Below are 72,089 nucleotides of genomic sequence, written 5' to 3' on the forward strand. Positions count from 1 at the left end.
TACCAATCTATCCCCCTAGGAGCATGCGCGTAATACTTTTCTTTGATAACTTGTAGATTTTTGCAATGAGTATATGAGTTCTTTATGACTAATGTTGAGTTCATGGATTATACGCACTTTCCTTCCTTCCACCATTGCTAGCCTCTCTAATACTGCGCACCTTTCGCCGGTATCATACACCCACCATATACCTTCCTCAAAACAGCCACCATACATACCTATTATGGCATTTCCATAGCCATTCCGAGATATATTGCCATGCAACTTTCCACTGTTCCGTTTATTATGACACACTCCATCATTGTCATATTGCTTAGCATGATCATGTAGTTGACATCGTATTTGTGGCAAAGCCACCATTCATAATTCTTTCATAAATGTCACTCTTGATTCATTGCATATCCCGGTACACCGCCGGAGGCATTCATATAGAGACATATTTTGTTCTAAGTATCGAGTTGTAATTGTTGAGTTGTAAGAAAATAAAAGTGTGATGATCATCATTATTAGAGCATTGTCCCAGTGAGGAAAGGATGATGGAGACTATGATTCCCCCACAAGTCGGGATGAGACTCTGGACGAAAAATAAAAAAAGGAAGAAAAGAGGCCTAAAAGGGAGAAAAGGCCCAAATAAAAAAATGAGAGAAAAAGAGAGAAGGGACAATGTAACTATCCTTTTACCACACTTGTGCTTCAAAGTAGCACCATGATCTTCATATTAGAGAGTCTCTCATTTCGTCACTTCCATATACTAGTGGGAATTTTTCATTATAGAACTTGGCTTGTAATTCCAATGATGGGCTTCCTCAAAATGCCCTAGGTCTTCATGAGCAAGCAAGTTGGATGCACACCCACTTAGTTTCTTTTGTTGAGCTTTCATATACTTATAGCTCTTGTGCATTCGTTGCATGGCAATCCCTACTCACTCACATTGATATCTATTGATGGGCATCTCCATAGCCCATTGATACGCCTAGTTGATGTGAGACTATCTTCTCCCTTTTTGTATTCTCCACAACCACCATTCTATTCCACTTATAGTGCTATATCCATGGCTCACGCTCATGTATTGCGTGAAGATTGAAAAAGTTTGAGAATGTCAAAAGTATGAAACAATTGCTTGGCTTGTCATCAGGGTTGTGCATGATTTAAATACTTTGTATGATGAAGATAGAGCATAGCCAGACTATATGATTTTGTAGGGATAACTTTCTTTGGCCATGTTATTTTGAGAAGACATAATTGCTTTGTTAGTATGGTTAAAGTATTATTATTTTTATGTCAATATGAACTTTTATCTTGAATCTTTCGGATCTGAATATTCATACCACAATTAAGAAGAATTACATTAAAATTATGCCAATTAGCACTCTGCATCAAAAATTATGTTTTTATCATTTACCTACTCGAGGACGAGCAGGAATTAAGCTTGGGGATGCTTGATACGTCTCCAACGTATCTATAATTTTTGATTGCTCCATGCTATATTATCTACTGTTTTGGACATTACTGGGCTTTATTATCCATTTTTATATTATTTTTGGGACTAACCTATTAACCGGAGGCCCAGCCCAGAAATGCTGTTTTTTTGCCTATTTTAGGGTTTCGAAGAAAAGGAATATCAAACGGAGTCCAAACGGAATGAAACCTTCGGGAACGTGATTTTCTCACCGAACATGATCCAGGAGACTTGGACCCTACGTCAAGAAACAAAGGAGGAGGCCACGAGGTAGGGGGCACACCTACCCCCCAGGCGCGCCCTCCACCCTTGTGGGCCCCCTGTTGCTCCACCGACGTACTCCTTCCTCCTATATATACCTACGTACCCCCAAACGATCAGATACGGAGCCAAAACCCTAATTCCACCACTGTAACTTTCTGTATCCATGAGATCCCATCTTGGGGCCTGTTCCGGAGCTCCGCCGGAGGGGGCATCCATCACGGAGGGCTTCTACATCAACACCATAGCCTCTCCGATGAAGTGTGAGTAGTTTACCTCAGACCTTCGGGTCCATAGTTATTAGCTAGATGGCTTCTTCTCTCTTTTTGGATCTCAATACAATGTTCTCCTCCTCTCTTATGGAGATCTATTCGATGTAATCTTCTTTTTGCGGTGTGTTTGTTGAGACCGATGAATTGTGGGTTTACGATCAAGATTATCTATGAACAATATTTGAATCTTCTCTGAATTCTTTTATGTATGATGGGTTATCTTTGCAAGTCTCTTCGAATTATCAGTTTGGTTTGGCCTACTAGATTGATCTTTCTTGCAATGGGAGAAGTGCTTAGCTTTGGGTTCAATCTTGCGGTGTCCTTTCCCAGTGACAGTAGGGGCAGCAAGGCACATATTGTATTGTTGCCGTCGAGGATAACAAGATGGGGTTTTATCATATTGCATGAATTTATCCCTCTACATCATGTCATCTTGCTTAAGGCGTTACTCTGTTTTCATGAACTTAATACTCTAGATGCATGTTGGATAGCGGTCGATGAGTGGAGTAATAGTAGTAGATGCAGGTAGGAGTCGGTCTACTTGTCTCGGACGTGATGCCTATATACATGATCATACCTAGATATTCTCATAACTATGCTCAATTCTGTCAATTGCTCAACAGTAATTCATTCACCCACCGTAAAATACTTACGCTCTTGAGAGAAGCCACTAGTGAAACCTATGGCCCCCGGGTCTATCTTCATCATATTAATCTTCCAATACTTAGTTATTTCCTTTGCTTTTTACTTTGCTTTTATTTTACTTTGCATCTTTATCATAAAAATACCAAAAATATTATCTTATCATATCTATCATATCTCACTCTCATAAGTGACTGTGAAGGGATTGACAACCCCTTATTGCGTTGGTTGCGAGGAGTTATTTGTTTTGTGCAGGTATGAGGGACTCACGCGTAGCCTCCTACTGCATTGATACCTTGGTTCTCAAAAACTGAGGGAAATACTTACACTACTTTGCTGCATCATTCTTTCCTCTTCAAGGAAATCCAACGCAGTGCTCAAGAGGTAGCATTTATCAATGGAATCCGGAAGAGATCGCCAACCAATGGCACCAGGAGGATCCTTCTCAGTACGACCCCAACTATAACTTTGGATATCCGCCAGGCCAGCCGCGGCCATAGACCAACTTAGGCCAAAAGCCCAAGCTTGGGGGAGTACGTATCTCTCACCGACATTACATTCCTGTTCACACACTCATGCTAGTTGTCGGTGCTCGTACTTTTTCATTATAATATCCATCCTAGTTTATTTTCCTTTTTATGCTTTCTTCTTGTGTGTTTGTTAAACCTTAGAAAAAAACAAAAAAATAGTTGTAGCTTTTAGCTAGTTTACTTTCCATGCCTGTAGTGCTAGTAATTAAAAAGAAAATCCAAAAAGATTTCTCGTTCTTCTTTTGCTTGTTGGGAGCTTTCCCATGTAAATAGTTTTGTTTCTTTTTTTTCCTTTGGGGGTCGAGAGGAGAAGACCATGATGAAAATGTTGAGTGGCCCTTATATGCATTATTGTTAATCTAACAAAGAGCCCATATTACCTTGTCTTCTCTCTTGAATTGAATGCTTGCAGATTTTAGCTTAGTCCAATGCACATGCACTATTATTATTATCCACACTATCGGTCGTGTAAGTGAAAGGCAATAATGATGATAATATGATGAACTTATTGAGATGAGAAAAGCTAGTATGAACTCAACCTCTCTTGTTTTTGTAAATATGATTAGTTCATCGTTCCTGATTCAGCCTATTATGAAAGAAACATATTTGCAATGACAATTAGAGATTGTAGTTACTTATGTTATGCTTAATTAGCTAGGAGTTTATAATGGTTTACCTTGCGTGCCAACATGTTATTAAAATGGTTGTGATGTGGTATGATAGGGTTTTATCCTCCTTTGAACGATTCGAGTGGCTTGACTTGGCACATGTTCACGCATGTAGTTGAAACAAAATCAACATAGCCTCTACGATATTTATGTTCATGGTGAATTATATCCTACTCATGCTTGCATTCGGTGTTGATTAATTTTAATGCATGTTCATGACTGTTGTCGCTCTCTAGTTGGTCGCTTCCCGGTCTTTTTCTAGCCTTCACTTGTACTAAGCGGGAATACTGCTTGTGCATCCAACTCCATAAACCCCAAAGTTGTTCCATATGAGTCCACCATACCTACCTATATACGGTATCTACCTGTCGTTCCAAGTAAATTTGTATGTGCCAAACTCTAAACCTTCAAATAAACATTCGGTTTTGTATGCTCGAATAGCTCATGTATCAACTAGGGCTGTCTGTATCTTCCATGCTAGGAGGGTTATTCTCAAGAGGAGTGGACTCCGTTCCTCACTCACAAGAAAATGGCTGGTCACCGGGATGCCCAGTCCCATGCTTTATGCAAATCAAATCAAAATAACTGCAAACAAAACTCCCCCGGGACTCTTATTAGTTGTAGGCGCTCGTTGTTTCGAGCAAGCCATGGATTGATGCTTGTTGATGGAGGGGGAGTATAAACTTTACCATTCTGCTTGGGAACCACCTATAATGTGTGTAGCATGGAAGATATCGAGATCTCTCGGTTGTTATGTTGACAATAAAAGTATACCCTCAAAATATTATTCATATCTATTTCAAAACCGAGCTTTGGTACCTCTATAAATCCCTGCTTCCCTCTATGAAGGGCCTATCTATTTACTTTTATGTTGAGTCATCATCCTCTTATTAAAAAACACCAGTTGGGGAGCACCGCTGTCATTTGCATCCATTACTGTTAGTTTACATTGAGTATGACTTGACTGGATCTCTTTTACCATGGATTACAATGTCTAGGCAGTCCTTGATCTTTAAAGGTGCTCTGCATTTATGTTTTGCGGTCTCAGAAAGGGCTAGCGAGATACCATCTTGTTATATCATATTATGATTGTTTTGAGAAAGTGTTGTCATCTGAGATTTATTATTATTGCTCGCTAGTTGATTGTGCCATTGATATGAGTAAACATGAGACCTAAATGTTATTGTGAATATGGTTAGTTCATAATCTTTGCTGAAAACTTGAATGTTGGCTTTCATATTTACAACAACAAGAGCAAACAGAGTTTGTAAAAGTTTTTCTTTATCACTTTCAGTTTATCAACTGAATTACTTGAGTACAAGCAAAGGTTTAAGCTTGGGGGAGTTGATACGTCTCCGTCGTATCTACTTTTCCAAACACTTTTGCCCTTGTTTTGGACTCTAACTTGCATGATTTGAATGGAACTAACCCGGACTAACGCTGTTTTCAGCAGAATTGCCATGGTGTTATTTTTGTGCAGAAATAAAAGTTCTCGGAATGACCTGAAAATCAACGGAGATTATTTTTGGAATATATAAAAATACTGGCGAAAAGATCCACGTCAGGGGGCCCACACCCTGTCCACGAGGGTGGGGGTGCGCCCCCTGCCTCGTGGGCCCCCTGACGCTCCACCGACCTCAACTCCAACTCCATATATTCACTTTCGGGGAGAAAAAAATCAGAGAGAAGGATTCATCACATTTTACGATACGGAGCCGCCGCCAAGCCCTAAACTCTCTCGGGAGGGCTGATCTGGAGTCCGTTCAGGGCTCCGGAGAGGGGAATCCATCGCCATCGTCATCATCAACCTTCCTCCATCACCAATTTCATGATGCTCACCATCGTGCGTGAGTAATTCCATCGTAGGCTTGCTAGACGGTGCTGGGTTGGATGAGATTTATCATGTAATTGAGTTAGTTTTGTTAGGGTTTGATCCCTAGTATCCACTATGTTCTGAGATTGATTTTTCTATGACTTTGCTATGCTTAATGCTTGTCACTAGGGCCCGAGTGCCATGATTTCAGATCTGAACCTATTATGTTTTCATCAATATATGAGAGTTCTTGATCCTATCTTGCAAGTCTATAGTCACCTATTATGTGTTATGATCCGTTAACCCCGAAGTGACAATAATCGGGATACTTACTAGTGATGACCGTAGTTTGAGGAGTTCATGTATTCACTATGTGTTAATGCTTTGGTCCGGCACTCTATTAAAAGGAGGCCTTAATATCCCTTAGTTTCCAATAGGACCCCGCTGCCACGGGAGGGTAGGACAAAAGATGTCATGCAACTTCTTTTCCATAAGCACATATGACTATATTCGGAATACATGCCTACATTACATTGATGAACTGGATCTAGTTCTGTGTCACCCTATGTTATGACTGTTACATGATCGATCGCATCCGGCAGAATTCTCCATCACCGATCCAATGCCTATGAGCTTTTCATATATTGTTCTTCGCTTATATACTTTTCCGCTGCTACTGTTACAATCACTACAAAACCCAAAAATATTACTTTTGCTATCGTTACCAGTACTATCATATTACTTTGCTACTACTTTGCTGCGGATATTAAGTTATCTAGGTGTGGTTGAATTGACAACTCAACTGCTAATACTTGGGAATATTCTTTGGCTCCCCTTGTGCCGAATCAATAAATTTGGGTTGAATACTCTACCCTCGAAAACTGTTGCGATCCCCTATACTTGTGGGTTATCAGGTCCCTGGCCAACCGGGCGGCACCTGAGCTTGTCAAACCTTGCGAGTAAGGCAGCCAAACTCCCGAGCGCCCCATGGTTCTAGTGTTCGCTTCAAAAGATCAAGAGAGTCAATGATCCCTTGTAGACTAGGGCCTCTATTAGCTTGCTGCCACGTTCTTGTAACAAGTTGTTCATAATCTACATGTGATGCCCACACATTCTCGTATCTAAACTGTTTCTTGGCTCTCGAAGCGTTGGGCATGTTCTCTTTTATTTCCGCTACAACATAGCAATGATCAGACTCTATCGAAGTTAGATGTCTAATTCTGATATGCTGAAAATGTTGCCGGGATTCCTAATTGGCAAAGGCTCTGTCGAGCCTTGCCTTAACGTTCCCTGCACCCGACTAAAGGTTGTCCCATGTATAAGTTGTACCAGCCACCCCAAATATTGGAAGGCCACCTCGTCGGTAACTTCTTTGAAGGCTCTCATCTAGTTCACAGGCCTTGCTGATTAGCTGAAGTGTTCACATGCATAGAGAGTTTCATTAAAGTCACCCACACAGATCCAAGCCGAATGAGGCAAGGCATGCAAAGTATGCAAAAAACGCTAGCTATGATGTCGATCCTCAACTCTCGGCGCTCCGTAAAAACTAGTGAACCTCCACTCAAAAGAGTTTTGGTCCCTATATTTCACCATAACATCTATGTGTGCAGAACTAAAATTCTTTAGTTCAACAATTACATCTCTAGACCAAAAATGAACGAAATATGCCCTAGAGGCAATAATAAAGTTATTATTTATTTCCTTATATCATGATAAATGTTTATTATTCATGCTAGAATTGTATTAACCAGAAACATAATACATGTGTGAATACATAGACAAACAGAGTGTCACTAGTATGCCTCTACTAGACTAGCTCGTTAATCAAAGATGGTTATGTTTCCTAACCATGGACAAAGAGTTGTTATTTGATTAACGGGATCACATCATTAGGTGAATGATCTGATTGACATGACCCATTCCATTAGCTTAGCACCCGATCGTTTAGTATGTTGCTATTGCTTTCTTCATGACTTATACATGTTCCTATGACTATGAGATTATGCAACTCCCGTTTACCGGAGGAACACTTTGTGTGCTACCAAACGTCACAACGTAAATGGGTGATTATAAAGGTGCTCTACAGGTGTCTCCAAAGGTACATGTTGGGTTGGCGTATTTCGAGATTAGGATTTGTCACTCCGATTGTCGGAGAGGTATCTCTGGGCCCTCTCGGTAATACACATCACATAAGCCTTGCAAGCATTACAACTAATGAGTTAGTTGCAAGATGATGTATTATGAAACGAGTAAAGAGACTTGCCGGTAACGAGATTGAACTAGGTATTGAGATACCGACGATCGAATCTCGGGCAAGTAACATACCGATGACAAAGGGAACAACGTATGTTGTTATGCGGTCTGACCGATAAAGATCTTCGTAGAATATGTGGGAGCCAATATGAGCATCCAGGTTCCGCTATTGGTTATTGACCGGAGACGTGTCTCGGTCATGTCTACATTGTTCTCGAACCCGTAGGGTCCGCACGCTTAAGGTTTTGATGACAGTTATATTATGAGTTTATGCATTTTGATGTACCGAAGTTTGTTCGGAGTCTCGGATGTGATCACGGACATGACGAGGAGTCTCAAAATGGTCGAGACATAAAGATTGATATATTGGAAGCCTATATTTGGATATCGGAAGTGTTCCGGGTGAAATCGGGATTTTACCGGAGTACCGGGAGGTTACCGGAACCCCCCGGGAGGTATATGGGCCTTAGTGGGCCTTAGTGGAAGAGAGGAGAGGTGGCCAGGGCTGGGCCGCGCGCCCCTCCCCCCCTAGTCCGAATAGGACAAGGAGAGGGGGGCGGCGCCCCCCTTCCTTCTCTCTCTCCTCTTTCCCACTTCACGAATCCTATTCCAACTAGGAAAAGGGGGGAATCCTACTCCCGGTGGGAGTAGGACTCCTCCTGGCGCGCCCTTCTCCTGGCCGGCCGCACCCCCCCCTTGATCCTTTATATATGGAGGCAGGGGGCACCCCATAGACACAAGTTGATCCACGTGATCATATTCTTAGCCGTGTGCGGTGCCCCCTTCCACCATAACCCTCGATAATATTGTAGCGGTGCTTAGGCGAAGCCCTGCGACGGTAGAACATCAAGATCGTCACCACACCGTCGTGCTGACGGAACTCTTCCCCGACACTTTGCTGGATCGGAGTCCGGGGATCGTCATCGAGCTGAACGTGTGCTAAAACTCGGAGGTGCCGTAGTTTCGGTGCTTGATCGGTCGGGCCGTGAAGACGTACGACTACATCAACCGCGTTGTGCTAACGCTTCCGCTGTCGGTCTACAAGGGTATGTAGATCACACTCTCCCCTCTCGTTGCTATGCATCACCATGATCTTGCGTGTGCGTAGGAAATTTTTTGAAATTACTACGTTCCCCAACAGTGGCATCCGAGCCTAGGTTTTATATGTTGATGTTATATGCACGAGTAGAACACAAGTGAGTTGTGGGCGATATAAGTCATACTGCTGACCAGCATGTCATACTTTGGTTCGGCGGTATTGTTGGACGAAGCGGCCCGGACCGACATTACGCGTACGCTTACGCGAGACCGGTTCTCCCGACGTGCTTTGCACATAGGTGGCTTGCGGGTGACAGTTTCTCCAACTTTAGTTGAACTGAGTGTGGCTACGTCCGGTCCTTGCGAAGGTTAAAACAGCACCAACTTGACAAACCATCGTTGTGGTTTTGATGCGTAGGTAAGATTGGTTCTTGCTTAAGCCCGTAGCAGCCACGTAAAACTTGCAACAACAAAGTAGAGGACGTCTAACTTGTTTTTGCAGGGCATGTTGTGATGTGATATGGTCAAGACATGATGCTAAATTTTATTGTATGAGATGATCATGTTTTGTAACCGAGTTATCGGCAACTGGCAGGAGCCATATGGTTGTCGCTTTATTGTATGCAATGCAATCGCGCTGTAATGCTTTACTTTATCACTAAGCGGTAGCGATAGTCGTGGAAGCATAAGATTGGCGAGACGACAACGATGCTACGATGGAGATCAAGGTGTCGCGCCGGTGACGATGGTGATCACGACGGTGCTTCGAAGATGGAGATCACAAGCACAAGATGATGACGGCCATATCATATCACTTATATTGATTGCATGTGATGTTTATCTTTTATGCATCTTATCTTGCTTTGATTGACGGTAGCAGTATAAGATGATCTCTCACTAATTATCAAGAAGTGTTCTCCCTGAGTATGCACCGTTGTGAAAGTTCTTCGTGCTGAGACACCACGTGATGATCGGGTGTGATAGGCTCTACGTTCAAATACAACGGGTGCAAAACAGTTGCACACGCGGAATACTCAGGTTATACTTGACGAGCCAAGCATATACAGATATGGCCTCGGAACACGGAGACCGAAAGGTCGAGCTTGAATCATATAGTAGATATGATCAACATAGTGATGTTCACCAATGAAACTACTCCATCTCACGTGATGATCAGACATGGTTTAGTTGATTTGGATCACGTAATCACTTAGAGGATTAGAGGGATGTCTATCTAAGTGGGAGTTCTTTAAGTAAATTAATTGAACTTAAATTTATCATGAAACTTAGTACCTGATAGTATCTTGCTTGTTTATGCTTGATTGTAGATAGATGGCCCGTGCTGTTGTTCTGTTGAATTTTAATGCGTTCCTTGAGAAAGCAAAGTTGAAAGATGATGGTAGCAATTACACGGACTGGGTCCGTAACTTGAGGATTATCCTCATTGCTGCACAGAAGAATTACGTCCTGGAAGCACCGCTGGGTGCCAGGCCTGCTGCTGGAGCAACGCCAGATATTATGAACGTATGGCAGAGCAAAGCTGATGACTACTCGATAGTTCAGTGTGCCATGCTTTACGGCTTAGAATCGGGACTTCAACGACGTTTTGAACGTCATGGAGCATATGAGATGTTCCAGGAGTTGAAGTTAATATTTCAAGCAAATGCCTGGATTGAGAGATATGAAGTCTCCAATAAGTTCTATAGCTGCAAGATGGAGGAGAACAGTTCTGTCAGTGAGCATATACTCAAAATGTCTGGGTATAATAATCACTTGATTCAATTGGGAGTTAATCTTCCAGATGATTGCGTCATTGACAGAATTCTCCAATCACTGCCACCAAGCTACAAGAGCTTCGTGATGAACTATAATATGCAAGGGATGAATAAGACTATTCCCGAGCTCTTCGCAATGCTGAAAGCTGCGGAGGTAGAAATCAAGAAAGAGCATCAAGTGTTGATGGTCAACAAGACCACTAGTTTCAAGAAAAAGGGCAAAGGAAAGAAGAAGGTGAACTTCAAAAAGAACAGTAAGCAAGTTGCTACTCAAGAGAAGAAACCCAAACCTGGACCTAAGCCTGAAACTGAGTGCTTCTACTGCAAGCAGACTGGTCACTGGAAGTGGAACTGCCCCACGTATTTGGCAGATAAGAAGGATGGCAAGGTGAACAAAGGTATATGTGATATACATGTTATTGATGTGTACCTTACTAATGCTCGCAGTAGCACCTGGGTATTTGATACTGGTTCTGTTGCTAATATTTGCAACTCGAAACAGGGACTACGGATTAAGCGAAGATTGGCTAAGGACGAGGTGACGATGCGCGTGGGAAATGGTTCCAAAGTCGATGTGATCGCAGTCGGCACGCTACCTCTACATCTACCTTCGGGATTAATATTAGACCTAAATAATTATTATTTGGTGCCAGCGTTAAGCATGAACATTATATCTGGATCTTGTTTGATGCGAGACGGTTATTCATTTAAATCTGAGAATAATGGTTGTTCTATTTATATGAGTAATATCTTTTATGGTCATGCACCCTTAAAGAGTGGTCTATTCTTATTGAATCTCGATAGTAGTGACACACATATTCATAGCGTTGAAGCCAAAAGATGCAGAGTTGATAATGATAGTGCAACTTATTTGTGGCACTGCCGTTTAGGTCATATCGGTATAAAGCGCATGAAGAAACTCCATACTGATGGGCTTTTGGAACCACTTGATTATGAATCACTTGGTACTTGCGAACCGTGCCTTATGGGTAAGATGACAAAAAAAACACCGTTCTCCAGTACTATGGAGAGAGCAACAGATTTATTGGAAATCATACATACAGATGTATGTGGTCCGATGAATGTTGAGGCTCGTGGCGGATATCGTTATTTTCTCACCTTCACAGATGACTTAAGCAGATATGGGTATATCTACTTAATGAAACATAAGTCTGAAACGTTTGAAAAGTTCAAAGAATTTCAGAGTGAAGTTGAAAATCATCGTAACAAGAAAATAAAATTCCTACGATCTGATCGTGGAGGAGAATATTTGAGTTCCGAGTTTGGTGTACATTTGAAAAATTGTGGAATAGTTTCGCAACTCACGCCACCCGGAACACCACAGCGTAATGGTGTGTCCGAACGTCGTAATCGTACTTTACTAGATATGGTGCGATCTATGATGTCTCTTACTGATTTACCGCTATCGTTTTGGGGATACGCTCTAGAGACGGCCGCATTCACGTTAAATAGGGCACCATCAAAATCCGTTGAGACGACGCCTTATGAACTGTGGTTTGGCAAGAAACCAAAGTTGTCGTTTCTGAAAGTTTGGGGTTGCGATGCTTATGTGAAAAAGCTTCAACCTGATAAGCTCGAACCCAAATCGGAGAAATGTGTCTTCATAGGATATCCAAAGGAAACTATTGGATACACCTTCTATCACAGATCCGAAGGTAAGACTTTTGTTGCTAAATTCGGAAACTTTCTGGAGAAGGAGTTTCTCTCGAAAGAAGTGAGTGGGAGGAAAGTAGCACTTGACGAGGTAACTATACCTACTCCCTTATTGGAAAGTAGTACATCACAGAAACCTGTTTCTGTGACACCTACACCAGTTAGTGAGGAAGCTAATGATGATGATCATGAAACTTCAGAACAAGATACTACTGAACCTCGTAGATCAACCAGAGTGAGATCCGCGCCAGAGTGGTACGGTAATCCTGTTCTGGAAGTCATGCTACCAGATCATGATGAACCTACGAACTATGAAGAAGCGATGGTGAGCCCAGATTCCGCAAAATGGCTTGAAGCCATGAAATCTGAGATGGGATCCATGTATGAGAACAAAGTATGGACTTTGGTTGACTTGCCCGATGATCGGCAAGCAATTGAGAATAAATGGATCTTCAAGAAGAAGACTGACGCTGACGGTAATATTACTGTCTACAAAGCTCGACTTGTCGCAAAAGGTTTTCGGCAAGTTCAAGGGATTGACTACGATGAGACCTTCTCACCCGTAGCGATGCTTAAGTCTGTCCGAATCATGTTAGCAATTGCCGCATTTTATGATTATGAAATTTGGCAGATGGATGTCAAAACTGCATTCCTGAATGGATTTCTGGAAGAAGAGTTGTATATGATGCAACCAGAAGGTTTTGTCGATCCAAAAGGAGCTAACAAAGTGTGCAAGCTCCAGCGATCCATTTATGGACTGGTGCAAGCCTCTCGGAGTTGGAATAAACGCTTTGATAGTGAGATCAAAGCATCTGGTTTTATACAGACTTTTGGAGAAGTCTGTATTTACAAGAAAGTGAGTGGGAGCTCTGTAGCATTTTTGATACTATATGTGGATGACATATTACTAATTGGAAATGATATAGAATTTCTGGATAGCATAAAGGGATACTTGAATAAGAGTTTTTCAATGAAAGACCTCAGTGAAGTTGCTTACATATTAGGCATTAAGATCTATAGAGATAGATCAAGACGCTTAATTGGACTTTCACAAAGCACATACCTTGACAAAGTTTTGAAGAAGTTCAAGATGGATCAAGCAAAGAAAGGGTTCTTGCCTGTGTTACAAGGTGTGAAGTTGAGTAAGACTCAATGCCCGACCACTGCATAAGATAGAGAGAAAATGAAAGATGTTCCCTATGCTTCAGCCATAGGCTCTATCATGTATGCAATGTTGTGTACCAGACCTGATGTGTGCCTTGCTATAAGTCTAGCAGGGAGGTACCAAAGTGATCCAGGAGTGGATCACTGGACAGCGGTCAAGAACATCCTGAAATACCTGAAAAGGACTAAGGACATGTTTCTCATATATGGAGGTGACAAAGAGCTCATCGTAAACGGTTACGTTGATGCAAGCTTTGACACTGATCCGGAAGATTCTAAATCGCAAACCGGATACGTGTTTACATTAAACGGTGGAGCTGTCAGTTGGTGCAGTTCTAAACAAAGCGTTGTGGCGGGATCTACATGTGAAGCGGAGTACATAGCTGCTTCGGAAGCAGCAAATGAAGGAGTCTGGATGAAGGAGTTCATATCCGATCGAGGTGTCATACCTAGTGCATCGGGTCCAATCAAAATCTTTTGTGACAACACTGGTGCAATTGCCTTGGCAAAGGAATCCAGATTTCACAAGAGAACCAAGCACATCAAGAGACGCTTCAATTCCATCCGGGATCTAGTCCAGGTGGGAGACATAGAGATTTGCAAGATACATACGGATCTGAATGTTGCAGACCCGTTGACTAAGCCTCTTCCACGAGCAAAACATGATCAGCACCAAGGCTCCATGGGTGTTAGAATCATTACTATGTAATCTAGATTATTGACTCTAGTGCAAGTGGGAGACTGAAGGAAATATGCCCTAGAGGCAATAATAAAGTTATTATTTATTTCCTTATATCATGATAAATGTTTATTATTCATGCTAGAATTGTATTAACCAGAAACATAATACATGTGTGAATACATAGACAAACAGAGTGTCACTAGTATGCCTCTACTAGACTAGCTCGTTAATCAAAGATGGTTATGTTTCCTAACCATGGACAAAGAGTTGTTATTTGATTAACGGGATCACATCATTAGGTGAATGATCTGATTGACATGACCCATTCCATTAGCTTAGCACCCGATCGTTTAGTATGTTGCTATTGCTTTCTTCATGACTTATACATGTTCCTATGACTATGAGATTATGCAACTCCCGTTTACCGGAGGAACACTTTGTGTGCTACCAAACGTCACAACGTAAATGGGTGATTATAAAGGTGCTCTACAGGTGTCTCCAAAGGTACATGTTGGGTTGGCGTATTTCGAGATTAGGATTTGTCACTCTGATTGTCGGAGAGGTATCTCTGGGCCCTCTCGGTAATACACATCACATAAGCCTTGCAAGCATTATAACTAATGAGTTAGTTGCAAGATGATGTATTACGAAACGAGTAAAGAGACTTGCCGGTAACGAGATTGAACTAGGTATTGAGATACCGACGATCGAATCTCGGGCAAGTAACATACCGATGACAAAGGGAACAGCGTATGTTGTTATGCGGTCTGACCGATAAAGATCTTCGTAGAATATGTGGGAGCCAATATGAGCATCCAGGTTCCGCTATTGGTTATTGACCGGAGACGTGTCTCGGTCATGTCTACATTGTTCTCGAACCCGTAGGGTCCGCACGCTTAAGGTTTTGATGATAATTATATTATGAGTTTATGCATTTTGATGTACCGAAGTTTGTTCGGAGTCCCAGATGTGATCACATACATGACGAGGAGTCTCGAAATGGTCGAGACATAAAGATTGATATATTGGAAGCCTATATTTGGATATCGGAAGTGTTCCGGGTGAAATCGGGATTTTACCGGAGTACCGGGAGGTTACCGGAACCCCCCGGGAGGTATATGGGCCTTAGTGGGCCTTAGTGGAAGAGAGGAGAGGTGGCCAGGGCTGGGCCGCGCGCCCCTCCCCCCCTAGTCCGAATAGGACAAGGAGAGGGGGGCGGCGCCCCCCTTCCTTCTCTCTCTCCTCTTTCCCACTTCACGAATCCTATTCCAACTAGGAAAAGGGGGAATCCTACTCCCGGTGGGAGTAGGACTCCTCCTGGCGCGCCCTTCTCCTGGCCGGCCGCACCCCCCCCCTTGATCCTTTATATACGGAGGCAGGGGGCACCCCATAGACACAAGTTGATCCACGTGATCATATTCTTAGCCGTGTGCGGTGCCCCCTTCCACCATAACCCTCGATAATATTGTAGCGGTGCTTAGGCGAAGCCCTGCGACGGTAGAACATCAAGATCGTCACCACGCCGTCATGCTGACGGAACTCTTCCCCGACACTTTGTTGGATCGGAGTCCGGGGATCGTCATCGAGCTGAACGTGTGCTAAAACTCGGAGGTGCCGTAGTTTCGGTGCTTGATCGGTCGGGCCGTGAAGACGTACGACTACATCAACCGCGTTGTGCTAACGCTTCCGCTGTCGGTCTACAAGGGTACGTAGATCACACTCTCCCCTCTCGTTGCTATGCATCACCATGATCTTGCGTGTGCGTAGGAATTTTTTTTTGAAATTACTACGTTCCCCAACAAAAAAAGGCCCAAGCCACCACTTAGGCCAATGCTATCGACAGCAAAACATCCACCAAAACCTAGCTGATTCTGCAAAGCTTCAACTCTCTTCCCTTTTATTTTTGTTTCCATGACAAACAGGAGAGTGGGGCCTTCCAGCTTCACGATGCTGTGAAGCTCTCAAACTGCCTCGGGGTTCCCAAGCCCCCAGCAGTTCCAACTAATACAACTCACTGGGTCGGGCAGGACCGATCGCCGATCTCTGCCGAGTTTTTTGGTGTAGGCTTCTTCTTCTTGGGCTCTTTAACGAACTCGTCGCCATCTTCCTGGCCAGATGTGTTTGTAGCCGAGTCCTCTTGAGCATCAGTGCTCATAGTAGCCGTAAGCAGTAATTGCTTGGGCTTGTATACCGCTGTAGGGGCATCCTTTCTCTTATTGTGTGTCCTCTCCTTGTTTTTCACATGCGAGACTACCTCGTCCTCACCATCAGGTTTGGTCTTGGTGCTCGAATTCCTTGTTCCCTGTTTGCTAGGGTCCGGGTTTTATTCCTTGGACGAGTTCTCACTAGCTGCTGGTATTTTGTGTTCCTCAGGGGCTCTCAACATCGGGCCAAAAGGCATTTCACCCTTCTCATCCGTCGTACCTGGGTTCTGGCAGCACAAATCAGAGTGGCCAAGGCGTCCACATGAGAAGCAGAAGTAAGAATCTGCTCATACTGGATATCATAGGAATCCACCGTCTTCCTTGCTGAATCAATAAGGATCCATCTTCGAAGAGGCTTGTCAACCTTGATGGTAACTCTGGTACGAAGATAACCTCCATTATGATCAAACTTTGCACTTTCAGCTCCCTTATCAATCATCCGCGCGATCGGTAAAGATCATGCATCATCCCTCAAATTGTAGGGCAGATTTAAAACCCTAGCCCACACATGGAGCTTGTCAAACTTGACTTCATCTGGGCGCATGCAGTCGTCAAACTTGGCCAAGATCACCGCGTGTTTATTCAGGTACCACGACGATCCGACCCAAATCCTATCTCGGTCTCTCTGGGTCTCAAACTCTGCAACGAACATGTTTGTCCCCATCGAGCGAAATTTCAATCCCCTCAGATTATCCCAAGCCGGTCGAAGAGCATTGCCAATGGTCTGGATATGGTATTGGTTGCGGTGTAGGATCTTGCCAACCAGGAGCCACTTCACTGGACATCCGTCAACGTGATCATCAATCACAAGCGGAGTTGCTTCTTCCTCGGAGATGTACAACTTCCCCAAGGCTTCCTCGAGTTCTGACCTAGCTGATCTAGGGTTGTTGGTGCCCGGGTTCCCTTGCGCACCGGCAGACGGGGAGGATGTTGCCATCGTCCGTGTCATCGGGCTTGTGGCAGCCCGCCGATGGGATCAGCGGCCGTCGATCAGTTTCCACGCAGAGGAGCCCTTAGGTTTCGGGGGAAAAAGTTTTGTGCGGGACAGTCTCTCCCGCGTGTTTGCCAACCGCCCCTGCGTATAAGGCTGGGTGTACGTACTAGATGCTTTACATGCGGTAATGATGTTGTCTCTACGGAACAGTGTACAAAAGAAATTATTTTGTCTATCTGCTTTGAAAAGGTTTCGTAATTTTTAAATATACATATAATTGCCTTGTATCACTTATTCTATTTGCACATCTTCACATAGAAAATTACATCAATTAATTATGTTTATATTTTTTGAACACAGTACTGACGCAAGCGCTCACACATACGCACATATACTCAACCCTATGAACGCACACACGCACACCTTACCCTATGAGCATCGTCTCCTCCCACTAAAAGCGCATCGCGAAAGTCCTGAAATAAATCCAGGAATAATGCGAGCACCGGGATTTAAACCCTAATGGGCTGGGGATACCACTGTCACTCTAATCATCCAACCATATATGCTTGAGTAGGAGTGTGGATTAAACGTGTGGATGTTGATATATCCTAAATGTATCTATATTTTTGGACACAACTACAATTTTGATGCCTGATTTTTGACAATGGCAAATCAAATTTTTTATGGCAATTTATGTTTGTCGATGATGACAGGTCTAGTAGACAAGCGTAACAAAATCCGCCTCAGTTCGTGCTTGCAAACTAAATTTGTCATCCTCGCATCGACATAAATTGTCATAAAAACGTTTGATTTTCGCGCTTGAAAATTTGAAGTCGGCTTTTTAACATTACCGATATCTTTTGCTATATTCATGTCATATGAATTAAGGGTTTATAGTAAGTGAAATAACATTTGTTGTCCTAAGTGGGTTTTGGTGTAACGACATATGGATTAAGCACTAACCATGTGTTATAAAGTGCCTGTAAGGTTTGTTAGTCCAAAAGTTGGCAGTCAAAGGTGGATGGTCACCCCCACATCGCTAAAAGAGAGAATAAGGACGTCACACTTAAACTATGCATCTTTTTTCCTATGATCACGAGTCATAGGATAGCCTCGATTTGGCTTTGGATCCTTGCAAAACGGAAAACCTTGCCCGGAAGGAGCGCCGCCGGAGGCAGCACGAGCATGAGGCAACAGAGAAGATAGCGTCATATGCTTGTCGTGCTACATTGGATTTTGTTTCGTGGTTTTGTAACGTCCTCCGTTAACGCCGGGTAACGGATCGCATTATCTAGTGTTTGTTTAAATCGCTCCATAATCCCATATCACGTAAACAGATCTAATCGTAGTCTTTGATTGATTATGCCCGAACCTCTCCGTTAATGCATCGCGTTACCAGCCGAGCAAGCCCCTGATCGAAGCCCTCCCCCCGCCTTTGTTCTCCTCCATCACCACCAGCGACCCCGCGTGATCTCCTCCTCCGGCGAACCCCAATCTTCTCACCAGAAACCCCCCTGCCCCGAGGTTCATCTCCACTTCCGCCTCCCACCATTCCCCGTCTTCCCAAAGTCGCCTCCACCTCCGCCCCTTATTTTCTCCCCGGCCCAAGATCTACCGATGAGGAGTATGGATAGCCCATCATCCGACCTCGTTCCTTGCAAAAACCAGAGCGAGGAGCGGCAGCCGCCGCCGGTCACCACCGGCCATTCTTTTGTTCACGTCGTCGTACTCATCCGTCATCACCCCTCCCAAGATCTGTACGTGGAATTATACAACACACTTCTGATATATTCACGTTATAGTGCCAAAACAAACACTGTGAAGTAAATTGATAACGTTACTACTCTGGCACAAACAACCCCTCACATGGATCGTTACAACTTCGATCCCACTACGACCTGATACCCTTACCGTTTGCGTTACTGTCCAGTGAAACAAACACCTCCATTATCTTTGTATCGTTGAATATATGATGAATTTGCATTGTATGATCGTTGTGTATGGATTTTTATGAATTTGGGTATCAAGATTTGAGTAGTGCGGTTGTGGAAAGGGCCAAATTAAGACCTGCCCGACGCTGTCCGCTGGCGTACAGGGCTCTGGATTAGGCAATTCCGGTTGTAGATGTTCTAAAAAAGTTGAAGTTGGAACTTTAAAATTCAAATGTTATAAAAAATCTCGAACACACCAATCCACAGTGACGATAGAAATTTGTGGCATCGCCTCAGGCAGGCACGAACAAAACAATGCCCATACACCTTTTTTTTTTTGTATGGAATGCCCAGGCAACTCCAGGAAGTGAACGAAACACGCTCGCTGTGCTAGAAAGTGGCGGCCCCACCAACAAGCCGCACTTTCCAAGCTTCCTCCCAGTCGTAGCCCGGCAGTCTTCCAGAAGGCCCCGATTGACTGATCCCCGCGTCGCCGGCCGCCGTCCCCAGCGTTTCTCGCCGGCGGGCATGTCGCTGGAGCTGAGCATGGCCCTGGCGGCGCCGCCGGGGGGCGGGCTGCTGGCCCCGCCCCCTCCCGCCCCGCCCGGCAAGGAGCAGCAGGTGGCGGGGGTGGGGATCCTGCTGCAGATCTCCATGCTCGTGCTCTCCTTCGTGCTCGGCCACGTCCTCCGCCGCCACCGCTTCTACTACCTCCCCGAGGCCAGCGCTTCGCTCCTCATCGGTATGTTTACGTCACATCACGCACGCACGCATCCGCGGCCGAGGCGACTGCCTGACCCTTGCGTCTGAACCCTAACCCTGGTCGCCGGCTGCTCGCACCTCTGATCATTTCGTAGATTCTGGAAACTTCTGTCTTAGTTCTGATCATGTTAGTTGCTCAACCCCGTTTCGTCCTTGTTTGGCCTTAAGCTGGCACAAACCGCACAGAAGAACGGGATAATTAGTATTTCTGCTAACTTTAAACTAGGCTAGTGGCAGGGTCTGTTGTCTTGTTATCAGATTGACTATACTTGGGTTTTAAATCCATTCATAGGATGTCATGCCACTGGGAATGCGAAAAACGTTTGTCGGTGAAAATTCATTCGAGGGCTCTCACCCGACTTGAATATAACTGTAAATTCCAGTTTCGAGTTCTTTGATATACTCCCTCCATTTCGAAATATAGGTCTTTCTAGAGATTTCAACAAGTGACTACATACGGAGCAAAATGAATGAATCTGCATTCTAAAATATGTCTATATACATTCGTATGTGGTAGTCTTTTTGAAATCTCTAAAAAGACTTAGATTTAGGAACGGAGGAAGTATATCATTAAAAAATAGCAACTAGTTTGATGTTCTCTGTTTCAGAGTGACCCAGTTTAAGATAAGATAATTGTTCAAAATGTGCCATCATTTTGATGCAGTCCAACAGTAGCTCCTCATTTGATCAAGGAGAAGCATTGAATAAATATGTGCTTCCAGGAAGTCTTCCATCAAATGAGCAAACTGATATTTGAACAAGAAAATAAATTGAGATCTCCGATTGCTCTATTGTATATTATACACCAGTTTCGCAGTTCCTGTTTTCATTTCATTTCATTTGTTATATTGGGGGCATTTTTTGACTTACGGAACTTTCATGACTGTATTACAGGACTAGTTGTTGGTGGGCTTGCTAATATTTCAAACACAGAGACCAACACTAGGTTTGTGTTGATTGTGTAATCTTGTTCTTACTTGGACTTCTGCATCATTTGTGTTGTGTTTACTGTAGTCTAGATCTTACACACAATGTTCGCATGTTCCACCTGATCATGCCTTGTTCCCTCTGATTTGCAGGACATGGTTCAACTTCCATGAAGAATTCTTCTTCTTGTTCTTATTACCTCCTATAATATTATATCCTTTTTCTTCAGTTTTCTCTCTTTTAATATTGTTAGTACCTTGGTGTGCAAAATAGGCTTCCTAACTTGCAACTTCCCCAAATACTTCTCTAACCCTCCTAACTGGAATATTTCTCTTTTCCAAATTGAAACTTGTATTCCTTGACTTAAGTGAACCCAATCAGGATTCAGCTTATCCCCAGTAAGTACTGTACATTAATAATACTTTCTTTATCTAAGCTACTTGTCCTAAGACGTCTCTTTACAGAAACCATTCTTTGCCAACTTTGGGGCTATTGTAACTTTTGCCATTCTTGGGACATTCATCGCTTCCATCGTAACAGGGATGCTTGTGTAAGCATAACAAACTTCATTTGTCTACTTCTATTAAAATCTCTTTCATCTTCTAAGCCTATATCTGTTTTCACTGCAGCTATCTTGGTGGACTCACATTTCTAATGTATAAACTTCCACTGGTTGAATGTCTTATGTTTGGCGCTCTTATATCCGCGACTGATCCTGTCACGGTATTATCAATATTCCAGGTGCCTGCCATTTCTTTTCTCCATCTCATTCTTAGACCTGTATAGTTAGCTATATTTGTTCTGTGTCAGTTTTACTCTGTAGCGATTTAATGTTGTTGTCGGCCTTTGCGCCTTTGTTCCCAAGGACTTCGGAATGTTGTAGTGATTTAACTGATGTTGAATGCAAATCTTAGTCAGGAACATATCACTATATCAGAAATAAGTCACTTGTCCCTGTTGTTTGAAGAAATGCCAAGGATCTTATTTCCTAGTTTTCCGCTAGAAAAGGGATTCCCTCATGCCTGAAAAGTGAAGCATCATGCTTCTAATGTAGGTAATACTTAGTAAGTATGTTCCATTGGGCTAGTCTGAAAGTCCATATTTCCTCTCGCGGTCTCGCCTGCAAGATGAAGCGTCGTAGCATAAATATTAATGTCAGCGTTGCTTTTTAATTACTGTGGGCTTAGCTATTGAACTACCTATAAGCCACATCATATGCACTCGGTAATATGTAGAATGTCTTGCTGCTTAGCTGAATGGTTGTTTATAAGCTTGCAAATTTGCAACTCAGGCCAACCCGAGTTGCAGTGCTCAATGATTGCGAACAGCCAGAAGACTGCAAATCTCAGCTGGAAAATATAAACTGTTCTGTAAGGACATATTATTTGTCTTAGGTGCTGCCACGTTAAGCAGATTATTTATTTCGGTTACATGTGCTGTTTAGGCCCATGGCCTTTCATTAAAAAAAGGTCCAGTTGTTACATTGTAGGTCAGTATTTAATGCCACATTTATTGAAGAGGTAATGCAAATGTGTGACCCTGAGTATGCTGAGCCCCTGAACTAATGACATGAAACTTGTGATATCATTTCTGTGCAGGAACTGGGAAGCGATGTGAACTTGTATGCTCTGGTGTTCGGCGAATCTGTTTTAAACGATGCGGTCTGTTTTTACTTGTTTCCAGTGCATGCAAGTATAGTCAGTACTTCCTCGTGCCAATGACTAACTTGTATGTCTTCCTATTTGGAGAGTGCAGATGGCAATTTCTCTTTACAGGTTTACTTCTATCAATGAGCCTGTTACATAATTCGTCCAAAATGTGCACTTCTTGCTTATGTCTGTTATTTTCTTCAGAACAATGTCATCAGTCAGGAGTAATGCAGCAGGAGGCGAGAACATTTTTATGATGATTCTACAGTTCCTTGAGATCTTTGTTGGTTCAATGTCATCAGGTTAGCACCAGTGCCGAAGATAACACTTTTCAATTGGATGTAGGACTGCCATGACCATACACACTTAGTTACACATGTTGGGCACTTAATAGCTAGAACATCCTATATATACCAAAGAGAGCGGTCCCCACTACTTCTAATTATCTCAACATGCGTGCTTCCACATCATCAAAATCGTTGTAGCCGTTAGATTTACTAGCTTAATCCACTAGCAACTGTCCGATGCACGTATGAGAATCCTCTACCATGCAACATGCATTAGTGCATCTAAGTGGGTTTTAAAAACATTGCTTCCACATCATCAAATAGTTATAACCGTTAGATTTACTAGCTTAAACCATTAGCATCCGTCTCATCTACACATGAGAATTCTCTTCCATCCAACATACATTACTGCATTCTAAGTGGGTTTTAAATCAAATTGCATTTTATTGTGACATGCACAACTTTTCATTTTAAGATATTTTGATTATGAAGAAATTTCTCACATAGCATTTCTATGATTTGCAGGTGTCGGAGTTGGATTTATCTCTGCTCTTATATCCTTCCCCCTTGTGTTGCATACAAAACTCTAGTTGCAAGTTTGCTTCATATGATGTCTATAATTCATATTCCGTATGTTCTATTCTATTGAACTTCACAGTACCGTTGCTTCTAGTCCTAGACAACTGTTACTAGACAAGTGTTGTTCTTAGATAGCTGCAACCAAGAAAAGTTGGTACAATCTACATAATATTATCTCGTTTCCTGTTGTTCGCATCACATACCCTTTTTCCCCTAGTGTAACATGCATCGTCATTCTTGTTTGGTGCTTTTGAGTGTGTGTGTGCTGGGGAGTGGTGGGTGGAGTACGCTATGTAAATTTGGGTTACTTAGGCATTATTCCATCCCCACCACTTATTATACTGTGTTGATATTGTGATGCCTTGACCACTTGGTACCTATTTAAATATGCGGGATTGGATATTGACAAGTAAGTCATATCATGTTACCTATTTTCAGTCTTCACTTTAAACAAATTGACATATTTTGCCAGTTCTAAAGTTGCGTTATGTTTACTATTTCAGTCTTCAGAACTTGGAGTGCTGCCTTTTTGTTCTCTTCCCATACTTCTCGTAAGGACATTTGAAATTTCACTTTTCCATTTTGGGTACTTTTTCATTGAACTGTTTCACTTTAATTTTTAGGTATATGTTAGCAGAAGGACTTGGCTTGTCAGGAATTGTTTCTATACTATTCACAGGGATGGTAGGAACATTATGAAATTTATTATGTGATATCTAGTTATGTTTCTACTGTGGCTATGTCTCCTGACATCATATTTGCTATTTCTTCTCAGGTTATGAAGCACTATACGTACTCTAATCTGTCAGATAACTCGCAGCGCTTTGTTTCCGCCTTTTTTCACTTGCTGTCATCTTTGGCTGAAACATTTGTGTAAGCCCCGGGAGCACTCCTAATAATTGAGTAATTGGAATATAACCGCGCTCTTTCGTCCTAATTGACTGTTTTTTTTTTCTTTTCAGCTTCATTTATATGGGCTTTGATATTGCCATGGAAGAACATAGTTGGTCACACGTTGGGTTCATCATCTTCTCGATTGTATCCTTTGTTTTACTTTCAAATATCACCAGTTGGATCTATTGAATTCTTTGCTTGAAGTTTGGTTCCTTGACTTAACGATAGATATTTATAATTGTTGCAAGGTACTCCTATGGCTATGCCCTTGTTTCACATACTCCCTCCGTCCCAAATTACTTGTCTTAGATTTGTCAAGATACAGATGTATCTAGACAAGATACGGATGTATCTAACACTAAAACGTGTCTAGATACATCCGTATCTGGACAAATCCAAGACAAGTAATTCGGGACGGAGGTAATATACAGTACTTACTAAGTTACTAGACACTACAAAGTAGAAAGCACATTTTGTTTAGATCTCACAACTGTGTCCTGCACTGTTTGAGCATTTAGCAATGGTCATATTTTGATGTGTATAAAATACTCATGCCTTGTCACCTTGTTGTTAGTCACATATTTGAATTGAAGTCAAACTGAGTCTGCAATGATGTAGAACATGTAGAAAATAATGCGTGACTTATCCCAACTACCAAATTTGTCATATCCAGGGAAGCTCAGTGGTGAAACAAGCACGCTCTCTGACACTCTTTCCTGCAATTTTGTTTCTTTGTAGGGCAGCAAATGTCTTTTCTTGTGCCTACTTGGTTAATATATCACGTCCAGAACATCGGCGTATACCTCTAAATCACCAGAAAGCTCTTTGTTTTAGTGGTGAGTTTCATTATACTGTAGTTGGCAACTTTAGACATATATGATAAAGGCTTCTATAAGGCCAATTTTCATTATTTGGATTTTGGACAAATAGGGCTTAGAGGAGCCATGGCTTTTGCGCTTGCTCTCCAATCTGTGCATGAACTTCCTGAAGGACATGGAAAGACGATATTAACAGCTACCACAGCCATTGTCGTTTTGACGGTATTTGCACATTTTTCACATTCCTTAATTTTGGGCACTAGTCATGAAATGATGAAGCTACCAATTGGAATGGCATTTTTATATGTGTATTGCATTTCTACGGATGGCATGATGCCCTGCTTATAATTTTTGCTAGTTGGTCCACTTCTATATTAATTAAGCTTTTATTTTGCTCTGATGTGTATTACAAATGTAGTTTCATAGACCAAACAATTTTGCCGAAATAATTTGGTAAATCTAAGGAGCACATAATCAAGTTGGTGCATCCTTTCTGTGCAGTAAAAGTTCTTTGTAAGTGTTGCATACATGGCATTCCTGTGCTATATTTTGGAATAGTTGGCACGTAATTCCATATTACCATCAGATACTCTTAAAGTGAGTTGCACAACTCTCATGAATTACTTGAAATCATGCAGGTTCTTCTTATTGGAGGGTCGACAGGCACCATGTTAGAAGCTTTGGATGTGATTGGTGATGAAAATACATCAATAGAAGTAAGCATTGATTTGGTTTTCTGTTCTAACTACTCATCTATTTTCTATGTTTCTAAAAATAACTCGCATTTTTTCTGAAATATGCTAATTGTTATGATATTAATGTAATGCTGGGATCCACTGGAATTCATATTTTTGGGGGTAATAGCTACTCAGGGTCATATTTTGCTATGGGCCTGTAAAACAATTGCCCTCTAGCTGGGTAGCTGATCATGATTTGTAGGTTCTTATTTATATTGTATTATCATGCTGTGTGGCACAGTTTGCTTGCTTTTGATATTTCCTAGGATAATTTTGGATTTAGGACTAATTTCTGTGTGCCACCATTCTCAGACTTACGAGGATAATAACAATGGTTACATTCCCCCAACTTATGAGGAAGGTACATCGTCTGGAGGAGGGTTGAGAATGAAACTCAAGGAGTTCCACAAAAGGTGCTCGTTGTCAGATAATGCATTTCCATTTGCATACAAAACATTACTCCGCAAACAACTGATTACATTCAAATGATGACACAGCACAACATCGTTCACCGCCCTTGACAAGAACTATCTAACTCCATTTTTCACCAGTCAGACTGATGATGATGCTGATGATTTTGGTAAGTACAAAATATTTCGTCATTCAGTGGCCAGAGTGCCCACATACATGATTATTGCTACACAATGAATTCTTGGTTTGAAGCGTGCTATATTGTGTCATTAGTTTTAGTTTTTCCATCTGAATAATTCACTCAGAGTGTCCCTGAAATTGCTGATTGCTCTCTGCTTGGTTCCCGACAGGTGATCAACCCCAAAACCAGAGACGAGGATTCTATGATCAATAGCAGAGTTTGGGCATGACTAGCTATACACGGTGCCAAGTGCCAATGGACTTAACGATATCGTAGAACGTGGGATCCAGATTGGAACCATCAAACGATATAAACATACACCTTTGCCGTTGTTGAGTAACATATATGGCAGAGCATACTGTAGGATAGAAATCATAAGCCTGATCAGGACAGCATGCCTCCTGTATATATTTACAAGGCTCAAATGGTACATGGTGGGGCTCCAGTTGAAAAGGCAAAGTTCTGTGACGAACTTTGTTGACCCAAGCCCTTGTCTTACACCAGATCATTTGTTTCCAACAGCTCATCGCTGATCATTGCCAACTGCATTGGCTCGGAAAACCCTTGTTGTGAAGTGAACATACCACGGTTAAACATTACTGTGATGTATTCCAGTGAAATCTAAAACTGTTAGGGGCATAATTAAGCTGTCACGGAAATGCCTGTCATGAAGTGACAATGCATTGAAAGATAAGCCCGTCTTACCTCTGTGGTTCCTGATGTATGTTTGCGGTTGTCTGTTGTTGTGCAAACTGATATCTGCTGTGTCGCTGTCATGTTCTTAGAGCTTTCGACTCCGTATGTTCCTGCCGTCATGTTCTTAGAGCTTTCGACTCCGTATGTTCCTGATGTATGTTTGCCGTTGTCTGTTTTTAATTAAAAAAAACATTTCAGTGTTTCAAAAATTCTGAAGAAAATCCATAGTATCATGTGGATGTATACCGCATCTGTGTAAATTTTCATGGCCAAATGCATTTACACGCAAAGTACACAAGAATAACTACTTGGTGATTTTAAAAACAGTTAACAGTAATGCACTGTTCACTATATAAAACCATCCATATGTAAATGTTGAATTCTTTTCAGATTTTTTTAAAACTTTGAAATGCGATATTTGAATGTTAAAAAAAGGCTCCATGGAACCCGAGCACAAAAACGTTGCACTTCTCTTAACAACCCTTGTGACTCCATCTCCTCACGGTATAGTATATACAACGTATTTGGTTGGGGTAATTAGAGTTATGGAATGGGAATTGAAGGGGTATGAAACTTCAAATTTATTGTTTGATTAGGAGGACTGAGAGTTCATAAGGGAATAGTCATAAGACTTGAGACTCCAACTTCCATCGTTTTATTAACAGAGGAGGGGGTGAGAGTTTGATGAGGACATCTCTTCTGCCGTTAAACCCGTCGCGACTCCTTCATCAATTCCGTCGGGACCTATGACTAGAGCCCGTATGAGACAAATAAATGGCCAGGTACTATCGCTCATTTATACATATGATTTAGCTGACGAGAATATGATATTACGCTCATGTTCCGATTTACTTGTACTCAGAAACGAAGGTGTTGAAGATCTGACGAGAGAAAGTAATATAAAGCCAGGAGATGAAAAATGTTGCACGTTGACTACACTAGCAGGAGCACTATTGCATGCAAGAACCAATCGAACCATCTATGCTCCATGCTACGTACATGCAAAAGGAGAGAAGGAGGAAGCCACGTACACACAAGCCCACCTCATCAAATAAGGAAGGAAACCATACAATATTCTATCTACATGTGGGCCGGCCTGATGATGATTATTTTTTCCTTCAAATCGTAGCAGTGTTGGACACGTCAACGCGCAGCTCCTAGGCGGCGGCTGTACGGACTTAATAAATAGTTAGCGTTCATCTAGGTTTAGACTCGGGTTTTATTGTATTGTCTAGCTTTCGCTACAATTCGCATCTACGAGACGTGTAGGACTACCGCCTTGTCAGATCCACAGTGGAACCCCAAATTTTGATCTAGTTCATGTGCTTAATTTTTCATCCGCAATTTCAGTTGCAATTCATCTTTGTTCTTGCCTATTCTTCGGTTGCTTGCAGGAACTCGAACCTCGTTGTTTAGGTTGATCGTGCCTACGGCAAGGTCAATAACCATCGGAGATTGGTTTAGCGATTGTCGAGGCGTATCGTCGGGTACGGTATAGCCGGATCGTCAAGGTCAAAATCCACCAAATCGATATTTATCCTCACTCTCATCGAAAGATCGGGCCGCCGTCACATCAAGTGGTATCAGTTTTCAGGTTCATCGGTGAGAGATTTACAGTTTTCGTAGTTTAGTTTATTTTTCTGTCCTATAAACCCACGAAAAAGCCCAAAAAAAATAGATTAGTTCATCCATTACACCTACCTTTTTAGCCTTTAGCAATTTTTGCATCTAGTATTTGCGTAGTTGAATTTTTGGTTGCATACATCCTAGAATTCGTGCTGGTTTAGATTAGTTTGAGAGAAAATTTGTCTACTAGATCTAACCTTGTTTTTGTCCACCATATTTTCCGCCACAACTTTCGTTAAAAAAAATCAAAGCAAGTTTGCATCGGATTGTTTATAGTTTTGCCTATCCTTGCGTGCAATCCGAAGTCGCGTCTGTTTACAAAAAATCATTTGTTGTCCGCTGTTTTCTGCGTGTACACACACAGCGGTCTAATCTCGCGCAGTCGCCCAGACATCAGCCAGCGGGCGTCTGTCCATCTACGCGCTATACACACACACGCAGGTCATCAAACAACTCCTCTCTTGTGTCTGCCTCCACGCGCAATACACCATACATCCAGTGTACCAATATTTGTCACCTTGCGTCGTTGTTAGCTTTTGCATGCAGCTCAATTAGCACAAGTTACAACACTGGCATTTAATTTCTCTTAGCCTCATCTTGGTGTACGTAATTTCTGCTAGTAACCGGCTTGAAAAAGAAAAAGAAAAAAAAAGTGAAGCAAAAGAAAAAAAAAGACAAAAAAGAAAGAAAAAAAGGGTTGCAACATTCAGGCCGGCTAGCACTTTTGGTGCAATCTCTTTTGACGTTGAGAATTGTTCCTCTGCTATACACGTGATACTTGTTGGACATTTTTTTTTGTCGCTCTTGGTCGCCATATGCTACGTTTACACCTCACTTATATCTAGCTATTTAGAGCTATTATATTTTATCGGTTTCCACTCCCTTGATTCAGTATCTAGGCTTAGATTGTTTTATCTTTTACTAGTCGACTGCCAGCACTAGTTAGGAGTTTGAGCAATTATTCAGCTTGCATTACTTTTTGCTTAATTGTGCCACATATTGTGAGTTGAGGAAACCTTCACCAAGCTCCACTTCCTATATTGTATCTTGTTCGGTCCCTTGGTAATCGCTATATCAATTTTTTGATCACTTTTGACCTCGCCAACGGCCGACAACCACTGCAGCACGGTAAGAACTGGTAAGAGTTTGGTAATTGCTCGAGAGTTGAGAGACATTTTCCACTGCCTCACTGTAGTTACTGTAGGAGCAATATACTTGTGATTTTGTTCTTGTTTCATCCTAACCATGGCAGGTGACGAAGACAACATGAAAGCCACGGTGGCACGCCTTGAGGAGGATGTGCATGCATACACTAAGCGGTTCACATCGTTCGAGGGCGCACTTGATAAGCGTCTCAAGTTGATCGAGGATAGCAATGAGACGTTCACTCAAACACTTGCATCTATTATGAAACGTCTCGATGCCCAGGATGCCCGTCTGGGTGCCGCATCCACTATCGCTCCGCGTCTTCCAGCCACCAACACAGGTCTACCACGAGCTTGTCGGATGCCCCCAGGGGACCCGAGGCACCCTCTTTCATACACCGATGTCGTCGACCAGCCCCGTCCTCGCAACGCCAACTCGATAGCCGGCGACATCCAAGATGACAACTATGATGGTGATTCTGAGGATCCTGATGTAGTTAATGATAACAATGATCGTGATCATCGTCGCCTACGCACTAATCAACAAGGTATGGGACGATACCAGCGTCCTCAGGTACGTGGCCATGACGATTCTTTGGGTAAAATTAAATTTGTCATGCCTCCTTTTGATGGGAAATATGATCCGGATGTTTATCTTGACTGGGAATTATTAGTTGATCAAAAATTTGCTTGCCATGATTTTCCCGATGATAAAAGAGTTAGGGCTGCAACTAGTGAGTTTAGTGATTTTGCTTCTGTTTGGTGGAGAGAACATTGTCGTAAACATCCTAATAATATTCCTGCCACTTGGGAAGCTTTGAAATTAGTAATGCGTCACCGTTTTGTTCCTGGATATTATGAACGTGACTTGCTAAATAAACTACAACGCTTGAACCAAGGATCTAAATCTGTTGAAGACTATTATCAAGAATTGCAAATGGGCATGTTACGTTGTGGTTTAGTTGAGACTGAGGAAGCCTCTATGGCTAGGTTCTTGAGTGGATTGAATCGAGAAATTTATGACATACTTGCTTATAAGGATTATCATTCAATGACCCGTTTATTCCATCTTGCTATACATGCTGAACATGAAGTGCAGGGTCGTTCGAGAATGCGTCCTAATTTTTCTTCAGGTCGTACTTCCACATGGGCGACGCGCACCCCTGCTGCCCCGTCCACTCGCACCTCTACAACAGCACCCGCAACCTCTCGACCGGGGCCTTCTTCATCAACTTCAGCATCACACACTTCGGCACCACTGAAAAGTACTACACAAATTCCAACAAAAAGTTCATCGTCATCGTCCACTTCCTCCAAAAGAACAAAGGATATCCAGTGCCACACTTGTTAAGGGATTTGGCCATGTCATGAAGGAGTGTCCTAATAAGCGTGTATTGATCATTCGTGAAGACGGCGAGTATGACTCTGCTAGTGATTTTGATGAAGACACATATGCCTTGCTTGCTGCACATGAAGATGATGACACAAGACCATAGCAAGAGGAAGAACATGTGACCGCCGACGACGCCGATAAGTACATGAGTCTTATATCACATCGTGTACTTAGTGCTCAGATTGTCAAAGCAAAGAAGGATCAACGTCACAACCTATTCCACATCAAAGGAGTCGTCAAGGAGCGTTCCGTTCGCATAATCATTGATGGAGGGATTTGTAACAATTTAGCAAGCATTGACATGGTGGAGAAGCTCTCCCTACCTTCCCGACAACATCCACAACCTTACTACATTCAATGGTTTAATGATGGTGGAAAAGTAAAGGTAACACGCATGGTGAGAGTTCCTTTTTCTTTAGGTTCATACCATGATACTATTGATTGTGATATTGTGCCTATGCAAGCTTGTTCTATGTTACTAGGAAGGCCATGGCAGTATGATAAACAATGTTTACATGATGGTAGAACTAATCAGTACACTCTCACACATAAAGGAAAGAAAATCATTCTACACCCTATGTCTCCTGAGCAAATATTAAAAGATGATCTTGCTAGGGCTAGTAGAAACACAAATGTTGAGCGTACTAAATCTGAAAATCAGAAAGTTTTTGATGAGTTAGAACAATTTAATAAGATGCACAAATCTGATCCTAGCACATCTAAAGAAATTAAATTGAAAGGTGCTTCTTTCTTAGCTACACGTGCTGAAAATTTTGAGTTAGATGCTCAAACTGATGAATGTTATGCTCTTATATGCAAAGAAGTTTTGTTTTCATTTGAGGATATGCCTCCTTCTTTGCCTCCTGTTGTGACTAACCTTTTGCAGGAGTATCATGATGTTTTTCCAAAGGAAGTACCACTGGGGCTGCCACCTATGAGAGGAATTGAACATCAAATTGACTTGATATCTGGCGCCTCATTACCCAACCGTGCGCCGTACCGGACTAATCCCGAGGAGACTAAGGAGATTCAACGACAAGTTCAAGAACTACTCGACAAAGGTTATATTCGTGAATCACTTAGTCCATGTGCTGTACCAATTTTACTTGTTCCTAAAAAAGACGGTACTTCGCGTATGTGTGTTGATTGTAGAGCCATCAATAATATTACAATTCAATATCGTCATCCTATTCCTAGATTAGATGACATGCTTTATGGACTCAGTGGCTCAGTTGTGTTTTCTAAAGTTGACTTGCGTAGTGGCTACCATCAAATTTGTATGAAACTAGGTGATGAATGGAAAACTGCTTTCAAAACTAAATTTGGTTTATATGAGTGATTAGTTATGCCTTTTGGATTGACTAATGCACCTGGTACTTTCATGAGACTAATGAATGAAGTTTTGCGACCTTTCATTGGACAATTTGTGGTAGTATACTTCGATGATATTCTGATTTATAGTAAGTCACTAGAGGAACACTTAGACCATTTGCGTGCTATTTTTTCTGCTCTGCGTGATGCACGTTTATTTGGTAATATCGAGAAGTGCACTTTTTGCACGGATCGTGTCGCTTTTCTTGGCTATGTTGTGACAGCGCAGGGAATTGAAGTTGATAAAGCCAAGGTTGAAGCGATCCAGAGTTGGTCGACCCCTAACTCGGTCACACAGGTACGTAGTTTTCTCGGACTTGCTGGATTCTACCGGCGGTTCGTGAAGGATTTTAGCACCATCGCAGCACCGCTCAATGAACTCACAAAGAAAAATGTGCCATTTGTTTGGAGCGACGCACAAGAGGAAGCCTTCACTATTCTTAAAGATAAGCTTACACACGCCCCTTTGCTGCAATTACCTGATTTCAATAAGATGTTTGAATTAGAATGTGATGCTAGCGGCATTGGTTTAGGTGGTTTTCTATTGCAAGAAGGCAAACCAGTAGCATACTTTAGTGAAAAACTCAGTGGGCCTAGTCTGAATTATTCAACATATGATAAAGAACTTTATGCACTAGTTCGGACTTTGGAGACATGGCAACATTATTTATGGCCTAAGGAGTTTGTTATACATTCTGATCATGAATCACTCAAGCATATTAGAAGTCAAAGCAAACTGAACCGTAGACATGCAAAATGGGTTGAATTTATTGAATCTTTTCCTTATGTTATTAAGCACAAGAAAGGGAAGGAGAATGTTATTGCCGATGCATTGTCTAGACGCTATACCATGTTATCACAACTTGACTTCAAAATTTTTGGACTTGAAACTATAAAAGAGCAATACGCTAATGATGTCGATTTTAAAGATATATTGCTCAATTGCAGAGAGGGTAGAACTTGGAACAAGTTCGTCGTTAATGACGGATTTGTTTTTCGTGCTAATAAGCTATGCATCCCAGATAGCTCTGTTCGTCTTCTATTGTTACAGGAGGCGCATGGCGGAGGACTTATGGGACATTTCGGTGTCAAGAAGACAGAAGACATCCTTGCTGGTCATTTCTTCTGGCCAAAAATGAGAAGGGATGTGGAGAGATATGTTGCACGCTGCACGACATGCCACAAAGCTAAGTCACGATTGAACCCACATGGTTTATATATGCCTCTTCCTGTTCCTAGCACTCCTTGGGAAGATATATCTATGGACTTTGTATTAGGACTGCCTAGAACACGACGGGGGAGGGATAGTATATTTGTTGTTGTCGATCGATTCTCTAAGATGGCACATTTTATACCTTGTCATAAAAGTGACGATGCTACTGTTGGAAATATGCCCTAGAGGCAATAATAAAATGATTATTATATTTCCTTGTTCATGATAATTGTCTATTATTCATGCTATAATTGTATTGTCCGGAAATCGTAATACATGTGTGAATACATAGACCATAATGTGTCCCTAGTGAGTCTCTAGTTGACTAGCTCGTTGATCAACAGATAGTCATGGTTTCCTCGCTATGGACATGGGGATGTCATTGATAACGGGATCACATCATTAGGAGAATGATGTGATGGACAAGACCCAAACCTAAGCATAGCACAAAGATCGTGTAGTTCGTTTGCTGTAGCTTTTCTGGATGTCAAGTATCATTTCCTTAGACCATGAGATTGTGCAACTCCCGGATACCGTAGGAGTGCCTTGGGTGTGCCAAATGTCACAACATAACTGGGTGACTATAAAGGTACATTACAGGTATCTCCGAAAGTGTCTGTTGGGTTGGCACGAATCGAGACTGGGATTTGTCACTCCGTATGACGGAGAGGTATCTCTGGGCCCACTCGGTAATGCATCATCATAATGAGCTCAATGTGATCAAGTGGTTGATCATGGGATCATGCATTACGGTACGAGTAAAGTGACTTGCCGGTAACGAGACTGAACAAGGTATTGGGATACCGATGATCGAGTCTCGGGCAAGTAACGTACCGATTGACAAAGGGAATTGAGTACGGGATTGATTAGGTCCTCGACATCGTGGTTCATCCGATGAGATCATCGAGGAGCATGTGGGAGCCAACATGGGTATCCAGATCCCGCTGTTGGTTATTGACCAGAGAGTCGTCTCGGTCATGTCTGCTTGTCTCCCGAACCCGTAGGGTCTACACACTTAAGGTTCGGTGACGCTAGGGTTGTATAGATATGAGTATGCAGTAATCCGAAAGTTGTTCGGAGTCCCGTATGAGATCCTGGACATCACGAGGAGTTCCGGAATAATCCGGAGGTAAAGAATTATATATGGGAAGTTGTCATACGGTCACCGGAAAGGTTCGGGGGCATATCGGTATTGTACCGGGGCCACCGGAGGGGTTCCGGGGGTCCACCGGGAGGGGCCACCTTTCCCGGAGGGCCTTATGGGCTGTATGAGGAAGGGATCCAGCCCAAAGTGGGCTGGGGCGCCACTCCCCCTAGGGCCCATGCGCCTAGGGTTGGGGGAAACCCTAAGGGGGGGCGCCCCCTTGCTTGGGGGGCAAGCCCCCCTCCCCTTGGCCGTCGCCCCCCTCTAGATCTCATCTAGAGGGGGCCGGCCCCCTTCCCCCTTCCCCTATAAATAGAGTGGTGAGGGGAGGGCTGCAGAGCACATCCAAGGCGCAGCCCCTCCCCTCCCCAACACATCTCCTCCTCCGTCACGAGCTTGGCGAAGCCCTGCCGGAGTACTGCTGCTCCACCACCACCACGCCGTCGTGCTGCTGCTGGAGCCATCTTACTCAACCTCTCCTTCCCCCTTGCTGGATCAAGAAGGAGGAGACGTCACGCTGACCGTACGTGTGTTGAACACGGAGGTGCCGTCCATTCGGCGCTAGGATCTCCGGTGATTTGGATCACGTCGAGTACGACTTCCTCATCCCCGTTTTTTGAACGCTTCCGCGCGTGATCTACAAAGGTATGTAGATGCAATCCGATCACTCGTTGCTAGATGAACTCATAGATGGATCTTGGTGAAACCGTAGGAAAATTTTTGTTTTCTACAACGTTCCCCAACAGTGGCATCATGAGCTAGGTCTATGCGTAGTTCTCCTTGCACGAGTAGAACACAATTTGTTGTGGGCGTAGATGTTGTCAACTTTCTTGCCGCTACTAGTCTTATCTTGCTTCAGCGGTATTGTGGGATGAAGCGGCCCGGACCGACCTTACACGTACGCTTACGTGAGACCGGTTCCACCGACTGACATGCACTAGTTGCATAAGGTGGCTAGCGGGTGTCTGTCTCTCCCACTTTAGTTGGAGCGGATTCGATGAAAAGGGTCCTTATGAAGGGTAAATAGAAGTTGACAAATCACGTTGTGGCTATTACGTAGGTAAGAAAACGTTCTTGCTAGAACCTTTTTGCAGCCACGTAAAACTTGCAACAACAATTAGAGGACGTCTAACTTGTTTTTGCAGCAAGTGATTTGTGATGTGATATGGCCAAAGTTGTGATGAATGATGAATGATATATATGTGATGTATGAGATCATGTTCTTGTAATAGGAATCACGACTTGCATGTCGATGAGTATGACAACTGGCAGGAGCCATAGGAGTTGTCTTTATTTTTTGTATGACCTGCGTGTCATTGAGAAACGCCATGTAAATTACTTTACTTTATTGCTAAACGCGTTAGCCATAGTAGTAGAAGTAATAGTTGGCGAGCAACTTCATGGAGACACGATGATGGAGATCATGGTGTCATGCCGATGACAAGATGATCATGGAGCCCCAAGATGGAGATCAAAGGAGCTATGTGATATTGGCCATATCATGTCACTATTATTATTTGATTGCATGTGATGTTTATCATGTTTTTGCATCTTATTTACTTAGAACGACGGTAGTAAATAAGATGATCCCTCATAATAATTTCAAGAAAGTGTTCCCCCTAACTATGCGCCGTTGCGACAGTTCGTTGTTTCAAAGCACCACGTGATGATCGGGTGTGATAGATTCCAACGTTCACATACAACGGGTGTAAGACAGATTTACACACGCAATACACTTAGGTTGACTTGACGAGCCTAGCATGTACAGACATGGCCTCGAAACACAAAAGACCGAAAGGTCGAGCATGAGTCGTATAGAAGATACGATCAACATGAAGATGTTCACCGATGTTGACTAGTCCGTCTCATGTGATGAACGGACATGGCCCAGTTAACTCGGATCATGTTATACTTAGATGACTGGAGGGATGTCTATCTAAGTGGGAGTTCATTATATAATTTGATTAGATGAACTTAATTATCATGAACTTAGTCTAAAATCTTTACAATATGTCTTGTAGATCAAATGGCCAACGTTGTCCTCAACTTCAACGCGTTCCTAGAGAAAACCAAGCTGAAAGACGATGGCAACAACTATACGGACTGGGTCCAGAACCTGAGGATCATCCTCATAGCTGCCAAGAAAGATTATGTCCTAGAAGCACCGCTAGGTGACGCACCCGTCCCACAGAACCAAGACGTTATGAACGCTTGGCAGACACGTGCTGATGATTACTCCCTCGTTCAGTGCGGCATGCTTTACAGCTTAGAACCGGGGCTCCAAAAGCGTTTTGAGCGACACGGAGCATATGAGATGTTGGAAGAGCTGAAAATGGTTTTCCAAGCTCATGCCCGGGTCGAGAGAAATGAAGTCTCCGACAAGTTCTTCAGCTGTAAGATGGAGGAAAATAGTTCTGTCAGTGAGCACATACTCACTATGTCTGGGTTACATAACCGCTTGACTCAGCTGGGAGTTAATCTCCCGGATGACGCGGTCATTGACAGAATCCTCCAGTCGCTTCCACCAAGCTACAAGAGCTTTGTGATGAACTTCAATATGTAGAGGATGGAAAAGACCATTCCTGAAGTATTTGCAATGCTGAAATCAGCAGAGGTAGAAGTCAAAAAGGACCATCAAGTGTTGATGGTGAATAAAACCACTAAGTTCAAGAAAGGCAAGGGTAAGAAGAACTTCAAGAAGGACGGCAAGGGAGTTGCCGCGTCCGGTAAGCAAGCTGCCGGGAAGAAGCCAAAGAATGGACCCAAGCCCGAGACTGAGTGTTTTTATTGCAAGGGAAGTGGTCACTGGAAGCGGAACTGCCCCAAATACTTAGCGGACAAGAAGGCCGGCAAAACGAAAGGTATATGTGATATACATGTAATTGATGTGTACCTTACCAATACTCGTAGTAGCTCCTGGGTATTTGATACCGGTGCAGTTATTCACATTTGTAACTCAAAGCAGGAGCTGCGGAATAAGCGGAGATTGGCGAAGGACGAGGTGACAATGCGCGTCGGGAATGGTTCCAAGATCGATGTGATCGCCGTCGGCACGCTACCTCTACATTTACCTACGGGATTAGTTTTGAACCTCAATAATTGTTATTTAGTGCCAAGTTTGAGCATGAACATTGTATCAGGATCTCGTTTAATACGAGATGGCTACTCATTTAAATCCGAGAATAATGGTTGTTCTATTTATATGAGAGATATGTTTTATGGTCATGCTCCTATGGTGAATGGTTTATTCTTAATGAATCTCAAGCGTAATGCTACACATATTCATAGTATGAATGCCAAAAGATGTAAGGTTGATAATGATAGTCCCACATACTTGTGGCACTACCGCCTTGGTCACATAGGTGTCAAACGCATGAAGAAGCTCCATACAGATGGACTTTTAGAGTCTCTTGATTACGAATCATTTGAGACGTGCGAACCATGCCTCATGGGTAAGATGACCAAGACTCCGTTCTCAGGAACAATGGAGCGAGCAACCAACCTACTGGAAATCATACATACTGATGTGTGCGGTCTAATGAGTGTTGAGGCTCGTGGTGGCTATCGTTATGTTCTCACCCTCACTGATGACTTGAGTAGATATGGGTATATCTACTTAATGAAACACAAGTCTGAAACCTTTGAAAAGTTCAAGGAATTTCAGAGTGAGGTTGAGAATCAACGTGACAGAAAAATCAAGTTTTTGCGATCAGATCGTGGAGGAGAATACTTGAGTCACGAATTTGGTACACACTTAAGAAAATGTGAAATAGTTTCACAACTCACGCCGCCTGGAACACCTCAGCGTAATGGTGTGTCCGAACATCGTAATCGCACTCTATTAGATATGGTGCGATCTATGATGTCTCTTACCGATTTACCGCTGTCATTTTGGGGCTATGCTTTAGAGACTGCCGCATTCACTTTAAATAGGGCTCCGTCGAAATCCGTTGAGACGACATCGTATGAATTATGGTTTGGGAAGAAGCCTAAGCTGTCGTTTCTAAAAGTTTGGGGATGCGATGCTTATGTCAAGAAACTTCAACCTGAAAAGCTCGAACCCAAGTCGGAAAAATGCGTCTTCATAGGATACCCTAAAGAAACTATTGGGTATACCTTCTACCTCAGATCCGAAGGCAAGATCTTTGTTGCCAAGAATGGATCCTTTCTAGAGAAGGAGTTTCTCTCGAAAGAAGTAAGTGGGAGGAAAATAGAACTTGATGAAGTATTGCCTCTTGAACCGGAAAGTGGCGCAACTCAGGAAAATGTTCCCGTGGTGCCTGCACCAATTAGAGAGGAAGTTAATGATGATGATCAAGATACTTCTGATCAAGCTCCTACTGAACTTCGAAGGTCCACAAGGACACGTTCCGAACCAGAGTGGTACGGCAACCCTGTCTTGGAAATCATGTTGTTAGACAACGGTGAACCTTCGAACTATGAAGAAGCGATGGCGGGCCCGGATTCCGACAAATGGCTGGAAGCCATGAAATCTGAGATAGGATCCATGTATGAAAACGAAGTATGGACTTTGACTGACTTGCCTGTTGATCGGCGATCCATAGAAAATAAATGGATCTTTAAGAAGAAGACAGACGCGGATGGTAATGTGACCATCTATAAAGCACGGCTTGTCACCAAGGGTTATTGACAAGTTCAAGGGGTTGACTACGATGAGACTTTCTCACCCGTAGCAAAGCTGAAGTCCGTCCGAATCATGTTAGCAATTGCCGCATTATATGATTATGAAATATGGCAAATGGACGTCAAAACGGCATTCCTTAATGGTTTCCTTAAGGAAGAATTGTATATGATGCAACCGGAAGGTTTTGTCGATCCTAAGAATGCTGACAAGGTGTGCAAGCTCCAACGCTCGATTTATGGGCTGGTGCAAGCATCTCGGAGTTGGAACATTCGCTTTGATGATATGATCAAAGCGTTTGGATTTATGCAGACTTATGGAGAAGCCTGCATTTACAAGAAAGTGAGTGGGAGCTCTGTAGCATTTCTCATATTGTATGTGGATGACATACTGTTGATGGGAAATGATATAGAATTCTTGGAAAGCATAAAGGCCTATTTGAACAAGTGTTTTTCAATGAAGGACCTTGGAGAAGCTGCTTATATATTAGGCATCAAGATCTATAGAGATAGATCGAGACGCCTCATTGGTCTTTCATAGAGTACGTACCTTGACAAGATATTGAAGAAGTTCAAAATGGATCAGTCAAAGAAGGGGTTCTTGCCTGTATTGCAAGGTACGAGATTGAGCTTGGCTCAATGCCCGACCACGACAGAAGATAGAGAAAAGATGAGTGTCGTCCCCTATGCCTCGGCCATAGGGTCTATCATGTATGCTATGCTGTGTACTAGACCTGATGTAAACCTTGCCGTGAGTTTGGTAGGAAGGTACCAAAGTAATCCCGGCATGGAACACTGGACAGCGGTCAAAAATATCCTGAAGTACCTGAAAAGGACTAAGGAAATGTTTCTCGTTTATGGAGGTGACGAAGAGCTTGTCGTAAAGGGTTACGTCGATGCTAGCTTCGACACAGATCTGGATGACTCTAAGTCACAAACCGGATACGTGTATATTTTGAATGGTGGGGCAGTAAGCTGGTGCAGTTGCAAGCAAAGCGTTGTGGCGGGATCTACATGTGAAGCAGAGTACATGGCAGCCTCGGAGGCAGCACACGAAGCAGTCTGGGTGAAGGAGTTCATTACCGACCTAGGAGTCATACCCAATGCGTCGGGACCGATGACTCTCTTCTGTGACAACACTGGAGCTATTGCCCTTGCCAAGGAGCCCAGGTTTCACAGGAAGACCAGGCATATCAAGCGTCGCTTCAACTCCATTCGTGAAAGTGTTCAAAATGGAGACATAGAGATTTGTAAAGTACATACGGATCTGAATGTAGCAGATCCGTTGACTAAACCTCTCCCTAGAGCAAAACATGATCAACACCAGAATTCCATGGGTGTTCGATTCATCACAATGTAACTAGATGATTGACTCTAGTGCAAGTGAGAGACTGTTGGAAATATGCCCTAGAGGCAATAATAAAATGATTATTATATTTCCTTGTTCATGATAATTGTCTATTATTCATGCTATAATTGTATTGTCCGGAAATCGTAATACATGTGTGAATACATAGACCATAATGTGTCCCTAGTGAGCCTCTAGTTGACTAGCTCGTTGATCAACATATAGTCATGGTTTCCTGGCTATGGACATGGGGATGTCATTGATAACGGGATCACATCATTAGGAGAATGATGTGATGGACAAGACCCAAACCTAAGCATAGCACAAAGATCATGTAGTTCGTTTGCTGTAGCTTTTCTGGATGTCAAGTATCATTTCCTTAGACTATGAGATTGTGCAACTCCCAGATACCATAGGAGTGCCATTGGTGTGCCAAATGTCACAACGTAACTGGGTGACTATAAAGGTACATTACAGGTATCTCCGAAAGTGTCTGTTGGGTTGGCACGAATCGAGACTGGGATTTGTCACTCCGTATGACGGAGAGGTATCTCTGGGCCCACTCAGTAATGCATCATCATAATGAGCTCAATGTGATCAAGTGGTTGATCACGGGATCATGCATTACGGTACGAGTAAAGTGACTTGCCGGTAACGAGACTGCACAAGGTATTGGGATACCGACGATCGAGTCTCGGGCAAGTAACGTACCGATTGACAAAGGGAATTGAGTACGGGATTGATTAGGTCCTCGACATCATGGTTCATCCGATGAGATCATCGAGGAGCATGTGGGATCCAACATGGGTATCCAGATCCCGCTGTTGGTTATTGACCAGAGAGTCGTCTCGGTCATGTCTGCTTGTCTCCCGAACCCGTAGGGTCTACACACTTAAGGTTCGGTGACGCTAGGGTTGTATAGATATGAGTATGCAGTAATCCGAAAGTTGTTCGGAGTCCCAGATGAGATCCTGGACATCACGAGGAGTTCCGGAATAATCCGGAGGTAAAGAATTATATATGGGAAGTTGTCATACGGTCACCGGAAAGGTTCGGGGGCATATCGGTATTGTACCGGGGCCACCGGAGGGGTTCCGGGGGTCCACCGGGAGGGGTCACCTCTCCCGGAGGGCCTTATGGGCTGTATGAGGAAGGGATCCAGCCCAAAGTGGGTTGGGGCACCACTCCCCCTAGGGCCCATGCGCCTAGGGTTGGGGGAACCCTAAGGGGGGCGCCCCCTTGCTTGGGGGGCAAGCCCCCCTCCCCTTGGCCGCCGCCCCCCCCCCTCTAGATCTCATCTAGAGGGGGCCGGCCCCCTTCCCCTTCCCCTATAAATAGAGGGGTGAGGGGAGGGCTGCAGAGCACATCCAAGGCGCAGCCCCTCCCCTCCCCAACACATCTCCTCCTCCGTCACGAGCTTGGCGAAGCCCTGCCGGAGTACTGCTGCTCCACCACCACCACGCCGTCGTGCTGCTGCTGGAGCCATCTTCCTCAACCTCTCCTTCCCCCTTACTAGATCAAGAAGGAGGAGACATCACACTGACCGTATGTGTGTTGAACGCGAAGGTGCCGTCCGTTCGGCGCTAGGATCTCCGGTGATTTGGATCACGTCGAGTACGACTTCCTCATCCCCGTTCTTTGAACGCTTCCACGCGTGATCTACAAAGGTATGTAGATGCAATCCGATCACTCGTTGCTAGATGAACTCATAGATGGATCTTGGTAAAACGTCGGAAATTTTTTGTTTTCTGCAACGTTCCCCAACAGCTACTCACATTGCTGATTTGTTCTTTAAAGAAGTAGTTCGTTTACATGGGGTGCCAAATACAATTGTTTCAGACCGTGACACAAAATTTCTTAGCCACTTTTGGAGGGTGTTGTGGACACAATTGGGGACTAAGCTTTTATTTAGTACTACATGTCATCCTCAAACAGATGGTCAAACTGAAGTGGTTAATCGAACATTGTCTACTATGCTTAGGGCTGTTTTGAAAAAGAACTTAAAAATGTGGGAAGAATGTTTACCTCATGTAGAGTTTGCTTATAATCGTTTAGTTCATTCTACCACAAAGTTATGCCCTTTTGAGATTGTTTATGGATTTAAACCTCGTGCGCCTATTGATTTATTACCTATTCCATCTTCGGAGAAGGTAAACCTTGATGCTAAAGAACGTGTTGAGATAGTATTGAAAATGCATGAGATGACTAAGAAAAATATTGAACGCATGAATGCCAATATAAACTTGCTGGTTGTTAGGGTAGGAAAAGTATTGTGTTTGAACCAGGTGATTTAGTATGGTTACATTTGCGAAAAGACCGCTTCCCTGATTTAAGAAAGTCAAAGTTAATGCCTCGTGCAGATGGACCTTTTAAAGTGCTTGAAAAAATTAACGAGAATGCATATAAGCTTGATTTGCCTGCAGAATTTCGGGTTAGTCCCACCTTTAACGTTGCAAATTTAAAGCCTTATTTGGGTGAGGACGATGAGATACCGTCGAGGACGACTTCGATTCAAGAAGGGGGGGATGATGAGGACATCTCTTCTGCCGTTAAACCCGCCGCGACTCCTTCATCAATTCCGTCGGGACCTATGACTAGAGCCCGTATGAGACAGATAAATGGCCAGGTACTATCGCTCATTTATACATATGATTTAGCTGACGAGAATATGATATTACGCTCATGTTCCGATTTACTTGTACCCAGAAACGAAGGTGTTGAAGATTTTACGAGAGAAAGTAATATAAAGCCAGGAGATGGAAAATGTTGCACGTTGACTACACCAGCAGGAGCACTATTGCATGCAAGAACCAATCGAACCATCTATGCTCCATGCTACGTACATGCAAAAGGAGAGAAGGAGGAAGCCACGTACACACAAGCCCACCTCATCAAATAAGGAAGGAAACCATACAATATTCTATCTACATGTGGGCCGGCCTGATGATGATTATTTTTTCCTTCAAATCGTAGCGGTGTTGGACACGTCAACGCGCAGCTCCTAGGCGGCGGCCGTACGGACTTAATAAATAGTTAGCGTTCATCTAGGTTTAGACTCGGATTTTATTGTATTATCTAGCTTTCGCTACAATTCACATCTACGAGACGTGTAGGACTACCGCCTTGTCAGATCCACAATGGAACCCCAAATTTTGATCTAGTTCATGTGCTTAATTTTTCATCCGCAATTTCAGTTGCAATTCACCTCTGTTCTTGCATGTTCTTCGGTTGCTTGCAGGAACTCGAACCTTGTTGTTCAGGTTGATCGTGCCTACGGCAAGGTCAATAACCATTGGAGATTGGTTTAGCGATTGTCGAGGCATATCGTCGGGTACGGTATAGCCGGATCGTCAAGGTCAAAATCCACCAAATCGATAGTTATTCCCACTCTCATCGAAAGATCGGGCCGCCGTCACATCAGAGTTGGAAGGGAATTGTTTTAGTGAGTCAATCTTAACCCTTCATCATAACTTACGTTAAATTCCCTTGTCAATTCTCACAAACCAAATGCGGGAATATATTTTCTCCTCAAACTCTCACACATAATTTTCATTATGTGCCAAACAAGGGATTGGGAATAAAATGACTCATCCCAGGACGTTGAGTTTCTACACCCAGGAGCAAATGCTCCTGGTGTGAACAGTAACATCAAATAAATTTAAATATAATTCAAAAAATTCTGAATTTTTTTTGTGACATACTTTCATAAATGTTTGTTGTGCACGCAAAATTTCGTCGCAAAATCACATTGGTGGAAGGTATGGTAAAAAAAACAAAATCGATGCTCTGAAAATATTACTTACAAAAGCATTTTGGAGCTCTGATTTTGTTTTTTCGGCATGCCTTCCACAAATGTGATTTCGTAATGAAATTTTTGCATGCGCAACAAACATTTGTGAAAGTATGTCATAAAAAAATTTCAGAATTTTTTGAATATTTTTTCTATTTTTTTATGTTACTGTTCACACCAGTGTAGAAATGTACTTTCGCTCATCCCAAGTCTAATCTCAAAACTCCCTACATTAAACTCCCATTCCCCTTTTCAAATAAAGTTATAATAAGGGCGTGAGACATAGACAGATTCGCTCAAATCTACATGCAAGACAAATCCTCTGTAATCACTCAACTCACGCATGAGAGAAAACATTCAAACAAAGGTAGGGTGTAGTGGCAGAGCGATGTGTGCTTATGGCCCCCCCCCCTCAAGTCCACATGTTTTACCATTTGTCCCCCCCCCCTCCCCGAACTTCCTCTTGTTTCCTTTTCCGTGACGGTCACCATCTTGATCTCGAGATGATGAATTCCACATCGGTCCGAGTCCCCATCTCCGGGAAGTTCAAAACCCGCTTTGGCCGGCCTAGTCACCAACACGCCTTCTTGAAAGTGCGGGTGGCGACGTCCGGCTCGTCATACGTGCCGAGCTAGTACTATCGCTGTCGTGCATGAACCCGACCGAGAAACAGCTGGAGTCATGCAGACGAACGTCGTGGAAGCCGGTGGAGTTCCTCGGTCGGCGACGCGATGACATACATTGGCCGCGGAAACAGCGGCACTGGCGGGCGGAGAGAGAGGGGGGGGGGGTGGATCGACGACGACGACGACGTTTGACAGTGGCTAAATTTGGTGGCATCGGGGCATGGGCTGCCGGATTCGGCGGCGTGAAGAGAGGCTGAGAGAGGCGGCGGGGCGGGAGGGAGGGGGTGGATCAAGACGCGTGGGTGAGTGGTGTCTAGGGTTTCACGCGCGCATGAGGGTATTCTCTGGAGGTTTCACTGCGCGCGGCACACAAGTTGCACCCGTTTTTGCGTTTGGGCAGCCGGCTTCATGATCCAAGTATGCATCATTCGGCCCAGATATTTTAGGCACCTCTAAAATGAGACCACAAGTATATACGTTTCAGGATGTTGTTGGAGCTCGTTTTTGGGTCGAAGTTGGGCAACCCTATTTTAAGACTGCTGTTGGAAATGCTCTAAGTTTCGGGGTTGAATTCTCCCAAAAGGAAAGTTTGAAGAGCTGAATCATTGGGTAACTTATCCACACGAGAGATAATGTGGAGTGGTGGAATGATGTTGATCTGCCGGCCTTGTTTCTCCCTCGACACCGCCATCATCCATTCACGATTCATCCATCGGCGATCATCGTAACATACAGAGACAAAAACCTCTGTGGGCCCACCTCCCAGTGGAAACAAACCCCCCTCCTCCTCCGCCTTGCGTGCCTACCGTTAAACGCCCTTCCACGCCGGCCGTATTAAACCCAGACCCGCCCCCCCTTCCCCGAACTAGCCGTTACGCTCCTCTCATCCCCTCCCACCCTGAAAATCCATCTCATTACGCCTCAACGGCTATTTACTCCCCCTCCGCCTCCGCTCCGATCGAATCCGATCCCCGCCCCCCATGGCCGCCGCCTCCGCGTCGCCGCACCCGGCGGCAGCCGCCGACCTGCCCCCGCCCCCGCCGCCGCTCCACACCGCCGCGCCCCGCCCGCGCCGCCGCGCGCGGGAGGTCAGCTCCAGATACCTCTCCACCCCCACCCCCGCCGCCCTCTCCTCCTCCGCCTCGTCCTCCCCGCGCCTCTCCACCTCCTCGTCGCGCGCATCCTCGCCCACTCCGTCGCCGCGCGCCCACACGCGCGTCGCCACGCCCTTCGCCAACGAGAACCAGCCCCCGCTCGTCCCGCCCTCCACCCGCAGGCGAGCCGTGCAGAAGCTGTTCGGCGAAATCGGCGCCAACCCGCGGGCCTCCGTCTCCTCCTCCGCCGCCGGCGCCCCGCCCCCCAGGATCCTGCCCCGCGCGTCCAGCGGGCCGGCCCCGTCCACGGGGCGCAGGGGCTACCCGCGCCCCCCCACGCCCGCGCGCGCCTCATCCTGCCCCTCCTCCGCGGACGACGCCGCGTCCTGCAGCTCCACGGACACCTCCTCCACCCTGACCGACTTCTCCGAGCCTGATGGGATCCTGGTGCCCGCCGCGCCCTGCGAGAGCCCGCCGCTGCTCGGCCCGGCGTCCTGCCGCGGCGGGCGCCTGTCGTCGGAGCTCCGGTCGTCGGTTCCTGAGTCGGGCGGGTCCACGCGCGGGGCGGCCATCCCACTGTGCCACCGATCGCTTAATTCGGCTCTCTCGAGCTGCCCGGCTCCGGCGGCGAAGGTGATGGCGGCGCCAAGGCCACCGCAGCCACATGGGACGAAACTAGCGGAGATGAAGAAGGCGGCGGTCATTGGGGGGAGAAAGGTTGCCGGGAAGCAGGAGGACGTGCACCAGCTGCGGCTGCTGGACAACCGCTACGTTCAGTACAGGTTTCTGAACGCCCGGGGGGCAGAGGCGGCCAGGGCCAAGGCTGCTGCGGCGGAGGTGAGGCCTTTTTACCGTGACAGAGGATGTAGTTTGATCTCCACAATTTGAACTGAGATGCTGATGTTGTTATTGTTTTCATTTTGTTGCGTGTGAAGAACTCCCTGTTCGGACTGGCTGAGAGAATTGCTGGGCTACGAGAATCAGTCGCTGATAAGAGGGCAGAGGCTGAGAAGATCAAGAGGGATCAGAGATTGTGCTCAATTTTTGGTGGTCAGGTAACAAAAAATTTGGCACATTTTGCTTTCTGTGTATGAAGTGTCGTATAGGCTATTTTAGATAAATCTCTCGCTATCCAAGTTGAGCTATCAAAATGTTTAAATTGTGTGTGTCACATGAACGAATTCATTTCCTCACTCGCATGAGATGAAGCCATAGAAGGGACATGACTCAGCATCACCACCTTAACTGTTTTGATCTCAGTTTGTCCTACTACGAACCAACTGAAGTATGACACTAAATTATATGTTGTCAATTCTACTCCCAATGGAGTACTGAGATTTTAACCTACAACTACATTCAATATGTGCCCAATGGATATTACGTGTGTGCACTAGCATCGGCACACTTAGGATGATTTATGTGTAAATTTGTTGTTCAAAATAAAAATAATAATCAGCATACATAGTGGGAAATAGAGAATATCAAGTGTGTATTTATCTTCTAGTATGTGAGAACATATGCTCTATCAAAAATTAATTTGTTCATTTGCAAAAATGTCAGGTGCCGTATTTGGATCGATGGAGTGATGTTGAGGAGGATTATTCCAGCTGCTTGACAGGGGCAACATCTGCGCTGCATAACGCCTCACTAAGGCTGCCTATAATTGGGGGTGTTCGGGTAAGATTTTGCTTTAATGTCACATTCCAGGCATAGATGGCACCAAAATATGTTCATGATGCAGATAAAATATTATGTTCTAAGACTACTCCTTGCAGGCAAACTATGAGGAAATCTCGGAAGTTCTTAACTCTGCTGCGCAACTACTGGAGCCGGCGTCGCCTCTTGTTCGAAATTTATTACCAAAGGTGAGAAAACTATCAAATAGCTGTCATGCCTAGATATGTTACTTTTTTGAAATGATTCTTTTAAATTGTGTTTACTAAATGTGTCGCAGTTTTGAATTAACCCCGGCTCAAAACTGCGACACTTATTTTGGATTGGAGGGAGTATATCTTATAGCTGATTGAAAAAAAAATCTGCATATTGATCTTCTATGTGAGAACATATTCAGTATCAAACAACTATATTGTGGTGGATGGAGGTTGTGAAGTTCACCACCATCCAAATTCAATTCTAACTCTAAACACAAGTAGGAAGCTTTATTTGCGATTATGCTAAGCATACAAATCCATGTTCATTTGATTGACAATTGAAAGTTCACACTAAGATATGTCCATACTCCAAAGTGAACATGTATTCGCCCAAAGCTAATGTACTTGATAACTGTGAGTCGCTTCGTTGGGATAACTGTGAGTCGCTTCGTTGGCTAGCTGTGCTAGTGTCCAATGATGCCAGCATGCCGTTGCCTTTCTATAAGAAATACCAAGGGAGGCTGGTGTCATTTGTTTTTTAAACCTGTATACTTGTAAGAAATATCCAACGCAGTCATATCTGTTTGAAACCTGGAACACCAGAAGTTTTCCCAGCATTATAAATGTCTACTTATATCAATCTGGAATTTTAGACGCGCAAGTAATTTCCTTTATAGATGGCCAAATGTAAAATGTCTTGACTGGTACGAATTCTAAATGAGTTGCATTTTGAATTGGAGGCAGTATCATTTTGAGCTATTCTTGTTATATTGATGCAATCTCATTTTGCTCTTCTCATATAGGTTGAAGAAGTTGATGGTGTGGCCTCCAAACTTGCACAAATAATCACTAGTGAAAGGGACTTGATAGAAGAGTGCGGGAATCTACTAAATCAAGCACACCATATGCAGGTACAAATTTAAATGAATTTACTTGCACGCTGCTCGGAATATACATCATGTTCTTGTGCGATCCTATCTTTACCACGGAAATATCTAACTGGTTTCTTGAAAATTGCCCGTTACATAGATGAGGGAGTACAGCTTGAGAAGCCAGCTGCTGCAGTTGAGAAGTTGAAGTGAAAGCGGAGGAAGCGCAGAAAATGAACACGACACCAAGTCACATCTTCCGACCAGTGGAGCTAATTGTGCTCACCACTGGAAACATTTTCCAGTAGGAGGGAGAGGTGGCCTGATGATCATACAAAGTAAAAGGCAGAAGTATCCTTCTGCTCTTTTTTTTGTTGGCGGGAAGAAGTCCTTCTGCTGATCAAGAATTCCTGATTCTTTGTGGTATATATGGTGTTTCTGTCTTTGGCCTCTCGTTTCTGTTATCCTTGTGTAGCCATGGAAAGAATAAACTGATAGAAGCATTGCCCTTTACATAATCAAAATTCGTTGATTCTTTGTGTACTTACATATTGCGTTGCTCAGATAGTGCTGTTATTTTCTTTTTGCTTCTGGAACAGATTCTCATTGATGGCTTGGTTGAAGAACGTGCTCTCTTTTTTGGATAGTTTGGCATGCACACGTGCAGTGTTTTTTGCCTCTTTAAATATCTTTTGGATCTTCCCAGTCAAGTCGCTGGGCAGGGCACCCATCAGTGGATGTCAAAAGAACACTTGCAAGAAGTATCCAAACACTTTGGTGGTGTCTGTTGCCTTCGACCGAGGTGTTCTCCTTTGTGATGTAGAAGTATGGGGGTTTGTGATTGATTGTTGCACGTTGGGAATGTTTGTTGGGTCAACTGTGTGTATGTGGTTTTGTTTGTATTGTTTGTTAATTAACTAAACAATTCTCTTTTGCTTAATTATTACTTCCTCCGTTCCTAAATATAACTCTTTTTAAAGATTTCAAATAGACTACCACATACGAATGTATGTAGACATATTTTAGAGTGTATATTCACTCATTTTACTCCATATGTAGTCACTTGTTGAAATTTTTAGAAAGACCTATATTTAAGTACGGAGGGAGTATAATCAATGAGAAATGAGACAAAGCTTTTATCTCTGTTTCAAAAAACGAAGAAGCATCTGGGCCCAACTAATAACCAGAGAAATTGAGACCATGGTGACCAATTGCGAGAAAATATGTGGAGCCCTACTCGATGAGACTGTGATCTTGGATCCAGCCTCGTAGACAAAACATCGCAGAGAGCTTGCTGAAGACGTTAACTTCTTGGCTAGGATCGTTCCATGAATGTTCTCATCGGTTCGAGAAGGGCAAAGGCGCAAAAACTCTTATGAACTCATGTAGTGGGAACAATTATAGCCAATGACAACTCGCGTATATCAACGCTCGACAAATCTCAATTAGGGCAAAAACTATCGTCTAGATCGCAGGGCACAAGATGGCAGACATAACTACATGTATCTATGCTCACACCAACAAGAACAGCAAGTGAAGGAACGATGCCTATGCCGGTGGCGTTCACTCTAACGATTGATCACTTTTTTTTAGAAGATCTAACGATTGATCACTGAACCGCGTATAAGAGCTTGCTCGGCCTAATGGGCCGCACGAGCTATCTGATGGGTACAAATTGCTCGCCCGGTACTTCCCTGGCCCTCATGACGAAGTATCGGCGCAAGCCATCGTTCAGCTTAAATTGTGTGTTTTTAGGCAGTTTAATTGATATGTTCATAAATATTAAAAAAATAACCAATTTGAAAACAAATCACGAATTTAAAAATGTTCCTGAATCCAAAAATACACAAATTAAAAAATGTTTAAGATTTCAATAAACTATTCATGAATTTAAAATCATTTTCTTCATTTTGTCACTTTATTTCCCTTTCCTTTTTAATTTTCACTTTATTTAAATTCATGATTTTTTAAAACCCGTGAACTTTCTGAACTAAATATTTTCCAAATTTATGAACTTTTTAAAAGTCCATGAACTTGAAAATTCAGAAATTATTTCAAATTGAATATTTTTTAAATTCATGATCTTTGTAAAAATCTATGAACTCTTTGAAAACTCATAACCTTTTTTCAAAATAATTATTTTTTAAAGTTTTTGAACCTTTTCCAAATGCACGAACTCCTTTTAAATTTATGAATATATTTCAAATTCATGAAATTTTTAAAAATGAACGAACATTTTTTAAATTACCCTTTTTTTACATTTTAGTACATGCTTTTTAATCTATAAGAGACAAATATGTTTTTGTTCTTAAACCATAGGTGCTAGCAAGCAAGCAGTCTTTTTTTTTATATAGCTAGCGAGTGATAAGCTAATGAGAGAGCGATCCAGCTTTTTTGCGGTAAGAAATCACACCAAGCTTTATTAGGTAATGGTAATGTTCATAAGTACAAGAACTGGATCATGAGGGTGACCCAACCACACATGGCAGCCTAGACCTAACATATTAGCATGCTTAGCAAGATTATGAGCTTCAAAACTGAAGTTCTTGCACTCGTGTACATAATTGCAAGACTCAAAGTTCTCGATTTTTTTGGCAATAGTCAAAACCAATCTTCCGGCTTGCCGTCTCCCTGAGCACCATAAGGGCCACCGGTTCCTTCTTAAATATCTTCTACCACACCCTTGCAATCGTCAGCGAGTGCCATAGCTTTCTCGATGCCCCTTCCGCCGAGGCGATGTCATTGCAAAAAATGGTATGATGCTTGCAGACCAACTTGGATGTCCCAATATCACTTTTGAATCAGACTGCCTCGAAATTATCTTAGCATGCAAGGGGGAAGTGGACATTATGAGTCCTTATTCGGCGATTTTGAGTGACTGCTTTATATTAGCTCAAAGAATTGGGTCAGTATCTTATGCTCATTGTCCAAGAGGGGCAAACCAAGTGGCACACAAGTTAGCTAGATGTTGTTACGATTCTAATTCTATAATCTCGTGGGATAATGATCCTCCACAGTTTATTCTAGCTGAACTTGTTTCTGATGTATCCCTTATTTGAGTTGAATAAAGTGTGCCACAAGTTCAAAAAAAAAGCAAGAGCTTGGATTAGAGTAGTTTTTTTTTAGCCAAAGTTCTTTTTTTTTTGACAGGCAGGACTAGAGTAGTTTTGTTTGGGCTCCCAGCAGCTGCTCCAACAGGAACCCAAACAAACAGCCCTTTCTGGGCCGGCTCCCAGCAGCAGCTTCGCGGGAGCGCTCCAGAAAAACCATCTCCCGCCCCGACTGAACGACACAACCATCTCCCGTTAGGGTTCCTCACTCCCGACCGGCGCCGCCACCTGCCCCCATCTCCGGCCGCCACCGGAGTCCCTTCCCTCCTCCCTGAGCCGCCCCCTCCCGCTGCCGAACGCACGGGTGCTACCGAATCCTGAGATCACCGGCGCCCACGTCTTGCTTGGCCACCTACGGCCCGAGCCGAAGCTCCGACCGCCGCCGCCGCTTGCGATGGAGGCGCTCCGGGAGGCGACGGCCGAGCTGACGGTGTACGTGCACCCCTCCAACGCCGCCGACGTCCGCTGCGCCGTCTCCCGCCAGCTCAGCACCCTCCTATTCTCGTACGTCACCCTCCCCACCGCTCCTTCTCTCGGTATCGCGATGCCCCGTGCGTGCCCCAGTATAGCGTTGCAACGGTGCATCTTTGGGCGCCGGTTTGGGTAGAGAGGTGTAAATTTGCGGGGGAAACAGCATGTGAACAACTTGGATAATGGGCATTGCTGTTCAGGTATGAAGATCGCTTTGATGGCGTGTTGCTATCACATGAAGTTGAATTCGAAGGTGACAACGAAGATGACCAAGACAGAAAAGTTGACGGAGACGGGAAAAAGGTTATCAACGCCAAAATCCTGGATGGTCTGGTACCATATTTTGGCGTACCGGTGACTGCGAACCTGCTGCTGTTTTCTCCCCAGCCAGAGATGATACTAGGTAGGTGAACACATAACTCTTCTCAACATCGCTCTTTCGACGACCTCATATCTGCACGTCAGCTATATGAGATCGTGCGCATTCAATTGTAGTAGAGCGCGTCAGTGCATTTTTCAATGGCTGAATTTGTATGTCATCTCTTGTTCAATCGAGAGAAAGGGAAATTTATAGACACTGGCACTAGTCCCAGCTCCAATTGTTACCATGTCATAACTGCAGTGCTATTTCTGAAAATGCCACTGATATGCCACTAGTCTCAGCTCAAAGTATTTTTACTGAGCTGGCCATATCCCCCCCCCCCCCCCCCCTAATTGCCCTCGGTCACAGCTGTTATTCTAATGGATGGATTGTATTCTGCATAATCTGATGGACTGTGTTTGCACTTGTGCTTCTCAGAATTTGGATCCATTATTGTTGCTAGATTCCTGCTTGTGCTTGTCAAATTTACATTGCATTAGCTGCCCGTTTGTGCTTATTTTGGTGCAGATTGGCTGCCTTTGCAGCTCAGAACATGCTTAAAAGATGTTTTATTTGGATATGCACGTTGCAGAATCAGTTTCCTTGTGTTGCCTGCTTGCTCATCTCTTTCCGCCTCTGATGCAATTCAAGTGAGCACCTAGAGCTTCTGCTCCCAAGTGGCCTTCGGAGTTCGGAGCATATCTTTTTTCTCCGAAAGAGTAGCATATGAGTTAGGAAAATACTCCCTCCGTTTTTATTTACTCCGCATATTAGCTTTGACTTAAGTCAAACATTGTAAGGTTGGCCAAGTTTATAGAAAACAATATGAACATTTACAAAATGTGCATATCTATATGATGTATATAGATGTGAACATATATTCAATGATGTGTATGATTACAGTTTGAACTGAGAGTAGTGGCATTGTTAAAAACTTCCCTTGAAAAAAATATTGCGGATGAAGTTTGAAATATGCATGCCTTATGCTTGTTTATTTTTAATTTCAGAAGGGAAAGTTGAAATGCTTGGCAAGGAATCAATTCATGCCATTGTCCTGGGGGTTTTCTCAGCAGCCATTATGTCAGATGATATCCCTGAGACATTCAAATTCAAAAGAGTAAGATCCACCTTTCTTGATAATCAAGGAATTAGCTGTTCTGATACTAATATAATGTGTTGAATCTTATATTTGTTTTGTTTCATGGAACTTTATAAATGAAACCTTCTCTTTTCAAGTCTCAGTAATTGATTATCAATTTAATTTGTCTTGTTTGGATGCTTCATAAATTGTGCTCAACAGAGCTGATGCCCATGGATGTGGAAACTGAACCTTGCAAGAATTGTTTGTTATATTGCCATGCATAGCCATTCAGATTCGCTTGTACTCAACAGAGCTAATGCATATTTACTTGTGCATAAAACCCTATGGCTTAAATTTCATCTCTTTTCGTGTTGATCTTTAATAGTTGGAACTTGCAAGTATACTGTGTACAGTTCTGAACGTTTTTGACAAATATTACGGCCATTATTACTCAATTTTGCCAACTGTTACAAGAAAAAGAAGTTAGCGGATGGTGTTCACATTATCAAAAGGTACATGTGACTAGGAAGTCTCTAAAGAAAGTAAACACCAAAATGTGGGAACAGGCCTTGATTTATTGCATCGTAGAGAAAAATGGCTGATACTTCCAACTTGAATGGGTTCGTGAACACAACATGTGATTAACAACTTCCCAATCTTGAGAACTCTGTAGATATAGTAGTTTTAAACACCATCCAATCACTTTAATAAGTTAGAGTTTATTGCTTTCACAGAGAGGACATGGAGGAAAATTTATAAGCCAGTCGGACAAGCGGCATGTGATTAAAAAAGGAAGCATGATACGGTTTTCTGTTAAAAGGTATGGGCTCATCCAGTTCCTCTTTTGTCTGGTTCAAATTGCCTTTCCCGGAGTTTTATTTCCAATTTGGCCAGCAACTCTACACATTTTAGATATTTGTATAGCTTTTACTTTGCTTATGTTACTTATACTGCTATATGTTGGTGTTGTACATGCGTACCGTAGCGTATTAATATTTTTTCTCTGCTGTGCTGATGAGGGGGTACCCCTAAACCCACCTTGCTTTGAACTTTCAACAATAGCATTCCATAATAACATATCAGGAGTTTGATGGTGTACAAGGTGATGGCTTTCTTTAATGCATGAAACTATATACCAGCATGGTGATACTAGAGCTATATAAGGAGGAAGAGGATTTGTAGCACCTGGGCGCTCCACCCCTTATATGAACATTAAGTTCAAAAATACCGAGAAATTTGAAAAAAAAACTGACAGTATACCGATATCAAACTTGGGTGTCCAATCTACTTTCGTGGAAAAATACCAGGAAATGTATCCGTGGCAAAAAAGGCAAAAAATTCCTATGTATAGAAAAAAAAATGTTTGGATGGATTTTTGTTCGGACATGGATACCTTTCCGGGTATTTTTTTCACGAAACTTCACACGGAAGTAGATTGGGAACCCAGGTTTGATATCCCCAAATTTCAGGGTTTTTTGAATTTTTTGGTATTTTTTACATTTAATATTTTATAGGGGTGTGGAGCACCCAGGAGCTCCTGTGTATTTTCCTATATAAGGAGCATTAGCTTTGAGCTTATTTAATCATGCACTATGATTCCTTCAGAACAAATAATGTATTAGAAACGGACTGAAGCTCATCCCCACAATATATTGAGCTGCATGTGAGAACTATATGAGCATTCACTAAGCGATTTGTAGTTTGTATGTTACTCTACTCTTAGTCAAATAGTCATGTGACACTGTATTTTGAGTCAAATAAACTAATCACGTGCCTTTGCCTGATACTCATTTATAGGGTGGACACGGAAATGAATTGTCACATAACTGGATCTTTGATGCCACCTCACACAGGATGCATGCGTTGGCTATCAGTACATGATACTGAATACGCATCGGAAATTAGCAGGTCTGGTTTGCTAACACATGCTTCCGTGCTATTTTTTAAACTGCCATTTCAATCGGTAGTTCTGTGCGGCAATTTTCAAAGCTTGAGTAATAAAATATGTGCTGCTCGAAATTTCCAGTGGTAAAAGGAAACCAAGGGATCATACTAAGAGCGAGCAGAAGGTACAAGATTGCACAACTGCGAACCGCGAAGATAGCGTGGTGAATTCTGAACGACCACGCAAGTCCCGAAAGAGGGCTGTTGGGGAATAATGATGCCATTTGAAGTAAAAAATTTTTTTGTCATGGACTCAAGACTTGCAATCTTGCTGACTCGTTTTTGGAAACATGGTTTTGCTTGGCTCGGAAGCTACTTCCCAGTCGCTCCGTGCCAATAATTTTTTGTGTAGCATCAGTTGTATGATGATGATGTAAAATAGGACAGGTAGTGAGCGCGTAGTATGTTTATCTGGTGTTTTCTGATCTTCCAGGGGCGATCTTGTTTATGAGTAAATCGATAGATTTCAGTTTGGGTGAGGCTACACTTTCAACTGATTTTTTCAATTAGGGTCAATCGATTTGTGGGCCGTTGGATGAAGATTGTGTGGCATCTAAACCCTCTTCTTCCTCACATCTGTTTCTTCCCAGACCGCCATGCGTGCCACCGGCCACCGCCGCCCCACCCTCCCCGAAATCTCTCCCCACCGCTGGTCCGCCGCCGCCCCGGCCATCCCTCTAGGCCCTCCTGCGCCGAGTTTTTTCTCTGATGAATCCCCACGCCACCGCCCCACCATCGTTCCCCTCCACCGCCCCATCCTGAATCCTAAGATGGATAGTGGGGTAGCCTCTCTGGCGAGCCCCCCCCGCCCCCCCCCCCCTCCCTGCTGCGGCTGGTCCTTCCTTCACTCCGACGAGCCCCCCCACCCCTCTAAAAATCGATTGACCTAAAGTTGAATCAGTCGACTAAAGTGTAGCTAAATCGTTTCAGTTTTGTTTTAGCTCCCAGCTTCTATACCAAGTGGTAAGTAGCGTCATGCTAGTATTGTTTGGTGCCTGCATAAAGGGTTCATCAAAATGCTAGTATTGTTTGGTGCCTGCATAAAGGGTTCATCAAAAGTATTGCTGCAGGGTACCATAGGGGTGACAAACGTCTTTTTTGCCTGCATGAACATTCAGGAGCTATTGGTATTGGGGCATGTAAATTCAGGGCGCATTTTTGGAGCCGATAGTGGCGCCAACGACGAGGCGTCAGTGGAAGGATGAGCCTCCAGGGCTTGTGGCTCCTTTTTCTTTTCTGAACACACCAAGCTCCATTTTTGGTTTGTGAAAACCACATGAGGAGCGCGCGATAATCTGAATTGAAAACCTGGTCCGTGTAAGAATAGAAGTGGATAACGTGGGTATGGCTCAAGCCATGATCACCAGCGTGTTTCAGCAATCGCTCTATTTCTTGCTCCGGAAGCCTGGTTTTTGAGGAAGAAATATATCAAAAATCATATTATGACTTTTCAAACAGAACTTAAAAAAACACAAGTATATTATATTTCTGTAAAATTTCATAATGAAATGCTTTTTGGTGTGAGCTGCACACACAAAAAAATCATGGACTTATACAGTAAATAAAACAAAATCACGGAGGCAATTTCCATCAGGTCCGGTCTCTAAGTACTTGTATTTATTTTCAGATTTTTTTAACTTAAGAAGTCGACTTTTGCAGTTTTGAAAATATATCTCTATACTACTTAAAACCTTTATTTCCATCAAATAGGATATCTCGTACGTTACCTGAGAATGCCTATAGCCAGCTTTCACCGATGGGTAGATCAATGCAACAGTAATAAAGATCAGATATAAAATTCAAAGATAAAGATCAAATATGTGAATTCGCGGTTGTTTGCTTTGCCATGAATTAATCTAAACTAGATGACCCGTTGTGCCTGTGGCGTGAAGATCAATTGCAGCCAAGAAGCCAAGCAACTTATGAAGAACATGTTTTATGAATGATCTCAAGTCCATGAACACATCAACACACCTACAAAGACCACAAAACAAAGAAAAACTAAATAAAAGTAAAAAGTATGCAACGAATTTGGTAAAACAAGTAAATACCAAAAACTATGCATTGGAGACATGAATAAGTGCTAGATGGGTATGCTAAGAGGGATTTTGGCACTAGAATATACTCTAAAAAGTATGCATAAATCCAATCGTCAGATTGTATGGGGCATTTTCCTTTCTCTAATGGGTATACTCATATTTTAGTTGATGCTGATTATATTACTAAATGGGTAGAAGCTATTCTAACCAGTAGTGTTGATCATAACACATCTATTAAAATACTTGAAGAAGTTATCTTTCTGAGGTTTGGAGTTCCTAGATATTTAATGACTGATGGTGGTTCACATTTTATTCATGGTGCATTTCATAAAATCTTGGTTAAATATGATGTAAACCATACAATTGCATCACCTTATCATCCTCAGTCTAGTGGGGAAGTTGAATTAAGCAATAGAGAAATAAAATTAATATTGCAAAAGACTGTTAATAGATCTAGGAAGAACTCGTCTAAGAAACTTGGTGATGCAGTGTGGGCAACAAAACTGCTTATAACAATCCAATGGGTATGTGCCCATATAAAATAGTCTATGGAAAAGCATTTCATTTATCTCTCAGTTAGAATATAAAGTTTATTGGGCAATTAAAGAACTCAATTATGATTTCAAACTTGCCGGCGAAAAGAGCTTATTTGATATTAGCTCTCTGGATGAGTGGAGAACACGAGCTTATGAAAATGCCAAGTTATTTAAAGAAAAATTTAAAAGATGACATGATAAAATAATTTAAAAATGAGAATTTAATATCGGTGATCAAGTTCTATTGTACAATTCTTGTTTTAGACATTTTGCAGGCAAGCTTCTTTCCAAATGGGAAAGGCCATACATCGTCGAGGAGGTCTATCGTTCTGGAGCCATCAAGATCAGTAATGCTGATGGGACTAGTCCGAAGGTGGTTAATAGGCAAAGAATTAAACATTATATTCCAGGTACCCCATTAAAGTTGAAACCAATGTTATTCAAACAATCACAGTGGAGGAATATCTAAAAGAGACCTTCCAGAACGTTCCAGAATCCTGAAAAGGAATAGGTATGTGATACCGTAAGTAAACCGACTCCAAAAATTCCATAAAAATGTTTTCTGTCAGTTTTGGATTATTAGAAAATTTGGAAATTGGAAACAACTGGGAAGGTCCACAAGGAGACCACAAGACAATAGGGCGCGCCCTACCCCTTGGGGGTGCCCAGATGTCTTGTGGGCCCCTCGTTTACTTTTTCGACTCCGGTTTCTTCCCAAATATTTGTTTTGCAAGATAAAAATTCATTGTATATACTTCCCGATGTTTTGACCACCGTATTGCAAGTTTCTCCTTTGTTCTTGTTTCGGGCTATTTTCCTGGCAAGGTCATGAAGCCAAGGCCATAATGTCTTTACAAGATTCGGATGGGTAGAGCTATGTATCTCACTACACCTCAAATCCTTGGGTCTAAGGTGATGTTGGTCCTTACTAGTGGCCAACAGATGAGGAGGAGGATGCTGATTCGGAGATGCTGGATCACTCAAGCGGGGAGGAAGAGGACTTCCCTCTACATCAACCAGGAGACATGAATGTGGAGTTCAAGAGGTCCACTCTGCCAAATATGATGAAGGTCCATAAGGTTCAATTCACCCCTTTTCGCCATGTGCAGGAAGATACGGACAAACTGCGCCGCAAAATTTGGGATCTTGAAAGAGAAGTCGATAAGCTGAAAGAGGACATTCGCATCCTCAAGTGGAAGGACAAGGCTACCTGAAAGGATCGAGAAGATGTGTCTAGAGGGGGGTGAATAGACTCTTAACAAAGAAAAGTAGCAGTTTTTAATTTCTTCAAGTTAAGGTGGAGTTTTAGCACAAGTTTAAACATTCACAATACATTCAAGCAAGCATGGCAAGAGTATATAAGCAGCGGAAAGTAAATCATGCAATTTGCAAGAAAGTAAAGGAATGGGATTGGAGTGTGCAAACGCAATTGGAGACACAGAGATTTTTGGCGTGGTTCCGATAGGTGGTGCTATCGTACATCCACGTTGATGGAGACTTCAACCCATGAAGGGTAACGGTTGCGCGAGTCCACGGAGGGCTCCACCCACGAAGGGTCCACGAAGAAGCAACCTTGTCTATCCCACCATGGCCATCACCCATGAAGGACTTGCCTAACTAGGGTAGATCTTCACGAAGTAGGCGATCTCCTTACCCGTACAAACTCCTTGGTTCAACTCCACAATCTTGACAGAGGCTTCCAAGTGACACCTAACCAATCTAGGAGACACCACTCTCCAAAAGGTAATAGATGGTGTGTTGATGATGAACTCCTTGCTCTTGTGCTTCAAACGATAGTCTCCCCAACACTCAATTCTCTCCCACTGATTTGTATTTGGTGGAAAGATGATTTGAGTGGAAAGCAACTTGGGAAGGCTAGAGATCAAGGTTCATATGGTTGGAATGGAATATCTTGGTCTCAACACATGAGTAGGTGGTTCTCTCTCAGAAAATGAATGCTGAAGTGTAGGCACGTTCTGATGGCTCTCCTTACTAATGAAGGAAGGGTGGAGGGGTATATATAGTCTCCACACAAAATCTAACCGTTACACACAATTTACTACACTCAGTGAGACCAAATCAGAAAACTCGGTCATACCGATTCAGTTCATAATGTGACTGTTAGGCATTTCGGTGGGACCGATATGATCAACTTGGTGGGACCGATGTGCTAGGGTTAGGGTAAAACCTCATCTTGATTTGACCGATTACACAAACTCGGTGAGATCGATTTTGGTAATAAGAAAAACAGAGAGTTGGTCAAGCTAACTCGGTGGGACCGATGTGCCTATCTCGATGGGACCAAAATAGTTGCAACAGGCAACAGAGAGTTTGCAAGCCCATCTCGGTGAGACCGAGATCCCATCGGCGAGACCGAATTGATTAGGGTTTCTGGCAGTGGCTATGTCAAGTGGACTCGGTGGCGCCAGATGGATCAAATCGGTGGGGCCGAGTTTGACTTTTGGTTTGGGACATATGTGGATATGGGAAAGTGGTTGGGGGCTTTGGATCATATCACTAAGCACTTTGAGCAAGCAAGCCATTAAGCAACACCTCATCCCCTTTTAATAGTATTGGCTTTCCTAAGGACTCAATGTGATCTTGGATCACTAAAATGAAAATGTAGAGTCTTGAGCTTGATCCAATCCTTTGTCCTTAGCATCTTGAAGGGGTTCCACATCCTCTTGTCCACGCCACTCCATCTGTTGAACTTATCTGAAATATACTATATAAAAACATTAGTCCAACAAGAGATATGTTGACATTAATTACCAAAACCAACCAGGGAGCACTTGTGCTTTCAATCTCCCCCTTTTTGGTAATTGATGACAACATACATCAAAGCTTTAGATAAAGATGTAAAGAATAGTAAATAAAGCTTTGGAAAGACATGTAACATGCATAAGCCCCCCCTACACGTATGCAATCATGTGAATACAGAGTATAAGAGCATGTGAATGCATAATCATGATAGAGCAAGCAATGAGTTACATGTATCTTGGCTATATGCATCAGAGCAAGTGATGTGGATATAGGAATTGTACCTCCATGTTCATGAGTCCTTCTTGCAAACAATATGTACAATAGCAAGAGATCATCATGCACATGGGTGAGATGCATATACTTACCTTGTGGTCTTAAGCTGTCTTAGGAAGAGATGAACCTGAGTAAACAAGGTTAGATAACACAGATATATCTACTAAACATAGCAAACGGCAAACCACAAGAGTACCAAGATTGGGATGACATGTAGAGAATGAGTACTAGGTACTCCTATTGGATATAGACATGTCTTCAAGGATAAAGATATGCAAAGAATTCAAGATTTCCTTCCCTTAGATGTCTTTCTCCCCCTGAATTATATATTTGATAATGGGAGAATATAGGGAATAGAAAATCAGAGCAAAACAGATCAGAGCACAGAAACATAAGACAATCTAACCTGTCTTTCCCCTCTTAAAGACATGTGACTTCTCTCCTCATGAATACCAAGCATCTGGGGCCTCTCTCTCCGTTAGATGCGATTAAGCATTCTCTCCCTTTGAAGTACTCTCCCCCTTTTTAAGTGAGTAAGCTTTGATGTGATCTCTCTCTCCTCCTTTGACATCAATTTCCAAGAAGGGATCTTCTGGATTGTGAGTCAAATTAGGTTTGGTCCTTGATTCACAGAGCAAAGAAGCATTTAGAGTGTGATGCTGGTGTTGGGGAATGCAGTAATTTCAAAAAAATCCTACGCACACGCAAGATCCATCTAGGTGATGCATAGCAACGAGAGGAGAGAGTGTTGTCCACGTACCCTCATAGACCGTAAGAGGAAGCGTTATGGCAACGCGGTTGATGTAGTCGTACGTCTTCACGATCAGACCGATCCTAGCACCGAAGGTACGGCACATACGCAATCTGCACATGTTCAGTTCGGTGGCGTCCCATGAACTCTAGATCCAGCTGAGGTCGAGGAAGAGTTTCGTCAGCACGACGGCGTGATGATGGTGATGATGAAGTTACCGACGCAGGGCTTCGCCTAAGCACTACAACGATATGACCGAGGTGGAAATTTGTGGAGGGGGGCACCGCACACGGCTAAAACAATCAACTTGTGTGTCTATGGGGTGTCCCCTCCCCCGTATATAAAGGAGTGGAGGAGGGGGAGGGCTGGCCCTCTCATGGAGTTCCCAAGGGGGCAGTCCTACTCCCGGTGGGAGTAGGATTCCCCTTTCCCTTGTTGGAGTAGGAGAGAAAGGAAGGGGGAGAGAGAGGGAAGGAAGGGGGGCCCCACCCAATTCGGATTGGGCTTGGGGGGGGCCCTCCACCTTGGCCGCCTCCTCCTCTCTCCCACTAAGGCCCAATAAGGCCCATACACTCCCCGGGGGGTTCCGGTAACCCCCCGGTACTCCGGTAAATGCCCGGACTCACCTGGAACCATTCTGATGCCCAAACATAGCCTTCCAATATATCGATCTTTATGTCTCGACCATTTCGAGACTCCTCGTCATGTCCGTGATCATATCCGGGACTCTGAACTACCTTCGGTATATCAAAACACATAAACTCATAATACCAATCGTCACCGAACGTTAAGCGTGCGGACCCTACGGGTTCGAGAACTATGTATACATGACCGAGACTCACTTCCGATCAATAACCAATAGCGGAACCTGGATGCTCATATTGGTTCCTACATATTCTACGAAGATCTTTATTGGTTAAACCGCATAACAACATACATTGTTCTCTTTGTCATCGGTATGTTACTTGCCCGAGATTCGATCGTCGGTATCTCAATACCTAGTTCAATCTCGTTACCGGCAAGTCTCTTTACTCGTTCCATAATGCAACATCCTGTAACTAACTCATTAGTCACATTGCTTGCAAGGGTTATAGTGATGTGCATCACCAAGAGGGCCCAGAGATACCTCTCCGATACACGGAGTGACAAATCCTAATCTTGATCTATGCCAACTCAACAAACACCATCGGAGACACCTGTAGAGCATCTTTATAGTCACCCAGTTATGTTGTGACATTTGATAGCACACTAAGTGTTCCTCCGATATTCGGGAGTTGCATAATCTCATAGTCATAGGAACATGTATAAGTTATGGAGAAAGCAATAGCAATAAACTAAACGATCAAAGTGCTAAGTTAACAGATGGGTCAAGTCAATTACATAATTCTCTAATGATGTGATCCCATTCATCAAATGACAACTCTTGTCCATGGCTAGGAAACTTGACCATCTTTGATTAACGATCTAGTCAAGTAGAGTCATACTAGTGACACTCATTTTGTCTATGTATTAACACATGTACTAAGTTTCCGGTTAATACAATTCTAGCATGAATAATAAACATTTATCATGATATAAGGAAATATAAATAACAACTTTATTATTGCCTCTAGGGCATATTTCCTTCAGTCTCCCACTTGCACGAGAGTAAATAATCTAGATTACATAGTAATGATTCTAACACCCATGGAGTCTTGGTGCTGATCATGTTTTGCTCGTGAGAGAGGCTTAGTCAATGGGTCTACAACATTCAGATCCGTATGTATCTTGCAAATCTCTATGTCTCCCTCCTTGACTTGATCGCGGATGGAATTGAAGCGTCTTCTGATGTGCTTGATTCTCTTGTGAAATCTGGGTTCCTTTGCCAAGGCAATTGCACCAGTGTTGTCACAAAAGATTTTCATTGGACCCGATGCACTAGGAATGACACTGATGACCCACAAGTATAGGGGATCTATCGTAGTCCTTTCGATAAGTAAGAGCGTCGAACCCAACGAGTAGCAGAAGTAAATGATAAGCGGTTTTCAGCAAGGTATTCTCTGCAAGCACTGAAATTATAGGTAACAAATAGTTTTGTGATAAGATAATTGGTAACGAGCAACAAGTAACAAAAGTAAATAAAGTGCAACAAGGTGGCCCAATCCTTTTTGTAGCAAAGGACAATCCTGGACAAACTCTTATATAGAGAAAAGCGCTCCCGAGGACACATGGGAATTATCATCAAGCTAGTTTTCATCACGTTCATATGATTCGCGTTCGGTACTTTGATAATTTGGTATGTGGGTGGACCGGTGCTTGGGTACTGTACTTACTTGGACAAGCATCCCACTTATGATTAACCTCTATTGCAAGCATCCGCAGCTACAACAAAAGTATTAACGTAAACCTAACCATACCATGAAACATATAGATCCAAATCAGCCCCTTACGAAGCAACCCATAAACTAGGGTTTAAGCTTCTGTCACTCTAGCAACCCATCATATACTTATTACTTCCCAATGCCTTCCTATAGGTCCAAATAATGGTGAAGTGTCATGTAGTCGACGTTCACATAACACCACTAGAGGAGAGACAACATACATCTCATCAAAATATCGAACGAATACCAAATTCACATGACTACTAATAGCAAGACTTCTCCCATGTCCTCAGGAACAAACATAACTACTCACAAAGCATATTCATGTTCATAATCAGAGGGGTATGAATATGCATAAAGGATCTGAACATATGATCTTCCACCAAATAAACCAACTAGCATCAACTACAAGGAGTAATTAACACTATTAGCAACCCACAGGTACCAATCCCGGACTTGGAGACAAGAATTGGATACAAGAGATGAACTAGGGTTTTGAGAGGAGATGGTGCCGGTGAAGATGTTGATGGAGATTGACCCCTCCCGATGAGAGGATCGTTGGCGATGACGATGGCGATGATTTCCCCCTCCTGGAGGGAAGTGTCTCCGGCAGAACAGCTCTGCCGGAGCCCTAGATTGGTTCCACCAAGGTTCCGCCTCGTGGCGGCGGAGTCTCATCCCGAAAGGTTGCTTATGATTTTTTCCTCATCGAAAGACTCCATATAGCAGAAGATGGCCACCGGAGGACCAACAGGGGGCCCACGAGGCAGGGGGGCACGCCCAGGGGGGTAGGGCGCGCCCCCACCCTCGTGGACAGGTGGTGGCCCCCCTGACGTATTTCTTCCGCTCAGTATTTTTTATATATTCTGAAAATGACTTCCATGAAGTTTCAGGACTTTTGGAGCTGTGCAGAATAGGTCTATAATATTTGCTCCTTTCCAGCCCAGAATCCCAGCTGCCAGCATTCTCCCTCTTTATGTAAACCTTGTAAAATAAGAGAGAATAGGCATAAGTATTGTGATATAATGTGCAATAACAACCCATAATGCAATAAATATCAATATAAAAGCATGATGCAAAATGGACGTATCAACTCCCCCAAGCTTAGACCTCGCTTGTCCTCAAGCGAAAGCCGAAATCAAAAAATATGTCCACATGTTTAGAGATAGAGGTGTCGATAAAAATAAAATACGGACATGAGGGCATCATGATCATTCTTAGAACAACAACTTATATAATTCTTGTCATATGATCTCTTATGCTAGGGTAACAATTCAATCACAATTTCAAGTATGAATCATAAACTTCATTGAAAACTAACAAACTATAATCTCAGTCATTGGAGCAATTGCAATTTATCATAACATAGGAAAGAGTCAATATATAAGAGCTTTTCAGCAAGTCCACATACTCAACTATCATATAGTCTTTCACAATTGCTAACACTCACGCAATACTTATGGGTATGGAGTTTTAATTGGACACAGAGTAAGATAGGGGCGTATAGTTTTGCCTCCCAACGTTTTACCTCAAGGGTAATGTCAATAATAATAGTTCATGAAAACTCACATCTAGTTAGCCATATATACCAGGATCTTTCCAACATGTTGTGCTTGCCAAAAGATAAAATGTAAAAAGGAAGGGTGAAGATCACCATGACTCTTATGTAAGGCAGGAGATAAAAGTAAAAGATAGGCCCTTCGTAGAGGGAAGCAGAGGTTGTCATGCGCTTTTATGGTTGGATGCACAAAATCTTAATGCGAAAGAATGTCACTTTATATTGCCACTTGTGATATGGACCTTTATTATGCAGTCCATCACTTTTATTTCTTCCATATCACATGATCGTATAAAGCTTATTTTCTCCCACACTAATAAGTCATACATATTTAGAGAGCAATTTTTATTGCTTGCACCGATGACAACTTACTTGGAGGATCTTACTCAATCCATAGGTAGGTATAGTGGACTCTCATGGCAAAACTGGGTTTAGGGATATTTGGAAGCACAAGTAGTATCTCTACTTGGTGCAAAGAATTGGCTAGCATGAGAGGAAAAGGCAAGCTCAACCATGTTGGATGATCCATGACAATATAATTTATCTCAGATGTAAGAAAACATAACCCATTATGTTGTCTTCCTTGTCCAACATCAACTCTTTAGCATGTCATATTTTAATGAGTGCTCACAATCATAAAAGATGTCCAAGATAGTATATTTATATGTGAAGACCTCTATTTCTTTATTACTTCCTATTAATTGCAACGATGACCAAAACTATGTTTGTCAACTCTCAACAGCTTTTATTCATCATACTTTTTATATGCGAGCTCATTACTCTCCATAAGATCCATATGATCTCTTTGTTTCCTTTTTATTCTTTCTCTTTTCTTTTATTCACTCAAGATTATGGCAAAATAATCAAGCCCTTGACTCAACACTAATCTTTATTATATATAGCTCACGGACTCGATTACATAGAAGGATCATAAAGCAAAACTCACAACTAGATCATACTAAAAGTTTATTCTACTAGATCAAAATATTATCAAAAGGATCGAACTAAGAAAAATAGTAAAGATAGAAGTGATGGTGATACGATACCGGGGCACTCCCCCAAGCTTGGCAGTTGCCAAGGGGAGTGCCCATACCAGATACTCAATTCTTCTTTGTTGGTGGAGAGGGTGGAGTTGTTGATGACGTAGGCTTCTTCCTTAATTTGTGCTTGAGGATAGAATTTTGATCCCTTAGGTCATCGATCTCCTGCTCAAGGTTTAATATCTTCTTGCATAATTCTAGTTTGTTTTCCTGCAAGAGGCGAAAAGGGATAAACTCGATCTTAGGTTTCTTTGCTCTATCAGGGAGGCTTGACTTTTTGAACTCCACATGCATGTCCCCAGGTTGAGGTAATGGGACTTCATCTTCATCTGAACTCGTCTCCTCCTTTCCCCTGGGTTCATAGTCCTCTTCTTCTTCCATAGTCCAACCGCAATGCTCCACGTCCCCATAGACCTTAGGATCTACAAGATAATCAACCACATAGCTTTCTCCTTCCGAATCCTGGGACGACATATTGCTCTAATCTGCAGCAGAAACAACTCGAAACAAGAACAGGAGATTTTTGTGTGATACTGTGGTCAAAACCTTCGGGAGGTTATATAATGAATTTTTACTGACCAAAATATGTGTCGTGTAAGAAAACGGAGTCCGAAGAGCACACGAGGTGCCCACGATGTAGGGGGCGCGCCCAGGGGGTAGGGCGCGCCCTCCACCCTCGTGGAGCCCTCGTGTCCTCCCTGGACTGCTTCTTATTTTTCTATTTTTCTAAATATTCCAAAACGGAAGAAAATTGCCATTAGAACTGTTTTGGAGTCGGTTTACTTACCGTACCACATACCTATTCCTTTTTGGAGTCTGAAACGTTTCGGAAAGTGTCCCTTATGTATTCCTCTGGGGTTATGGTTTCAATAACATTGGTTTCAACATTTATAGGATTACCTGAGATATAATGTTTAATTCTTTGACCGCTCACCACCTTCGAATTTGTGCCTTTGAAGTTGTTGATTTTTATGGCACCGAAACGATAGACCTCCTCGATAACGTAAGGACTTCCCATTTAGAGAGAAGTTTTCCTGCAAAAAATCTTAAACGAGAGTTGTATAATAATACATAATCACCTACATTAAACTCACGCTTTTGTATTCTTTTGTCATGCCATCTTTTGACTTTTTGTTTAAACAACTTGGCATTTTCGTAGGCTTGGGTTCTCCATTCATCAAGTGAGCTAATGTAAAATAACCTCTTCTCACCAGCAAGTTTGAAATCATAGTTGAGCTCTTTAATAGCCCAATATGCCTTATGTTCTAGTTCTAGAGGTAAGTGACATGCTTTTCCATAAACCATTTTATACGGAGACATGCCCATAGGATTTTTATATGCAGTTCTATAGGCCCATAATGCATCATCAAGTTTCTTGGACCAATTCTTTCTGGATCTATTGGCAGTCTTTTGCAAAATTAATTTGAGCTCTCTATTACTCAATTCTACTTGGCCACTAGACTGCGGGTGATACGGAGATGCAATTCTATGATTAACATCATACTTAGCAAGCATTTTATGGAAAGCACCATGAATAAAATGTGAACCACCATCAGTCATTAAATATCTAGGGACTCCAAACCTCGGAAAAATAACTTCTTTAAGCATTTTAATAGAAGTGTTATGATCAAGACTACTAGTTGGAATAGCTTCTACCCACTTAGTAACGTAATCAACAGCAACTAAAATATGTGTGTAACCATTAGAGGCAGGAAAAGGTCCCATATAATCAAAGCCCCAAACATCAAATGGTTCAGTAATGTAGCGACCCGACCCGAATGGGTCAAGTCTCTGTGCTTACGTGTCATCCCTGGATCAGTATGCTGACACACACAGTACTCGAAGGATTTATAACAGAGGTAAATCACATGTATAAAGTAACGTAAATACTATTACCTCAATCCAAATATAGCGGAAGCAACAAGGTTGTGGTTTCCCATCAACACCAACGGCAAAGTTGAGTGTAGAAACCGTAACCCTAACGTATCACTTATTCGTCATAAGAAACCTGCAACATAAGACGTTGCAGCCCGAAACGGGTCAGTACATTGAATGTACTGGCAAATTCACACCATAGAGAAATGATGAACAATGGCTATCACTACATGCATATTTGGCTGGTGGAAAAGCTCTATGGTTATAAGGTTTTTGCGTAAAGCCAATTTTTCCCTACTGCAAAGGAATAAATTTATTTAACTATCATGGTGGTTGTGAAACATCGAGAATGGTTGACAGCATTCCGATCCCAATTAAGTGAACAATTAAAACCCAACAATATTAATTAGAAGTAACATGTTGAGATTCACTCGATATTCAAGTACTAGATACTCAAGTTGTCCATAACCGGGGACACGGCTAATCATGATTAGTTTGTTACTCTGCAGAGGTTTGCGCACTTTTCCCCACATGACTCGATCGCCTCCGTTTGGTTTCTCGCACTACATGGTGTTTGAGAAGACGGATGACCGAGACACAGTCTTTCAGAAGCGCTAGCACCTTACATGTGGGGTAGACCGTACCACCTACAACCCCTACATCTGCTAGTCCACCCCGTAAGAGTTCGCACAACTTAGTCAACTATGCCAGAGCCCATAGTGGCATGTGGCTGCACACGGAAGTTTCTAGCATGAAAGATCTTATGATCCCTTTGAGCCTGGGTGGCGGTCCAAAAAAAATAGGCAAGTCCTGATAGACATCAGGTGCCTCAATCCACCCAGATGTGTGTTTAAGTTGCCACCTTAGATAAACCATTAAAATTATCATCTCACATCTGTCATGGATATCACTCACCCAATCCACGTCTACTAGCATAACATGGCATAATAAGCAAACGTAGAAGTAACTCCCAAAGGTTTCATAATAATACAGGTAATAGGTACTACCTCTTCTACTTCCCATCCCACAATTTAATTAGATCCTAATCATGCAATGTTTGAGGATTGATCTAATGCAATAAAACATGGGTTGTAGAAAAGGTATGATCAAAGTGTGAACTTGCCTGCAATGTTGATGAAGATGATTCGCACTCAAAACTCTTGATAGATCTACTCGTCACACTCCGGTCAATCTATCGTAAGCAAACAATAGTAACCACACAATAAGTACTCATCTAATGCACAAGTAAAACTCGAACAAGAGAACGAACTAGATAGTTCAACTTAAGAACAACGGTTGCAAAGAAAGAACGAACCGAACAAAGAAACGAAAAACAAACGGCGGAAGAAAACAACTCGGTTCTAGCAAGTTGAAACTAGGTCAAAATTTTACAGTAGCAAAAACTTGTTCAAGTTGATTAGATGGAACGACGGTTTTGAGACGAAACTCCAGGTGCGTGAATCACCTGATTCCGATAAACGAGCGAGAAGATAAACTAGAACGAAGATCGGATCTGAGATCGCGATCGCGGAATAAATCCGACGAGAAGAAAAAGAAGAACGGTTAAACGAACGGGCGTCGTTAACCGGGGATAATCGGTGATCACGTTCGTTGAAACGAACGGTCCGAAAGAAGAACGAAAACCGATCTAGAAAACCGGAACGGTTTGGCGAAGAATCGGAGAGAAAACGAATCGGTAGAGAAGAAAAGAATCGGAACGGTTTATAAGTAAAACCGAACCGAGGGAAAGAAGAGACGCGGCGCGGTACCTCCGGCGAACGGCGGCGACGGCGGCGTCGACGCAGGGCGGCGGCGGCGCGGTGACGCAGGGCGGCGGCGGCGCGGTGACGCAGGGCGGCGGCGGCGCGGCAAGGTGCGACGGCGGCACGGCAAGGTGCGGCGGCGGCGCGGTGGTGGTGAGGCGGCGGCGTGGCAAGGTGCGGCGGCGGCGGTGGGCAAGGTGCGGCGCGGCGCGGTGGTGGTGAGGCGGCTTAGGCGCGGGGCGGCGGCGACGCAGGGCGCGGGGTGGAGCTGCGTGCTGCTGCTTGTTGCGGCTTTGATTTGATGTGTTTAGAGGGGGGTGCTTGGGTATTTATATGGGTGAGGGGAGACAAAACTTGGGGTAGGAGGCAAGGAATAAGAATAGGAGTAGGAAAGATCTAGAAAAATAAACGGAAGTAAGACAAAAGTCCTACTAGGATTTCCTAAAAGAAAGAGGCGGCGGCTCCCTGGCGCCTGGCGCCTGCGCACGGGGAGGCTGGGGCGCTAGCGATGGCCTTGGCCTCGGCCGGCTGGTGGCTTGGGCCTTTGGCCCAAGGCGCTGCAGTTTTTTTTAAACAGATCCGTGCTCGGAAAAACACAGAAAAACAAATTCTACCGGACTCCAAAACTAATAAAGTAAAATTTTCCCCGACTCCTAAAAATGAGCCGAACAAAATGAACTTTTCTCCGGACCTAAAATAAAATTTTCAAAAACGCGCATTTTCCCTATCCAAATAAAACGCAAACAAACACCGGAAAACGAAATTTGATCTATTTATTAAATCTTCATTTTT

General features: G+C 43.1%; 3 protein-coding genes across 4 annotated transcripts; all 3 read left to right on the forward strand.

The window, feature by feature from the left end:
* The first annotated feature begins 19,696 nt into the window (after positions 1–19,696).
* On the forward strand, positions 19,697–27,269 carry LOC125508969 (sodium/hydrogen exchanger 6). The gene is made up of 22 exons (XM_048673792.2): positions 19,697–20,042; positions 20,957–21,008; positions 21,142–21,201; positions 21,363–21,387; positions 21,454–21,539; positions 21,619–21,730; positions 22,588–22,650; positions 22,745–22,764; positions 22,843–22,940; positions 23,451–23,479; positions 23,882–23,913; positions 24,008–24,055; positions 24,128–24,188; positions 24,280–24,377; positions 24,467–24,542; positions 24,627–24,646; positions 25,137–25,234; positions 25,329–25,438; positions 25,855–25,932; positions 26,266–26,366; positions 26,451–26,533; positions 26,715–27,269. The coding sequence occupies exons 1-22, from the start codon at positions 19,829–19,831 to the stop codon at positions 26,756–26,758; spliced, it is 1,608 nt and encodes a 535-aa protein (XP_048529749.1). The 5' UTR covers positions 19,697–19,828; the 3' UTR covers positions 26,759–27,269.
* Positions 27,270–46,419: 19,150 nt separating this feature from the next.
* LOC125555984 (uncharacterized) lies at positions 46,420–50,274 on the forward strand. 2 transcript variants are annotated; one of them, XR_015604670.1, is made up of 7 exons: positions 46,420–47,469; positions 47,568–47,687; positions 48,193–48,309; positions 48,408–48,497; positions 49,307–49,414; positions 49,533–49,795; positions 49,972–50,274. XR_015604670.1 is itself a non-coding variant. In XM_048718788.2 (6 exons), exons 1-6 carry the CDS (start codon positions 46,519–46,521, stop codon positions 49,578–49,580), a joined length of 1,434 nt encoding a protein of 477 aa, XP_048574745.1. In that variant the 5' UTR covers positions 46,420–46,518; the 3' UTR covers positions 49,581–49,963. The 2 variants fall into 2 exon arrangements, 1 of the variants encoding a protein (XP_048574745.1); XM_048718788.2 differs by lacking the exon at positions 49,972–50,274 and having other exon boundaries at positions 49,533–49,963.
* Positions 50,275–52,602: 2,328 nt separating this feature from the next.
* On the forward strand, positions 52,603–56,826 carry LOC125508970 (DNA-directed RNA polymerase). Its single transcript, XM_048673793.2, has 6 exons — positions 52,603–52,986; positions 53,154–53,356; positions 54,322–54,431; positions 55,130–55,215; positions 56,193–56,303; positions 56,422–56,826. The coding sequence occupies exons 1-6, from the start codon at positions 52,877–52,879 to the stop codon at positions 56,552–56,554; spliced, it is 753 nt and encodes a 250-aa protein (XP_048529750.2). The 5' UTR covers positions 52,603–52,876; the 3' UTR covers positions 56,555–56,826.
* The last annotated feature ends 15,263 nt before the right edge of the window (positions 56,827–72,089 follow it).

This window comes from Triticum urartu, chromosome 5A, assembly GCF_056163025.1.
Source record: "Triticum urartu cultivar PI428250 chromosome 5A, HENAU_Tu73, whole genome shotgun sequence".
NCBI classification, from domain to species: Eukaryota; Viridiplantae; Streptophyta; class Magnoliopsida; order Poales; family Poaceae; genus Triticum; species Triticum urartu.

Bases quoted from the DNA above. Each gene is read 5' to 3' on its own strand.
- LOC125508969 (XM_048673792.2), top strand. From the start codon at position 19,829: ATGTCGCTGGAGCTGAGCATGGCCCTGGCGGCGCCGCCGGGGGGCGGG. The intron at 21,731-22,587 runs GTGCCTGCCATT...ATTTCTGTGCAG, and splicing joins CGGTATTATCAATATTCCAG to GAACTGGGAAGCGATGTGAA. The intron at 25,439-25,854 runs GTATTTGCACAT...GAAATCATGCAG, and splicing joins CAGCCATTGTCGTTTTGACG to GTTCTTCTTATTGGAGGGTC.
- LOC125555984 (XM_048718788.2), top strand. From the start codon at position 46,519: ATGGCCGCCGCCTCCGCGTCGCCGCACCCGGCGGCAGCCGCCGACCTG. The intron at 47,688-48,192 runs GTAACAAAAAAT...CAAAAATGTCAG, and splicing joins GCTCAATTTTTGGTGGTCAG to GTGCCGTATTTGGATCGATG. The intron at 48,310-48,407 runs GTAAGATTTTGC...TACTCCTTGCAG, and splicing joins CTATAATTGGGGGTGTTCGG to GCAAACTATGAGGAAATCTC.
- LOC125508970 (XM_048673793.2), top strand. From the start codon at position 52,877: ATGGAGGCGCTCCGGGAGGCGACGGCCGAGCTGACGGTGTACGTGCAC. The intron at 54,432-55,129 runs GTAAGATCCACC...TTGCTTTCACAG, and splicing joins AGACATTCAAATTCAAAAGA to AGAGGACATGGAGGAAAATT. The intron at 56,304-56,421 runs GTCTGGTTTGCT...CGAAATTTCCAG, and splicing joins TACGCATCGGAAATTAGCAG to TGGTAAAAGGAAACCAAGGG.